Here is a 72,089-nt window from a genome sequence, read left to right as displayed (position 1 = left end):
TGAGCTGGTTTTATAAACATGGAAAATGGTTTTTGATGCTTAAGTTATTTCTGCCCTTTATTCCTCCTTTATTTCCAACATGAGAACATAGCTGGAAGCAGATGGGATTTGGAGTGAGGGAGACCATGTACTAGTCACGAACACCTGAGCAATCGCCTCCCTCCTCTAACTCTCACCTTCTCATCTGCAAAATGGAGAGAATCATACTTTCCCCATAGGATTGTTGAAAGGAGAAAATGAAACAATGGATCAGGTAAAGCACCTGATTTAGGGCAGGTGCTCAATACGTATTAGTTGTCTTTCTACTTTTCAAAACATACAGATGGAACTTCTGGTTTCTGGTCTGGTACGTAAGAAGCTTGAAAGTCACCACTCCATCCTAGCAACAAGTAAAAAGCTGAACACACTGAAAAATTAGCAACTCCTCTTAGATCCATAATAGAAGTGAGGTCACAGGGCAAATCACTGGCCCCCAAATTGGAGAGAGCATGACAGGCAAATCCAGAGAATCACCACTTACCAAGGCAAAAGCCTCCATGGGAACCAAGGAATCAGGGAAACCTGAACTGTAATTGATGAATTGCTGGAGGCTCAGTGTGGACAGATTAAAAATTCCAGGCCGGGGCTTCCCTGGTGGCGCAGTGGTTGAGAGTCCGCCTGCCGATGCAGGGGACGTGGGTTCGTGCCCCGGTCCGGGAGGATCCCACATGCTGCGGAGTGGCTAGGCCCGTGAGCCATGGCCGCTAAGCCTGCGCGTCCGGAGCCTGTGCTCCGCAACGGGAGAGGCCACGACAGGGAGAGGCCCGTGTACCGCAGGAAAAAAAAAAAAAAAAAAAACCCTCCAGGGTGGTCCAGTCATCAGGGCACCCCAACACTTTTGTGAGTTTTGCTTCCTGGAGCTCCACCAGATCCTCACAGTGAATACTGGAGAAAAATTCTCTCATGCTTCTGGCCGGGGAAGTGGAAAAGAAGCCATTTTGAAATCTTTAAGAGCATTCTGTTCTTAACAAGGTCTACTCTCAAGAGAAACTATTTAGCCAGATCCTCACCTGCTGGGGTTTTATCAGACCCTAACTGATTTCAGCTGTCTGTAGCCTTCCACATAGGTGAAGGGAAATACCAAACTCCAACCCCCTCCAGCCACCCTGTCCCACCTAAAATGAGGGGACTGCTGAGAAGCGCTTGTGAAGTTCACAATTCAGAGGCACAGGCTCACTAAAAGATCCAGCCCTAATCCTAGGACTATAGAATGCTTCCCCTAACCCCGCAACTCACCACTTCACCAAAGGCCTATTTACAGCAGTGCCTTTTAGCCAGTACATCATGTCTGGCTCTCAAAAAAATTAAAAGGCGTAGTAAAAGACAAAAACACAGTTTGAAGAATCAGAGCAAGCATCAGAACCAGATTCAGTTATGGCAGAGATGTTGGAATTATCAGACTGGGAATTTAAAACAACTATGATTAATTTGTTATGGGCTCTAATGGACAAAGTGGTCAGCATGCAAGAATAGATGGGCAATGTAAGCAGAGAGATGGAATTCTAAGGAAGAATAAGAAAGGAACGCTAGAAATCTAAAACACTGTAACAGGAAACAAAACAAAACAAAAGCACAAGAGAAATGAAGAATGCCTTTGATGGGCTTATTAATAGACATGGCTGAGGAAAGAATATTTCAGCTTGAGGATACCGCAATAGAAATCTCCAAAACTGAAAAGCAAACAGAAAAAAAGACACACACACACACACACACACACACACACACACACACACAAAACAGAACAGAATATCTGAGAACTATGAAACAACTACAAAAATATAACATATGTGTAATGGGAATACCAGAAAGGGAAGAAAGAGAGGAAGGGACAGAAGAAATATTTGAAACAATAGTGACTGAGAATTTCTCCCAAATTAATGTTAGACACCAACCACAGATCCAAGAAACTCAGAGAATACCAAGCAGAATAAATAGCAAAAAAAAAAAAAAGCTACACCCAAGCATATAATTTTCTAACTAGAGAAAATCAAAGATAAAAAAATCCTGAAAAAAGTGGGAGGAAAAAATTCTTAACCTATAGTAGAGCAAATATAAGAATTATATCTGACTTCTCCTCAGAGACCATGCAAACAAGAAGAGAATGGAGTGAAATATTTAAAGTGTTGAGAGAGAAAAAAAAAGACTCCACCAACCTACAATTCTGTACCCTGTGAAATTAACCCTCAATAATGAAGGAGAAACAGTTTCTCAGATAAACAAAAATTGACTGAGGGAATTGTTGCCAGTGGATCTGCCTTGCAAGAAATGTTAAGTTCTTTAGAGAGAAGGAAAATGATGTAGGTTAGAAACTTAGATCTACATAAAGGAAGAGCATAGGAGAAGGAATAAGTGAAGGTCAAACAAAAACTTTTTTTATTCTTAATTGATACAATAGATAATAGTTTGTTCATAATCATATTAGCCACAATGTATTTGAATGTGGGTGAATGGATCAATAAACTCTGGTACATTCAGACAGGGGAATATTATTCAGTGCTAAAAAGAAATGAGCTATCAAGACAAGAAAAGACATGGAGGACTCATAGATGTGTATTACTAAGTGAAAGAAACCAATGTGAAAAGTTACATACTGTATGATTCCAATTATATGACACTCTGGAAAAAGCAAAATTATGGCGACAGTAAAAGGTCAGTGGTTGCCAAGGGCTTGGGGTAGAGGGATGGATGAATGGAAAAAGCACAGAGGACTTTTAGGACAGTGAAACTACTCCGTATGGTATTATAATGGTGGATACATGTCATTATATATTCGTCCAAACCATAGATTGTACCACACCAAGAATGAACCCCAGTGGAAGCTATGGACTTTGGGTGATTATGATGTGTCAATGTAGGTTCATCAATTGTAACAAATGTACTGTTACCCAAAAAACTGGGTTTGCCTATTGGTGGGTGTTGACCCAAAAGATGCAGTCAAGCCAAAGATTGGGAGAAGGATTTATTACTTGCAGCAAGTAGGGAGAACACCGGGGATCTTTCCCAAAGCAGTGTCTCCATGAACAGCAAAATTGGGAAAGTTTTAAGCTGAGGGTACATGTATATTCATGAAAGGGCTTGAGCAAATGAGAATTCAGCATAGAATTGGGGCAAAGGTCAACAGAGTCCAAGCTTTAGTTGAAGTCAAAGGGCCAGAAAAAATCAACATCACCAGGCCTTAGGTTCCAGTCTATCTGGAGGCTGAGGCTTCAGGCTAATCTTTACCATTGAAAGAGAACTGGGGAGCTTCCCTGATGGCGCAGTGGTTGAGCGTCTGCCTGCCGATGCAGGGGACACGGGTTCATGCCCCGGTCCGCGAGGATCCCATGATAATGGTCATTTGTTCCTGCATTCTTTTGTTCCCTTAAGACCATTAATTACTGAGACCTGTTCAGGGACATGCACTGAGACCGGGCTTAGATCACAAAATGGCTTAGGCCAAAATGGCTTCTCTTAAGTCTAGAAAGCCATGCCTGGTTCTCTTTCTCTGGGAACCCCCTACCCTATCTGCTCACAGTACCACTCTGGTGGAGGATGCTGGTAATGGGGGAGGTTATGTGTCTACGGGACCAGGATGTGTATGGGAAATTTCTGTACCTTCTGCTCCGTTTTGCTGTACCCTAAAACTGCTATAAAAAATAAGGTATATTAAAAAAAATGGGAAAAGAATAAAAAATAAAACATTTTGATGAGATTAAGATGTGTTAGCCCATGGCTGCTCTTCAGTCCACTAAAGAGGACTCCGGCCAGGTCTGCCCAGATCCCCATCTTCCCTGAGGCCTTGCCAAAGGCAGTGGGGCTTTTATGATGGAGATTTCAGAGAGGAAGTGGAAAGAAGGGTGAAAAGAGGTTGAGAGCCCAGAAGGCTGTTAGAGCTGCTGGAGTGTTTTGGGAGGAGAACTACAGGCCACTCAGGAGCAGCGGTGCTGGTGGGGACAGTGGCCACCTGTCCCCTTTCATGGCATCTGAGAAATCTGGGTACAAATGAACTTATTTATAAAACAGAAACAGACTCACAGACATAGAAAACAAACTTATTGTTACCAAATGGGAAAGGGGGTGGGGGAGGGATAAATTAGGGGGTTGGTGTTAGTAGATATACACTACTATATACCAAATAGATAAACAAGGACCTACTGTATAGCACAGGGAACTATATTCAATACCTTGTAATACCCTATAATGGAAAAGAATCTGAAAAAGAATATATATAACTGAATCACCGCGCTGTACACCTGAAACTAACACAACATTGTAAATCTACTACACTTCAACTAAAAAAGAAGGAAAGAAAAGGATCTGAGGAATTTTGAAATTACCTTCTTTTGCATGGTCTATTTTTTCACTTTTGTTTCTGGCTATCATCTGATCCCAGAATCAGTTCAGAGCAGAGCATCCTGGGTCATGGCTGCATATACACTTATATCTACCTTCCCCTGGGTCTGGTGGGAAATACTAAGACAGGTTTCTACCTTTCCTTGGTACCATCCCTGTTACTAGATATGAGTAAAGAACATATTGAACAACCATTTGGAAATGCAGGCTTCAAGTTCTCTGGGTTCTCCTTACACAAGTAGCTTCCAGACCTGTTGATTAACCTGTGACCCATCCTTTACTTTTTTCTCTCCCTCTTCATCTCCTACTACCAGATCCTGACAGCGGCCTCCCAATGCATCTTCTAGCCTCCACTCTGTTGCCAGCCCATCCTACACACAGCTCCTGGACTAGTCTTCCTAGAGCACGGTTGGTAAACTTTCCCTAAAAAGCCAGATGATTATAAATATTTTAGGCTTTGAGGGTCACTGGGCCTCTGTTACGACGGCTCAGTTCTGCCGTAGCAGAGCAAATGCAGCCATATTCTGGGATAACTTGTGACGCAGCAATAGTGACCAGAAGATTTTTTATTCAGGTTCTCGAGAAAGAAGACTTCGGCTGGTTGATTTTGTTCTTCAGGTTACCAGCCAGCCTGTCACCTGCATTTGGGTTAGGTGCCCTCACCTGGGGCTGGGGACCCTGGTCATGAGAAACAGGCATGGGGGCTTAAAAGAGGCTCTGGATAAACACGTGTGGCCTGTGCCCCTTAACTGGCTCCAACTCACCTTCCAAGCTTTTCCCATTGATGCTCTTAGCCAAGCACAGCTTCTCCTGCTTCCTTCACTCTGTGGATTCTCCTCCTTTGCCTTCTGCCCTAAATTTCTTGCTCCGACCCCTACCTCCACCCACTTCCAGAAGCTGCCCAGCTCTCAAGGCCCAGCTGAAATGACTCTTTTCCCCAGCTGGAAGCCATTGTGTTCTCTCTTCTGAGCACCCATATCACACTTTATTTCTATCTCTTTTTTTTTTTTTTTTTTGCGGTACGCGGGCCTCTCACTGCTGCGGCCCCTCCAGCCGCGGAGCACAGGCCCCCGACGCGCAGGCCCAGCGGCCACTGCTCACGGGCCCAGCCGCTCCGCGGCACGTGGGATCTTCCCAGACCGGGGCACGAACCCGAGCCCCCCTCATCGGCAGGTGGACTCCCAACCACTGCGCCACTAGGGAAGCCCTATTTCTATCTCTTTTAAGACACTTTCTGTTTCTTACACTTTCGTCACTCCTAGTGTAAGCTGTCTGAAAGCAGGACCCAGGTCTGATTCATATGTGTATCCTACAGTTTGCGCCGAAAATCTGACTTAAAAAATCATAGATTCTCAGGAACGGGTGCTCAGAGAATGAGTGGATGAACCAATGTAACTGTGATGGAGGCCCATTTTGTCACCTGAGAAGCATGGGTAGGAGACCATTTAGCAGGGATCATGGAATATAATAATACAACAGTTGTTGAATACTTACTGTGTTCCAAGCATTGCACTAAGACGGTTTACATGGATTTTTCTCCTTTAGTTCTCACGACAACTTGGTAAGGTCTGGTTGAAGCCCTGTACGTGCCCAGCCTCAAGACGGAAGAAAGAGCCCGGAGTCAGCGACAGAGACATCAGTGGTTTAATGGATAGGGGATCTTACATGTCTGAAGCAAGGTCCTGGAGCGACATCTCACCGCCTGCAGCAGAAGGCAGGCAGACCACGGAAGTAGTCTTTGCTCCCCGGGGAGAGGCAGAGGCTACCAGTTATAGGGGGAATTGACGTCAGTTGGCTCCTAGGTTACCAGGGAAACCAGCACAGGGGCAAGCCCCTCACAGCCCGCTTGAGAAGCTACCATAGTAGAGAAGTTCTGGTGGTCCAGTGGTTAAGAATCGCCTTCCAATACCGGGGACGGAGGTTCAATCCCTGGTTGGGGAACTAAGACCCCACATGCCGCGGGGCAGCTAAGCCCGCACGCTCTGGAGCCTGCGCGCCACAACTAGAGAGGAGCCCGCGCACCGCAGTGAAGATCCCGCAGTGAAGATCCCGCCGTGCCGCAACTAACACCCGACGCTGCCAAATAAATAGATAAATATTTAAAAATAAATAAATAAAGATTAGAACAATCACTATAGCTGGGGCTGGAGGCTCTATGATTAAGAGGGCAGGTCAGTCCAGTCAGTTATGTGAGTAGCTGTAGGTGAAGCAGGCACTGGTTGAGCAGGGGATGTACAGAGAGCAAGAGAGCAGCCATCTTGGGTGACCTGATCAGACAGGTCGATACAATGATTAAACTCACTTACAGATGGGTTTAATAAGGCCCTGAATGGTTAAGACCTTGCTCAAGGACATCCAGCTAGTGGCAGAGCTGGGATGCAAACCCAGGCAGCCTGACTCTAAGACCCAAGCTCCAAACTACCTCACAATGCTGTCTGGGAAGTTCACTTGGGATTTACCAGGGATGTGGGGATACATCATCATGCTGTCATTCCTACATGACGTTGACTCTTCAGTGCAGTGTCCCCTGTTATTCCGGGCAGGCATGGAATGACTTGGGAAATCTAGCTTTGGGCCTTCAAGGGCATCGGAGTCCAGGATAATTCCCGGTCATGTAGCACCAACATTCATTTCCCAAGGCGTTAGAGGCTCTTGGCAGGCAAAGTAGGTGCAGTGAGGCCCAAATGAAAGGAGAGAGGCAGAAGGCCAGGCAGGAAATGAATCTACGCTCTGCGGAATCTCTCCCCATGGCCTTCCTTTTGCTGACTGGTCACGGACTTAACATCCTTTACCAGGCTACTTCACAGTATGTTTCTGAAAAGTTAAATGCTTTTTTTTATTCCATCATTGCATATCAGTTGAACCACTACTGTGTACCAGGCAGTTAAACCAATAAATTTAATCACCTAGGTCAACAAAAATAATGAGGAAATAAGAGGTTTGAGGGAGTGAGAGGGAGAAAGCGAGTTCTGATACGTTTCTTACGCTCATGCCAATAATTAAATCTTTTCCTAAGAAGTGCCTTCCTTAGTTCTGCATTGCAGGTGAAAGCAGAATAGAAACCTCACCATTTTACTTGGCTAAAGCTGAACATTTGGCTACCCCATACACCAATGTGTCCCATATATGTCTACCAAAGTGTCCTGTGATAACTGACGAAGGTCACACATCCCATTCCAGTGTTTATTCCTGAACCTGCCCCTCTGCCACGCCCCAGCCATCTCTTATTTGCTAGTAGGATATTCACATTACTGAAAGCCTGGCCCCGCCAACGCTTTTGCCCCTGCCCCTTCCCAAATTAGTGTGATTCCCTGACCCATCCTTTCAGAAGATGCCACAGTCCCCGTGCCCAATGCCTCCCATCTTAGTCTAGTAGAGCTAAAGGCTCAGGAACCTCCTTGTTTGCCCTTCTGCTGGCCACCACTATGTTTATAACAGAGACACGCGTCATCCTAGAACTCACTTAGTGGGGGTCACCTAGGCTAAATGTTTACACTTATTTATGTATTTTTATAGTTATATTCCGATTTGGCAAGAAGATGCCTGCACACCATTTCAGTATAAATTAGATTTTGGACAAGTCTCCTAGAGCAGCCAGAAACACCCTAACCTAACAACTGGGCAGTCACGTTGAGAAGCAGGGCTCCAGGATGAAAAACAACCTTTGTTGAAAGCCCATGAACAGCGGCCATTTGGTCCTTGGGAGGACCGAGTCTCAGCTTTCCTAAATGCATGTCCTACCAAAGAATCCTGCCAAGCTTTCCCTGGATCATTATATGGCCCATTCATTGTTGTAAACAGGTATATGACACTGTGATCCTATTCCAGACTCTATTTATAGCAACCTCATACTGAATAGCTAAGGGATAATTATACTGTCTTGCCCTTTCGAAGAACCTTTCAGCAAAAGATTTCAGAGAATTTTATCAAACAATACCATTTCCTCTTCCTCCCATTTGACAGATAGATTAGCTGAGGCATGGTGAAGTCAGAAGCACGTAGGCAAAATGTGAGTCGGAGATGGAGCAGGCTGCGCTCCATCTTGTTCACATATGCTTACTCCCTACCGTCACAGACTTCCTGGGAAGGGGTAGATTCTTTATGACTTATCTGGTGAGTAAGCATTGCTATGAGCTTTCAAAAGTTTCCCCAGGTCAGAGGAGGTTGTGCCTCTGAGAAGGAAGTAAGAAGAAAAGGGCCCCCTTGGTCAACACCGGTTTCCCTGTGCAGGTTTATTTGCAGTCCTCAGAATCCAGCCTCCTCCTATTGTGATCTGTTGCAATACCTTTCAGCAGTTTCTTGGCAAATTACTGCTTAGAAGTCCTGCAGTGTCACATCGCTTTCCCCATCCAAATCCTACCCCAGTTTGTAACAGCAAAACTATCTGGGATGGCGGGGTCGTCTGTTTCACCAGCTGTTATATTATCCCGTTTCCATGAAGATAAGCTTTGCTAAATTTTTTGCCCCTTCACTTTACACACTGCCACCAGCTCCTTGTCTGGTCTCTTTCCCAGGGATGCTGTTCACTCTGTCCTAGTCTGAAGGGAGAATCTGGAGCAATGACATTTCTCCCTCTATCACGAATGAGACTTATGCTTGTCAAGATCTCACAGAACTTAGGATTTATAGAGTTAGGGGAAAAGAAGAAATGCTCCCGAGGATAAGAAAATAGAGGGACCTCTGATTCCACAGAAACAACCATTACACTAAATTCCAAAACAACCTCATCTGTTGCCAACTGGCAATCATTCCTTTCCATTTTCATAGTAAGAAACTGCATGAATATATTTTTAAAAGGTAGGTGTGAGTGAAAGCAGGTTTGGTTTCCATTTTTTTCCTTTGGTTGGTAATAAGCTATGAATGCTTTCTTTAAGAATATTTGTAAACGTGCCCAGAGGTTAGTGAAAACTAAGAACATTTGATACAGCAAATAATACCAGCTTTGTGTTCTCCTGGAAGTTCCCCAGGAGTTTGGATCCTAAGCTAGAATCATTTGCTCCAATATCTTAAAAGACTACCTAAAATAAAAGGTAGAGAAACTTGGTATAACCTGGGAAAGTAATGTTTACAAACAAATCAAAGAACTTCTCAATGTTCTGTAGATAAGCGGAACTTGAGGGGGAAAAAAATCACATTCAGAAAAAAAAATCTCTGAGCTGCTAAAATAGTTGTGACAAACCCCAAGCGCTTAACATCCCTAACTAAGAGGGAGGCCCCCCCCCATCATTCTTCAGGATTTATTGGCTCTTAGTTTGCACACATTCCTACAAGACATGGTGTCTGATGTTCATGGACAATTTGAAAAAGGGTGATCGATGCAAGCAGGGCTCACATAACAGAAGTGACAGCTAGGAGCAACAGCTAGAGAAGAGAAAAAAAACTATGACGTGAAAGCATAATTTAAGAATTACTAGCCATATTACTCATCCATAAAAAGAAACGAAATTGAGTTATTTGTAGTGAGGTGGATGGACCTAGAGTCTGCCATACAGAGTGAAGTAAGTCAGAAAGAGAAAAACAAATACCGTATGCTAACACATATATATGGAATCTAAAAAAAAAAATGGTTCTGAAGAACCGAGGGGCAGGACAGGAATAGAGATGCAGACATAGAGAATGGACTTGAGGACACGGGGAGGGGGAAGGGTAAGCTGGGACGAAGTGAGAGAGTGGCATGGACATATATATACTACCAAATGTAAAGTAGATAGCTAGTGGGAAGCAGCCGCATAGGACAGGGAGATCAGCTCGTGCTTTGTGACCACCTAGAGGGGTGGGATAGGGAGGGTGGGAGGGAGAAGCAAGAGGGAGGGGAGGGGATATGGGGATGTACGTATATGTATAGCTGATTCACTGTGTTATACAGCAGCAACTAACATAACAATGTAAAGCAATTAGACTCCAATAAAGCTGTTAAAAAAAGAGTTACTAGCCATAAGCATCAGCATGATTCATTAAGAAAAAGTTAGATCGTGTTCAGCATCCTCCGTACGTAACCCCTTTCAGGTTTTCTGTCAAAAGATGGTTACAAGGGTGAGCTGCAAGCATGTGAAACATTCCCTTAGGTGGACCGTGACCTCATTCAACAAGGAAGGCTTCCCCGGGCTTACTTAACATCCTTCCGGACTCCTGCTGATGAAGGGCGAGACGATGGCTTCCTGCCTGACTCACTGGCTCTTTACAGGCAGCCGCTGGCTTCTCAGGCCGCTTCCCCTCCAGTAAAAAGGGGCAAGAAGCTCACGAGTACTTGGTAGGGAGCCCGGGAGACCTTTGATGGCAGGCTCTAAAGCAAGGCCCGCTTCACAAGAGGGCAATTACGCTTTAGGCTAATTGGTGCAGAGACGCTGTAAAAGCATCTTTTTGGAACACAAACAAAATAGCACGAGGGTGTTGGTGTTTGGCAGCAACGCTACAACACTTAGAGACACAGGGGAAGCCCACGTGAAGTCTGGAGGTGGGCCAGCCCTCCGCACCAGTCCCGGGCCAGGTAGGACCACGGAGGGGGCGGCCTCCGGTTGACCCCTTGCTAGCTTCTTTGTCCGTCGACAACCTTCCCACCCCCCGCTAGCCCCCCAGCACAGCCCAAGCAGCCTGCCAGACACCCTGAGGGGCAAGTGTCTTAGAGGCAGTGAAGCGATCCGAGAAAGAGCCGGGTGACGGCCAATTTCCTCTGCGCCCCGTCCCTGCCGCCCATCCCCCGCCCACCCTTCCTTCTCCTTCCGAGGCCGGGGCATCTTCTGGGGCCTCGTGTGCGACACTGGAGATGCCCGCGTGAGGGTGGGAGGGGCCATTTTAAAATACAAGGGAGGTTTTTCTCCCCAGTTTCCTGGCTCCAGTCTGTGAAGCCACCTGCCACATGTGGCCACTGTGCACTTGAAGTGTGGCTAGTGCAAACGGGTGTGCCGTGAGTGTAAAATATGCACGGAAATTCAAAGAGTGCAAAAAAAGGGAAATTATCTCATTAATAACTCTTTCTAATGCTGATGGCATATTGACATGATAATGATTTGTATATATTGCGTTAAGTAAAATATAGTAAAATTAATTTCACCTGTTCTTTTTATATTTTTTAATGAGGCTACTAGAAAATTGAAAATTATCCATGTATGTGGCTTGCCTCTGTGGCTCAGATGAACTTTGTACTGGCTGGGGCTGCTCAGCCTGGCCATCCTTGGGAAGGCAGGGGCTCAGAGGGAAAGAGGTCTTTTGTAGCCTTCCAGCTTCAATAATCTGGGCCGATTGGGGAAAGGCAGCACTCTCGCAAAGACAGATCCTGGAGAATCTTTGGCAATGACATAGGGCAAGGCTCCCCAACCCCCCTCCCAGCCTTCTCAGATCTGGTGAGGACTCCTCAGCTTGGAGGGAAGGTGAGAGGGTTGGCGGGGAAGTGAGGAGAGCTTAGGTTCTGGTGTGTCCCAGAGAAAGGGGAAAGAGACCAGCCCACGGCAAATATATGTTTGTTGAACATCTGGTCTGGGTGCCTAAGATACTGTTCTAAGGTGCTGGGTTCCTACCGTGAAAAGCAGCCGGAGTCCCTGTCTCCACAGTGTGTGAGACAGAGACTCAATGGGAACAAATAAATAAGAAAACAACAGGTATTGCTAAGTGCTACAAAGACTCTCTGATGGGTTTGCGGGCCTGGAGAGCACGGTACTAATTGGGTCCTAGTCTCCTGCCCTTTCTGCTAAGTGAACTTTATAAGAATGCCTGGTCTTAGTCATTTTAGCTCTTTACAATCCTTTTTAAAAATAGTGTTTTTGGTTTTCTTTGTTTTTTTTAAAGCAGTTTTAGGTTCACAGCAAAAATGAAAGGAAGGTACAGACATTTCCCATATACTCCCTCCCCCGCCCCCATGCACAGCCTCCCCCATTACCGACATCCCCCACTAGAGTGGCACATTTGTTACAACTGATGAACATATAGTGACACGTCATAATCACCCAAAGTCCGTAGTTTACCTTAGGGTTCATTCTTTTTCTTTTTTTTTTAATCTTTATTGGAGTATAGTTGATTTGCAATGCTGTGTTAGTTTCAGATGTACAGCAAAGTGAATTGGTTATACATATATCCACTTTTTTTTAGATTGCTTTCCCATATAGACCATTACAGAGTATTGAGTAGAGTTCCCTGTGCTATACAGTAGGTCCTTATTACTTATCTATTTTGTATATAGTAGTGTGTATACATCAATCCCAGTCTCTCAATTTATCCCTCCTCCCCTTACCCCCTGGTAACCATAAGTTTGTTTTCTACATCTGTGACTCCACTTCTGTTTAGTAAATAAGTTCATTTGTACCCTTTTTTTAGATTCCACATGTAAGCGATATCATATATTTGTCTTTCTCTGTCTGACTTACTTCACTCAGTATGACAATCTCTAGGTCCATCCATGTTGCTGCAAATGGAGGGTTCATTCTTGGTGCTGAGCATTCTATGAGCTTGGACAAATGTATCAAGACACGTATCCACCACTACATAGAATAATCTTACTGTCTGAAAAAATCCTCTGCTTTTAATTTTAATGAAATCCAGCTTATCAATTATTTATTTCATGAATTGTGCCTTTGGTGCTGTATCTGAAAAAGACATCACCATACCCCAAATCATCTAGGTTTTCTCTTATGTTACCTTCTAGGAGTTTTACAGTTTTACCCTTTACAATGAGGTCTATGATCCAATTTTTGTGAAGGGTGTAAGGTCTGTGTCTAGATTCACTTTTTTGCATGTGGATGTCCAATTGTTCTGCACCATTTGTTGAAAAAAACATTTATTTTTTTTAAAGTTCATTTGTTTCATTGATTTGTAAATTTATTTCGTTTATTTATATTTTTCAGCTTGTGCCTCTGAATGTAATTTCTCCTTGGAGGTTTTTGCCACTGTGCCCAACCCAGGGAGTCTACTCTCCGAGCTTTAACCAACATTTAGGTTTTCTTGCTATAATTAAAGTGAAAAATGTGTTGTTTAATCTGCCTTGCAGAGAAGCAGGAGGCCTGCTGGAATTCTTAAAATGTTTTGTAATAATCTATTTAGCTTGATATTAGAATTTTCCCTTGTGTTTATAATTTAAATTTTTCCCCCTGAACTTTATTTCAGTATGTCTGATTGTATCTGCTATACGATGCTACTTAATTTCTCAGTCTTTCTTTGTGTTTTGAACTAATACATGTTTAACTACTGTACAGTTATTATCCATCCCTCCAACTGATATTAAACTGCCCTGTGTCCCCAGACCTCCTACATCAGAGCTGGCAGGGGCGTCTGTGGGCTAAGCTTTGGTCTCTCTCATGTGCGAGTAACAGGCCTTTAGGGCTTCCTCAGTGGGAAGTGGGGCCTGTCCCCCACCAGGATGCACACAACTGGCATATCCCTAAAAATAGGAAGAGGTTAAAATGCTTGGCCCCAGTCCCTCAGCTGCCAAAGCTTGGCTGTCCCCTATAGTTAAGCAAATCCTAAAGAGATATATAACTTAGTACCTTTATGACAGGAGAGTGAGGGACAGATGTGTGATCTGTGGCCTTTTCCATCTCTAGCTTCTACCTCTGCAGAAGTAGAAAATGTACCATCTGGAGTGTGTAACTAATTGGGTTTTTGTTTGTTTGCTTGTTTTTATTTTTTAATTAATTTTTATTGGAGTAGAGTTGATTTACCACGTTGTGTTAGTTTCTGCTGTACAGCAAAGTGAATCAGTTATAAATATACATACATCCACTCTTTTTTAGATTGTTTTTCCATATAGGTCATTACAGAGTATTGAGTAGAGTTCCCTGTGTTATACAGCAGGTCCTTATTAGTTATCTATTTTATATATAGTAGTGTGTATATGTCAATCCCAATCTCCCAGTTTATCCCTCCCCTCCCCTTTCCCCCTTGGTCACCTTAAGTTTGTTTGTTCTGTATCTCTGAGTCTATTTCTGTTTTGTAAATAGGTTCATTTGTACCATTTCTTTAGATTCCACATATAACTGATATCATATGATATTTGTCTTTCTCTGTCTGACTTACTTCACTCAGTATGACAATCTCTAGGTCCATCCATGTCACTGCAAATGGCATTATTTCGTTCTTTTTTATGGCTGAGTAGTATTCCATTGTATACATGTACCACCTCTTCTTTATCCATTCCTCAGTCAATGGACATGTAGGTTGCTTCCACGTCCTGGATATTGTGCTGCGATGAACATTGGGGTACATGTATCTTTTCAAATTATGGGTTCTTTTTCCAGATATGTGTCCAGGAGTGGCATTGCTGGATCATATGGCAGCTCTATTTTTACTTTCTTAAGGCACCTCTATACTGTTGTCCATAGTGGCTGTACCAATTTACATTCCCACCAACAGTATAGGAGGGTTCCCTTTTCTCCACACCCTCTCCAGCATTTATTGTTTGTAGATTTTTAAAAATTAATTTATTTATTTATTTATTTATTTTTGGCTGCGTTACGTCTTCGTTGCTGTGCATGGGCTTTCTCTAGTTGCAGCAAGTGGGGCTACTCTTCGTTGTGGTGCACGGGCTTATTGTGGTGGCTTCTCTTGTTACGGAGCATGAGCTCTAGGCATGTGGGCTTCAGTAGTTGTGGCACACAGGTTCAGTAGTTGTGGCTCGCAGGCCCTAGAGCACAGGCTCAGTAGCTGTGCCACACAGGCTTAATAGCTCCGCAGCATGTGGGATGTTCCCAGACCAGGGATTGAACCCGTGTCCCCTGCATTGGCAGGCGGATTCTTAACCACTGCGCCACCAGGGAAGTCCTGTTTGTAGATTTTTTGATGATGGCCATTCTGACCTGTGTGAGATGATACCTCATCGTAGTTTTGATTTGCATTTCTCTAATAATTAGTGATGTTGAGCATCTTTTCATGTACCTCTTGGCCATCTGTATGTCTTCTTTGGAGAAATGTCTATTTAGATCTTGCATCCATTTTTTGTAACTAACTGTTTTATAGGAAAGATCTGTAAGTGGCACACATAACTTCTGCTCACAGGCTCCTGGGAGGAACTTAGCTGCAAGGCAGACTAAGAACTGTAGTCTTTGCCTGGGCAGCCATGTACTCAGCTAAACCCTGTTATTGTGGAAAGAAGGGGAGACTGGATAGAAGGACAACCAGCAGTCAGACACAGGTATCAAGGCCCATTCCCAAGTAGAACTAAAATCTCAAATTCCAGGAACCAGGAACCCAAGATGATAGCTGGGAGTCAGACGACAAATTCTCTGAACGTCTGCTGCTGTCTCCACCATCTTGTCTAGTGTCATCTTTTTTTTCTCTTTTTTTTTCTAGTGTCATCTTAAAGGCATTGTGTGGCCTCTGACACCATGACTACTGGAGGATTATTTTCAGGAGTCCACAGGGCCAACAAACATGTTACCCACCAAGGTTTTTTGAGGATTTAAATTCTTTGGCATTATCTTAGGCTTTCTGGCACACTTGATGAATTTTAGCTGGTCTTCCTATGCCTACAGTGACCTTAGTTTTAGAAAAACAAAGGACATGACACATAGTCTGACAATGGAACAGGATACCTAAAATTTGGACAGTCCTGGAGAAACTAGCACATATGGTCACCCTGCCCACGCTCATGTATTGCACTACTCCTGTAACAATCCACTGAAGGGGCCTTGGGGAATCATCTCCTTTCCCAATAGAGTTGTCACCCACATAGCTCCAAGCTCCTTGGCAAAAAACACTTTTGTGCAAAAACATGTGGCATGAAAGCATGGAAGAAACAATAGTTGCCTAAAATAGATTGCTTTCCAGTTAAAATGCTTACAAGTCAGTATAGAATCCATCCCTTGCAATACAAGAGAAAAGGAAAGATTTTGCAGCCATGTCTCCACTATAGTCACTAAACAATGCTGTTTGGAAAAAGACAAAGTCACAAGCATTCAGCAATAGAGAGCAGAGACCCAGACGATTAACCGAAGATAAATTCTTATCACTGGGCTGGTCACAGTAAGATGTTCAAAGGTGGTAAAAATATTAATCAAATCTTCATTGTTCCCAGCAAAGAAGACTCCTTAGTCTGGCATTCAAGGATCTTCAAAAATTAAGGTCCTATTCTCATTTAAGGAACATAGATGCAAAAATACTAAAAAAAAAGAAAAAAAAATTTTAAAGTAATTTTTTACTTAAGCACTATGACCAAAGCAGTTCAATTTTAGGGATGCAAAAGCGGTTCAACATCAGGAACTCTATTAATATAATGCAGTACATTAATAGATTAAAGGAGGAAAATCATTTGAGTATCTCAGAGATGTCAAAAAACTTTTCATTAAATTCGATACCTATTGCTATTAAAAACTCTCAGTAAGGAGTTCAGTGGTTAGGACTCTGCACTTCCACTGCAGGGGTTGCAGGTTCTATCCCTGGTTGGGGAATTAAGATCCCACATGCTGTGCGGTGTGGCCTAAATAAATAAATACTTAAAAACAAAAAACCTCTCAGTACACGGAGTAGATGGAAACTTAGCTACTGGGACCACACAACAAAGATACTTAGGGTTGCAAAAGTAGTATTCCCACAAAGCCAGAAAAATGATGGTATTATTTTCTACCTCTGCTACTATTCACTGGAATCTACTAAAAATCTTACTAAATCAATAAAATTAGTACACGAAAAGTAGTATAAAGACTGAAAGGAAATTATCACAATAAGTGAAGTACGCCAAAGACAAATACCATATTATATTGCTTATATGTGGAATCTTAAAAAAAATGCAAATGAGCTTGTTTCCAAAACAGAAGAGACTCACAGACATCAATAACAAACTTATGGGACTTCCCTAGTGGCACAGTGGTTAAGAAGCCGCCTGCCAATACAGGGGACAGGGTTTGATCCCTGGTCCAGGAAGATTCCACATGCCGCAGAGCAACTAAGCCCGCACGCCACAACTGCTGAAGCCCGCGTGCCTAGAGCCCGTGCTCCGCAGCAAGAGAAGCCACCGCAATGAGAAGCCCGCGCACCGCAACAAAGAGTAGCCCCCACTGGCCGCAACTAGAGAAAGCCCACGCGCAGCAACGAAGACCCAACCCATCCAAAAATAAAAATAAATAAATTTATTAAAAAGTAAATAAATAAATAACAAGCTTATGGTTACCAAAGGGAAAGGGGGGGCAGGGGAGGGATAAATTAGGAGTTGGTATTAACATATACACACTACTATATATAAAATAGATAACCAACAAGGACCTCCTGTATAGTACAGGGAAGTATACTCAATATTTTGTAATAACCTGTAAGGGAAATCTGAGAAAGAATATATGTATATATATATTTTTCACGTATGTGTGTATAAATGAATCGCTGTGCTGTACACGTGAAACTAACGTGATATTAGAAGTCAACTATACTTCAATTAAAAAAAAACCTGAAAAGGAGGATTCAACTGTCACTATTTGTAAAAAATATCACTGTCTATATAGAAAATGCAAGATAGTCAAATGAGATATTATGAGACTAATAAGAAGGATACAAAAGCAACACACCAGGATTCTATTTATTATTGCCACACACACAAAAATACTAAAATACTTAGGCAAAAATATTATCAGAAATATGTAAAATATGAATACAATCGTAAAAGTTTACTGAAGGACATACAAAAAGACCAAAAGAATGGAAAGGCATTCTAGCTGCTGAATGAGATTTGTTATTGTATAGATGTCAAGTTTCCCTCAGATTAATCGATAAACTCAATTCAATTCTAATGGAAATGTTAATTGAATTTTTTTGGCAGAACTTGATAAACTTATTTTAAAGTTCATGTGTATGGGCTATTTCTAGAAGGGCAATAAGAAACGGGTAATAGCAGTTCCTTCTTGACAGAGAATTGAATGATGGGATGTAGTGGAGAGACACTTACCCGCTGTTTACCCTCCTGTGTCTTTTGTAATATACACCCTCCTGTGTATATTCCCTAAACAACAAATGATATAAAACGAAAATATAGGCCTTGTGTGAGGAAAATCTTTTGTTTTTTTGGTATTTTTTGGCTGCACCATGAGGCTTGCAGATCTTATTTCCCCAATCAGGGATTAAACTCAGGCCACAGTAGTGAAAGCGCCAAGTCCTAACCACTGGAGTGCCAGGGAATTCCCAAAAATCTACTTTTTTAAAAGATTTTTTTTTTGAAAAAAAAAAGTGTAATGATATCAAATAGGAAAATATACAGTAAATGAAGTCATAATGAAAGGCTTTGGTATCGAGGCAGAAATAGTTGAACACATCAGTGGAGCAGAATAGAGAGTTAAAACAGAGTCATGTGTATACCGCAATTCACTTTATGTCAAAGGTGCCATTGTAAATCAGTGGATAAAAGAATGGACTAGTAAATAATTATTGAGCCTCTCAGTTCCTTCTCTGTAACTGGGGACAGTGACTTCCTGGGATTCTTGGGAGGATTCGTTGAAATGATGTGTGTAAGTGTTACGCAAAGTGCCTGTTTAATAAATGCGACTGGTAGTGGTAATAATAGTAATAGTGTGATTACAACAGTTAATAAATGATAGAATAGTTTAAAAACTTAACCATGGGATATATATTAATTATATTTATAATTCTAGGCTGTTAGAAGCCAGTAAGGAGCCCAGAATATTTAAAGTGGACTTGCAGTTCTACAGTGATTTTTGGTTTTTTTAAGGCACTTTTCAGTATGTCATCTCATTTAATCCTCTCAGCGCCTGAGCAACAGTTTTTGGGTTTTGCTGCTGTTGTTTTTGTTGTTATTGTTGTTATCCCTCAAAGTATTATAAACAGGGCATGGGCAACAGACACCCAGGTGTAGCAGTACATAGATTTAAAAGAGGGCTTTGTAAATCCCTTTACCAGTTTTGCTTAAAGACTTTCCCATGAAGTCTCTGAAGCTGCTTTTTTGAAGGTGGAGATGGGGTGGAGAAGGGGCTCAGGTTGTTGTCATTTTGAGCAGTGTTTGGGCTTCCTCCATAAGAAAGCAAGGTGACCAGGGTTGGGTGGAGACAGGGGTGGGTGTAGGTGTTGATGGCAGGAACAGTGGGGCAGCGGCGCCAAGCCAGTCCTCTCTCAGCAAGGTTCTGATGGACGTATTAGCACGTGGGACCAGGGAAGGACACTTTTGAATCATCACCTTCCCCTATTCTTTGCTTTTCCCTCTGGACACAGTTTCTTTGTCAGTGTCTCTAGGAATGGATGAAGAGGAGAAAACAGGTATCTTCACGCCTGTCTTGACCTTTCTCCTGGTGTAGGATGGAGTCCACTGCATACCTCTGCCTTGCTTCTAGATGCCAAGTGTCAGCTTCCCCAGAGCCTACCTCCCACTTCCTTAGCCTTCTCACCCATGGTCAACCCACATAAGGGCCTTATCAGACCCTGGCATCCCTCCTGCCTCTCCTCAGAATAGGGTGCAAGCTCGAAAAGGCTTTCTGGCCACATGGATCCTAGGGCCCAAGGAATTCTGTGCCCTGGAGGATTTCCACCGTGCTCTGTGGATCTGAAAGCCGTCGGCTACGCTCAGTTTACAGTGGAGTAGGGGGTAACAAAATGAGTTAAAAAATAATTACCCTGGCATCTTTTCTTCCACTAAATGACATTCTCAACTCTCAGCAGAGAGTTGAACTAAACCCAAAGTAGGAAACTGGTATTTTAATTTGAATTGAAACTGAACTCAAATAACAATATTATTCTCTCTTTGAAGTTTGAACTGGATCTGACCTGGACAAAATCCAAAAAATTTCTTACCCTATTTCTTCTCTCCAAAAACAACCCACAAGACTAACCTAGATCTTTCTCAGCTCTGAACCTGCTTCATGTTTTGCTATATTTTTCCAACTGAGTAGAGTAATATGTTAAATAATTTTTTAAAAAAACCCATTTTATTATCATGATAGAGGCATGACCTTTTAAATACAGATTCTATCTTTGCTTTTGAGAGAATATTAAAATGAGTTGGTAAGCTTCAAAAGTTTTTTTTTAATTAGAAAAATTTTGAAAATCAATATGAAATTTGATTTGAAGTTCCATACTGTATTTCCAGTTTTTGTGTTTCTTTTTGCAAATGATGGATTCAAGTAGCTAAACAGAAACAAACTTGGTGACCATTATATTGCCCTATTTTTGTCACTAGGTCTTTAAGGAAGAATTTCAGTAGGAGAGGGTAAGGTGGTAGTAAATGTAGATTCCCTGAGTCAGTGGTGATATCTCCTCAAGACATGGCTTAGCATCCTGAACACAGCTGGAGCTCAGTACCTATTTGTTGAGTGAATGAATTGAGAGAGAGGCTGCTCAGGCTTCTTCTATTCCAGGACATATTTGTCTCTGTTGCTCTGTAGACCTTTGGTCTTGATTTCAGGTGTCCTCTCAGTTCAGCCCTTCTAGTCTTCTAGGCTTGTCTCTCTCTGTCTCTCTGTCTCTCTCTGTCTCTCTCTCTCTCTCTGTCTCTCTCAGCACTGCAACCATCTGTCTCATTTCCTGTGAATATCTATGTAATTCATTTTCTTCCTGACTTATTTTATTTTTTTAATTATTTATTTATTTGGTTGCATCGGGTCTTAGTTGTGGCAGGCGGGCTCCTTAGTTGCGGCATGCAAACTCTTAGTTGCGACAAGCATGTGGGATCTAGTTCCCTGACCAGGGATCAAATCCAGGCCCCGTGTGTTGGGAGCGCAGAATCTTTTTTTTTTTTTTTTTAATTTATATATTTGGCTGTGCTGGGTCTTTGTTGCTGTGTACAGGCTTTTCTCTATTTGTGGCAAGCAGGGGCTACACTTCGTTGCGGTGCACAGGCTTCTCATTGGGTAGCTTCTCTTGTTGCAGAGCATGGGCTCTAGGCACGCGGGCTTCAGTAGTTGTGGCATGCAGGCTCAGTAGTTGTGGTTCGTAGACTCTAGAGCGCAGGCTCAGTAGTTGTGGCACACGGGCTTGGTTGCTCTGCAGTATGTGAGATCTTCCCGGACCAGGGCTCGAACGCATGTCCCCTGCATTGGCAGGCAGATTCTTAACCACTGCGCCACCAGGGAAGCCTGGGAGCGCGGAGACTTAACCATTGCTCCACCAGGGAAGTCCCCTTCCTGACTTTTAATTCATTATAGGTATGTGTGTGTGTTTATGGGATTTTTCTGAACATTTGATCTCTAATATGATCTATCTCTCTGAAGAACTATTTATTAGAAGCTTTAATTTTATTTTCTTCGTAGATGGAAATGTGTACTTTTAAAAATATGCACAAGAATAAAGAGGGACTATGTTGATTGAAGACATTTCTTTCTTTTTTCTTTAGACACACAAACATAGGCTAGCCCTTATGCTTTGGCTCAAAATTTGCAAATTTTTTCCTTTTCTTTCTTCCATATTTGTCTTTTACCTATGTAAAAGCACTAGTACCTTCCCTTGGGCACGGCTAATTGGGGTGTTTTTCCCAAATTGTACATGGTAGCTCTGAAGAGCAGTGAACAGGAAGAGAAGTGATTGTCCCTCCTCTCCTCACACACATCTCTGAAGGATGCTCTTTCTGACATTGCCTCCCGTTTCTCCTGTACTCCCTCCTTCAGTGCTTTCTCTATTGCTGTTTCTACTATTTCCAGTCTCAATTCTAATGACCAGTGCTGCATTAAAACTCACTCCAGTGAAAGCCTACGTGCACATCCCTAGGGAAAGCCCAGGTGAGTAAATACACATGGGGGCATCACTTGCGCAGCCTCCGTGTCTCCATCTATTTCCCATGCAGACACTGCCCCCATCCACAGCACGCAGGCTTGGTGGGGCTGTCCCTCAAGGTGCCCCACTCCCAACCAAACTAAACAAATGGGGTCTCTTGTCCTGTGGAAATTAGATCTTGGGCCTCATGACACAAGGACCCAAAATGGCAAAACTGTTTCATCCCCAAGGACAGGGTTGCTCATTACTTCCTGCTTCCTGGATTCTGGAGCTGCCCTAGTTCTGCCCCTGCTGAGGCCTTTTCCTCATTCTCTGGGCTACTCATAGTCTTTCAACACTCTTCTTTGTGTCTTCAGTTACCCAGAGTTCCTTTCTGTTGTTTGCAACCCAAGAGTCCTGAGTGATACAAGTGTTTGCAATTATTTGAGAACTTCCTCTATTTCTTCCTTGTGATTTATCTAAGACTCTTTTCTGGTGCCACACAGATCAGTGTGGATCCTTAAGCCTTGGCTACCAGGTTATTGGTCTCTTAGGCTACTTTCTCCAGCCCTCTCCAGGTACCTGAGTATCCACCTTTGCTTCCCTGGATCACCACTGCCTTTGGAAAATGTGGAACTATCCTGTTTATATTAAAATCAGCTATCACTTTGGGATGACAGGGTACATTTCACTGCCATTTGGAAACCAGATGGAGCTCTACCCCTACTCATTTACTTAAAGAGAAACCAGCTACCTAGAGAGTATCATACTAAGTGAAGTTAAGTTAGACAGAGAAAGACATATGATATCACTTATATGTGTAATCTAAAGAAATGGTACAAATGAACTTATGTATAAGACAGAAAAAGACTCATAGACATAGAAAACAAACTTATGGTTACCAAAGGAGAAAGAGGGGGGAAGGATAAATTAGGAATTTGGGATTAATATACACACACTACTATATATAAAATAAACAACAAGGACCTACTGTGTAGCACAGGGAACTCTACTCAATATCTTGTAATAACCTATAATGGAAAAGAATATGAAGGAGTATATATATATGTGCGTGTATATATGTGTGTACATATGTGTACACGTGTGTATAAATGTGTATGTGTGTGTACACATGTGTGCATATATGTGTGTGTATATGTATATATGCGTGTGTATGGGTATGTATGGGTATGTATGTGTGTGTATATGTATACATGTGTATATATATACATGTGAGTATATGTGTGTATATATGTATGTATATGCGTGTGTGTACACACACACACATATATATATATGTAATGGAGCAGGACCCTATGGGGCCTTCCTGGGACAGACCTTCCCCCATCCCCTCTGCTTTAGCTCCTCCCTGAAGTACCTAGATAATAGTATTTGAATGCAAACTTCCTGAGTTGTTTTGCAGATGTGAGTCACCACCCCCCCCCACTCCTACCGAATGGAAGAACTACTTGATGACCATGAGCAAACACCTCCAGGCCTCCTGGAGCCTAAGGACTGATAACGTTAACCCCTGTGACACCACCCTGCTGCCTCACCATCAGCCAATCAGAGAATTGTGCACAAGCTGATCGCGTACCCTGCCACCCCCACTCACCTGGCCTTTAAAAATGCTTTGCCGATACCCTTCCGAGAGCTTGAGGCTTTTCAGGGCATGAGCCACCTCGTCTCCTTGCATGGCCTTGCAATAAACCTTTAAAACCAATAAACCTTTCTCTGCTCCAAACTCTGCCGTTTCAGTTTGTTTGGCCTCACCGTCATCTGGCACACGAAATTGCATTAACATATGTATATGTATATGTATGTATGTATAACTGAATCACTTATGCTGTACACCTGAAACACTGTAAATCAACTATACTTCAATTAAAAAAATTAAAAATAAAAACAGAAACCAGAAAAGCCAGAATGAAATCAGCCTACTGGACTCCCTCTCACTTCACTTTCCACCTGGGCTCCATCTGACAATAGGTGACCTTTGGGTGAAGTTGGCACAGAATGGCAACAGACAGGACTCCCAGTTGGATGACATTTTCAGCACAGAGCAAGTCTTTGTGAAGCAGCATCTTGGAGAGCTTTCCTCAGGAACGTCAGGCATCTTGTCTGTGATGGGCACTCTGCTCCCTCTCCCCCCAGCTCTTGCTACCTTCCCTCTTCCAATCTCTGTTTCTGTCTCTCTGTACCTTTGGCCAACTGAGGTTCCCTCTGCAGAACAATGCCTCTGGAGAAGGCTCAGGGACTCCTCAAAGACCTCATGTCAGAGTCAACACAGCACTTTTCCTTTTTCTTAGTGGGCCTGAGAGGTGTGGTGGCCTTAAGCAACAATGGTGGTGGGTTTTTTTTCAACAGTAGGACAGCATCCACCCTGGCAGTCCTGAAATGAAACTGAAAAGGACCCTATGGAACCCTCCAGGGTATAAAAGCCTTTCTGTGTTTCTTGTTTATAGGGAAAAGGCTTCAGCCTCCTAGACCTTCCCTGAGTTCCGAAGGGCAGATTCAAACAGTTACTAATTAGGGAAGGGGGGGAATGCAGAAACAAGAAACAATCGTGCAGCCTTGGGGCAGGGTCCTGCTTCCTCCTCAAAGACTATAAATAAGAGTATCTTTGAGTTCTTCTGCTGGAACTAAGGCCCCCACCCAGGTGGAGCATGAAAACTTTAAGCTGAGCACAAGATTCCTGGGCCACCACCCTGTTACCTCACCACCAACCAGTCAGAAGAAAGTCACACACCCTGCAGCCCTCGCCCCAAATTTTGCCTATAAAAACCTTTCCTTAAAAGCCACTGGGGAGTTGAGGTCTTTTGAGTACAAGCTACTAGTTCTCCTTGCTTGGCCCTGCAATGAACCTTTCTCTGCGCCACATGTTTTGGTATGTTTGGCCTCACTGTGCATTTGTAACAGGGAAGACCTAATTCTGACTCCATGTTTCTTCTGCATCTTTTATTTTAACCTTTGCTTTTCGTTGCTTTTGTTATTATTATAATCACTGTCTATAGCTGTAAGCGTACATAATGGCCTGCCACAGGGAACCCTGCCCCTCTGCCTGACTGTTAAACTAAAAGGCCTTTGTTCAGCTCAGAGAGAGACATTCTGACCCTGCCCACATGTGAATGGCTGCAGAAAAGAAGAAATTAACACATCCCCCTCCCCATGCAGCTGAGCAAGGAGATTTTGCAAGACAAATGGCCTTTTTACTTTACTTCCTCACCTCCTCTCCCTCTTTGTTGTATAAAAGAAATTGGCATCCAGACCCCATTAAGACGGTTATTTGGGTATGCTAGTCTGCCATCTTCTCAGTCTGCTGGCTTTCTGAATAAAATCGCTATTCCTTGCCTCAACACCTCGTCTCCCAATTTATTGGCCTGTCGTGCGGCAAACAGCGAGCTTGGACTTGGTAACACATTGGACACATGGACTCGTCTTAGGCAAAAGAAGCATTTACAGCAAACCACTCGGCACAGCTTGGTGTGAGCTTCTGGAGGGCAGGGTCTCAGTCTGGTTCCCCTCTCTACCCTGGCTTATAGAATAAACAGTTGACTGCCGTATAACAGAGCACACACAACTACTTAATTTTAATCCTCATCTAGCACCAGGACTCAAGAGTCACTGAAGCAAAGTGGAGAGTAGGAAGGTTTCCGGAGCCTTCCAGAGGAGGAAGTGTTTTACCGTGAGTGGCTAAGAGCATGAACACCGTACTCAAACAGATCTGTGGGTAAGATCCAACAGCTCTGCTACTTAGCCATTAATTTAGGCAAATTATTTTTTTCCTCAGAGCCTATCTATAAAGGGGAGATAATATTAATACTTATAGGATTCTTGTGACAATTTTTTTAACATCTTTATTGGAGTATAGCGGCTTTACAATGGTGTGTTACTTTCTGCTTTAACAAAGTGAATCAGCTATACATATACATATATCCCCATATCTCCTCCCTCTTGAGCCTCCCTCCCACCCTCCCTAACCCACCCCTCTAGGTGGTCACAAAGCACGGAACTGATCTCCCTGTGCCATGCGGCTACTTCCCACTAGCTATCTATTTTACATTTGGTTGTGTATATATGTCCATGCCACTCTCTCACTTCGTCCCAGCTTACCCTTCCCCCTCCCCATGTCCTCAAGTCCATTCTCTACATCTGCGTCTTTACTGGTTCGTCAGAACCATTCTTTTTTTAGATTCCATATATATATGTTAGCATACGGTATTTGTTTTTCTCTTTCTGACTTACTTCACTCTGTATGACAGACTCTAGGTCCATCTACCTCACTACAAATAACTCAATTTCATTTCTTTTTATGGCTGAATAATATTCCATTGTATATATGCGCCACATCTTCTTTATCCATTTATCTGTCGATGGACACTTAGGTTGCTTCCATGTCCTGGCTATTGTAAATGGTGCTGCAATGAACATTGTAGTACATGACTCTTTTTGAATTATGGTTTTCTCAGGGTATATGCCCAGTACTGGGATTGCTGGGTCGTATGGTAGTTCTATTTTTAGTTTTTTAAGGAACCTCCACACTGTTCTCCATAGTGGCTGTATCAATTTACATTCCCACCAACAGTGCAAGAGGGTTCCCTTTTCTCCACATCCTCTCCAGTATTTACTGTTTATAGATTTTTTGATGATGGCCATTCTAACCGGTGTGAGGTGATACCTCATTGTAGTTTTGATTTGCATTTCTCTAATGATTAGTGATGTTGAGCATTCTTTCATGTGTTGTTGGCAATCTGTGTATCTTCTTTGGAGAAATGTCTATTTAGGTCTTCTGCCCATTTGTGGATTGGGTTGTTTGTTCTTTTGATAATGAGCTGCATGTGCTGATTGTAAATTTTGGATATTAATCCTTTGTCAGTTGCTTCATTTGCAAATATTTTCTCCCATTCTGAAGGTTGTCTTTTGGTCTTGTTTATGTTTTCCTTTGCTGTGCAAAACGTTTTAAGTTTCATTAGGTCCCATTTCTTTATTTTTGTTTTTATTTCCATTTCTCTAGGAGGTGGGTCAAAAGGACCTTGCTGTGATTTATGTCATAGAGTGTTCTGCCTGTTTTTCTCTAAGAGTTTGATAGTGTCTGGCCTTACATTTAGGTCTTTAGTCCATTTTGAGTTTATTTTTGTGTATGGTGTTAGGGAGTGTTCTAATTTCATTCTTTTACATGTAGCTGTTCAGTTTTCCCAGCACCATTTATTGGAGAGGCTTTGTTTGCTCTATTGTATATTCTTGCCTCCTTTATCAAAGTTAAGGTGACCAAAGGTGCATGGGTTTATCTCTGGGCTTTCTATCTTATTCCATTGGTCTATATTTCTTTTTTTGTTCCAGTACCATACTATCTTGATTACTGTAGCTTTGTAGTATAGTCTGAAGTCAGGGAGCCTGATTCCTCCAGCTCCATTTTTCGTTCTCAAGATTGCCTTGGCTATTAGGGGTCTTTGGTTTTCCCATAAAAATTGTGAAATTTTTTTGTTCTAGTTCTTTGCAAGATGCCATTGGTAGTTTGATAGGGATTGCATTGAATGTGTAGATTGCTTTGGGTAGTAGAGTCATTTTCACAGTGTTGATTCTTCCAATCCAAGAATATGGTATATCTCTCCATCTGTTTGTATCATCTTTAATTTCTTTCATCAGTGTCTTATAGTTTTCTGCACACAGGTCTTTTGTCTCCTTAGGTAGGTTTATTCCCAGGTATTTTATTCTTTTTGTTGCAGTGGTAAGTGAGAGTGTTTCCTTAATTTCTCTTACAGATTTTTCATCATTAGTGTATAGGAATGCAAGAGATTTCTGTGCATTAATTTTGTATCCTGCTACTTTACCAAATTCATTGATTAGCTCTAGAAGTTTTCTGGAAGCATCTTTAGGATTCTCTATGTATAGTATCATGTCATCTACAAACAGTGACAGCTTTACTTCTTCTTTTCTGGTTTGGATTTCTTTAATTTCTTTTTCATCTGTGATTGCTGTGGCTAAAACTCCAAAACTATGTTGAATAATAGTGGTGAGAGTGGACAACCTTATCTTGTTCCTGATCTTAGAGGAAATGGTTTCAGTTTTTCACCACTGAGAATGATGTTGGCTGTGGGTTTGTCATATATGGTCTGTATTATGTTGTGGTAAGATTCCTCGATGCCTACTTTCTGGAGTGTTTTTATCATAAATGGGTGTTGAATTTTGTCAAAAGCTTTTTCTGCATCTATTGAGATGATCATATGGTTTTTCTCTTTCAATTTGTTAACATGGTTTATCACATTGATTTGTGTATATTGAAGAATCTTTGCATTCCTGGGATAAACCCCACTTGATCATGGTGTATGATCCTTTTCATGTGCTGTTGCATTCTGTTTGCTAGTATTTTGTTGAGGATTTTTGCATGTATGTTCATCAGTGATATTGGCCTGTAGTTTTCTTTCTTTGTGACATCTTTGTCTGGTTTTGGTGTCAGGGTGACGGTGGCCTTGTAGAATGAGTTTGGGAGTGTTCCTGTGCTATATTTTGGAAAAGTTTGAGAAGGATAGGTGTTAACTCTTCTCTAAATGTTTGATAGAATTTGCCTGTGAAGCCATCTGGTCCTGGGCTTTTGTTTGTTGGAAGGTTTTTAATCACAGTCTCAATTTCAGTGCTTGTGATTGGTAGGTTTATATTTTCTATTTCTTCCTGGTTCAGTCTCGGAAGGTTGTGCTTTTCTAAGAATTTGTCCATTTCTTCCAGGGTGTCCATTTTATTGGCATAGAGTTGCTTGTAGTAATCTCTCATGATCCTTTGTACTTCTGCAGTGTCAGTTGTTACTTCTTTTTCATTTCTAATTCTATGGATTTGAGTCTTTTCCCTTTTTTTCTTGATGAGTCTGGCTAATGGTTTATCAAGTTTGTTTTTCCTGTCAAAGAACCAGCTTTTAGTTTTTTGGTTTGTTTTGTTTTGTTTTTTGCAATACGCTGGCCTCTCACCGTTGTGGCCTCTCCCATTGCGGAGCACAGGCTCCGGACGTGCAGGCTCAGCGGCCATGGCTCACAGGCCCAGCCACTCCGCGGCATGTGGGATCTTCCTGGACCGGGGCACGAACCCGTGTCCCCTGCATTGGCAGGCGGACTCCCAACCACTGCGCCACCAGGGAAGCCCCCAGCTTTTAGTTTTATTTATCTTTGCTATTGTTCCTTCATTTCTTTTTCATTTATTTCTGATCTGATCTTTATGATTTCTTTCCTTCTGCTAACTTTGGGGTTTTTTTGTTCTTCTTTCTCTAATTGCTTTAGGTGTAAGGTTAGGTTTCTTGTTTCTTGATATAGGATTGTACTCCTATCAACTTCCGTCTTAGAACTGCTTTTGCTGCATCCTATAGGTTTTGGGTCATCGTATTTTCATTGTCATTTGTTTCTAGGTATTTTTTTTATTTCCTCTTTGATTTCTTCAGTGATCTCTTGGTTATTAAGTAGTGTACTGTTTAGCCTCCATGTATTTGTATTTTTTACAGATTTTTTCCTGTAATTAACATCTAGTCTCATAGTATTGTGGTCAGAAAAGATACTTGATACAGTTTCAATTTTCTTAAATTTACCAAGCCTTGATTTGTGACCCAAGATATGATCTATCCTGGAGAATGTTCCATGAGCACTTGAGAAGAAAGTGTATTCTGTTGTTTTTGGATGGGATGTCCTATAAATATTAATTAAGTCCATCTTGTTTAATGTATCATTTAAAGCTTGTGTTTCCTTATTTGGATGATCTGTCCATTGGTGAAAGGGGAGTTTAAAGTCCCCTGCTATGATTGTCTTACTGTCGATTTCTCCTTTTATGGCTGTTAGCATTTGCCTTATGTATTGAGATGCTCCTATGTTGGGTGCATAAATATTTACAATGGTTATATCTTCTTCTTGGATTGATCCCTTTATCATTATGTTCTTTTACTCTTGTAATAGTCTTTATTTTAAAGTCAATTTTGTCTGATATGAGAATTGCTACTCCAGCTTTCTTTTGATTTCCATTTGCATGGAATATCTTTTTCCATCCCCTCACTTTCAGTCTGTACGTGTCCCTAGGTCTGAAGTGTGTCTCTTGTAGACAGCATATATATGGATCTTGCTTTTGTATCCATTCAGCCAGTCTATGTCTTTTGGTTGGAACATTTAATCCATTTACATTTAAGGTAGTTATCGATATGTATGTTCCTATTACCATGTTCTTAATTGTTTTGCATTTGTTATTGTAGGTCTTTTCCTTCTTTTGTGTTTCCTACCTAGAGAAGTTCCTTTAGCATTTGTTTTAAAGCTGGTTTGGTGGTGCTGACTTCTCTTAGCTTTTGCTTGTCTGTAAAGGTTTTAATTTCTCCATCAAATCTGAATGAGATTCTTGCTGGCTAGAGTAATCTAGGTTGTAGGTTTTTCTCTTTCATCACTTTAAATATGTCCTGCCACTCTCTTCTGGCTTATAGAGTTTCTGCTGAAGGATCAGCTGTTAACCTTATGGGGAGTCCCTTGTATGTTGTTGTTTTTCCTTTGCTGCTTTTAATATTTTTTCTTTATATTTAATTTTTGGTAGTTTGATTAATATGTGTCTTGGCATGTTTCTCCTTGGATTTATTCTTTATGGGACTCTCTGTGCTTCCTGGACTTGATTAACTATTTCCTTTCCCATATTAGGGAAGTTTTCAACTATAATCTGTTCAAATATTTTCTGAGTCCCTTTCTTTTTCTCTTCTCCTTCTGGGACCCCTATAATTTGAATGTTGGTGCATTTAATGTTGTCCCAGAGGTCTCTGAGACTGTCCTTAATTCTTTTCTTTCTTTTCTCTTTAGTCTGCTCTGCAGTATTTATTTCCACTATTTTATCTTCCAGGTCACTTACCCGTTCTTCTGCCTCAGTTATTCTGCTCTTGATTCCTTCTATAGAGTTTTTAATTTCATTTATTGTGTTGTTCATCATTGTTTGTTTGCTCTTTAGTTTTTCTAGGCCCTTGTTAAACGTTTCTTGTATTTTCTCCATTCTGTTTCCGAGATTTTGGATCATCTTTACTATCGTTACTCTGAATTCTTTTTCAGGTAGACTGCCTATTTCCTCTTCATTTGTTTGGTCTCGTGGGTTTTTACCTGGCTCCTTCATCTGCTGTGTGTTTCTCTGTCTTCTCATTTTGCTTTACTTACTGTGTTTGGGGTCTCCTTTTCGCAGGCTGCAGGTTTGTAGTTCCCATTGTTTTTGGTGTCTGCCCCCAGTGTCTATGGTTGGTTCAGTGTGTTGTGTAGGCTTCCCAGTGGAGGGCACTGGTGCCTGTGTTCTGGAGGATGAGGCTGGATCTTGTCTTTCTGGTGGGCAGGACCACATCCAGTTGTGTGTTTAGGGGTGTCTGTGACCTTATTATGATTTTAGGCAGCCTGTCTGCTAATGGGTGGGGTTGTGTTCCTGTCTTGCTAGTTGTTTGACATAGGGTGTCCAGCACTGGAGCCTGCTGGTCGTTGAGTGGAGTTGGGTCTTAACGTTGAGATGGAGATCTCTGGGAGAGCTTTCGCCGTTTGATATTATGTGGAGCCAGGAGGTCTCTGGTGGACCAATTTCCTGAACTCAGCTCTCCCACCTCAGAGTCACAGGCTTTACACGCAGCCAAAGCACCAGGACCCTGCCAGCCACACAGTTTGCCTCCAGGAGGGCTGAAGAATCTCCAAACTCCTCTCTTGTGGCAATTAAATGAGATAAAATCTAAAAGCCTCCAGTATGGAGACTGTCCCATAATAAGAGTGCAATAAACTTTCGTTATTATCAATTATCAGTAACTTGCTACTGGGAGAGGAGCAATCTATGTGCGTTTGGCTACCACTGGGACCTTTCTGGAAGCAAAGGCTGTGGAAGGGCCTCTCCAGTGAGTCAGGACTAGAAACTATAGTAGGGACTCCCCATGCCCCCTCCCCGAAGCCTATTGCCTCACATCACAACGGAGGTCAGCATAGGCTAGACCAAAACCAAGAAGAGTTAGCCCTTCCCCACCAATATCAGGCTATTGCATAAGCCCTGAGATTTAGAACTAATCCTAGGGAGGAGGAAGAGGGGAGGGTGAATCATGTGCTTATATAAGTTTGTGAGTGGAAAATAGTCATACTTGTTACACCTGTAAAGGTCTGTCCTAGAAGAACTACAGCAGGGATGCAGACGATTTGGCATATGGAGTGAATCAACCTACCTCCCACCTGTACCCTACATCCTCACCACCAATCCTACTCTCCTCAGGGAAGAATGAAAGTCTGGTTAAAGGAACAGTGGGACACTGCTAGAAACCTTCATTCGCATTCAAATATGGAGGACTAAAACCCTGCACTTGATCCTGAAGGTAATGGGCTCTATTGCTGGTGTTTGAGCAGGGAGGTGGCGTGGCCGTATGGGGTGATGACTGGCTTGCTAGCAGAGCACACAGTAGTTTGGTGACTGCAGAGACAGGATGATGGAGACGGGAGATGAGAGGTGGATAGAGTGGGGATGGAAAGGAAGACATGGATTCTGCAGAGGTTCTTGAGTTTTTTTCCCCTGAGTAAAAATTGTAGGGGATGCACAGAGGGGAAATGTTAGAAGTTGCTGAGGGAAAGACGATGCCAGAAATTGAGATGTCAGGAGAAGGAATGGCTTAAGGGTGAGCAGGGCTGGTGAATATACTGTTAGTCAAGTTGTGTTAAGGTGCTGATGGGATGTCCAAGTACAGATATCAGGAACACTATTGAAAAAGTGATTACAGGCCTAGCGTGCTGGTTCTCAAACTTTTGGTCTCAGGACTGTTTTATACTCTTAAAAGTTATTGCGGAGCCAAAGAACTTTTGATTAAGTGGGTTTTATCTACCAATGTTTATTGTATTAGAAATTAGAACAAAGACATATAAAATTTTTAGTAATTTGTTTAAAAGTAACAGCAAACCAGTTACAAATTAACATAAATAATATTACTGTATTTTCCAAAACAAAAACATCTCAGTGATTGTTTTACACTTTTGCTAATCTCTTTAATGTCCGGTTAAGAGAAGACAGCTGTATTCTCAGATCTGCTTTTACATTTGATTTGTTAGGACAAACTGTTTTAGTTGAAGTATACGAAGAAAATCTAGATTCACGCAGATATGCAGTTGCCAAAGGGATTATCTTTAGGATTTACCCCCCTCCCCCCACCAGGACCTTGGAACGATACTTTGAGGACTGCTGATCTACAGAAAGGCTTTTTTTTTCTTTTTGGGCCACCGTGCAGCTTGTGGGATCTTAGTTCCCCAACCAAGGATTGAACCTGGGACCATGGCAGTGAAAGTGCTGAGTCCTAACCACTGGACCACCAGGAAATTCCCCAGAAAGGCTTTATAATGAATGTTTTGAAGTACTCTGTCTGGAGATGATAGTTAACAATGTAAGAATAAAGGAGCTCTTATTGGAAGAGGAAAGAAAAAAGTGCAGAGAGCCGAGATCCTATCTTTGGGTGCATTTGTACAGTTAATCCTTGTTATTCGTAAATTCTGTCTTTGCAAATTTGCCTACTTGCTAAAATTACTTTGTAACCCCCTAATCAATATATGGTGCAGATCAGTAAAAAATCTGAGTTGCCTGATGCATCTGTTCCCAGCTGAGAAAAGTATCCAAATGGAGGTACTGATCACAGCAGTGGAAGCAGAAGAAACACCCCCTCCTACCTAGACAGGTTCTCCAAGCCTTCAGCCTGCCTCTACAACTCAATAAAGCCTCCAGGCTTGCCCCCAGGCAGAGCGTGTGGTCCTTCCTACGAATATAAGGAGAGGGGAGGAGCTCCTCTACTGTACAAAGAGGGGAAAGGAAAATAGAACGTGTTAGATGACAAAGGTGAGCTGATTGGAAAAGGAGGGTTCTGAACTCTTGACTTTCTCTGAGGTGAACAGAAGGGTGAAATTTTTCAGGAAGAGCACTCTGGGTTAAAACCTAGACCTTTATAGCCAGGAATTGCCAGAAAGGCAAACATCTTTTGATGAACTCCAGGTTGAATATGGCTGAAAGGAAAGGAAGTCCTAGCTCACTGTGGTTTTAAGATGATTTGAGGCAAGGTGAGCTCAGCTTCTCCAGCTACCAGTAAGATTCCACGGACATGGCCCACTTCCACCACCTGGTGACCACACACTTAAATTGCAAGGCCTGCTTTTAGAAGCCGGGGGACATCCTTTGGCTGAATAGAGAAAGCCAATGAAATTAACTTATAGCAAAAAACTGCTAATTTTTTTAACCTAGAAATAATAACATCATTCTACATCAACCTATACTGATCACTCTCTTCTGTGCATTAGTGTACCTTTTTTGATGTGTTTTTTGAACAATACCTGGTAGATACTGAACTGCTCTTGACTTGACAACAGATGTTAAATAAAAGTCAACTGACTGTTCAACAGCAGGGAAGACCTAATAGCATCTTCTCCTGGATCCCTGAAGACTTTTAAACCAGGCCCCAGAAGAAGCTGGAGCTCAGCTAGCCTGCTACAAAGACAGAGTTTGGTTTTGCTCCCCTGGTGTGATCTGAAAAGCCAAGGAAGACCCACCTCTGAAGTGCAAAGGACCCTAAAATCCCTGCATTAGTAACCAGATCCATTTCCTTTCGAGTGTTCTCTTTGAAAAGCTAGACACCCATTGTGAAGGGGGAGCTGTTAATTCATTAGCACTTTAGTGTGAAAAACTGTCTTAGCCATGCCCTTAGAGGGCCCAACATGGGGAGGAGAGGGCTTCACATAAGGTCTTTCTGATTATCCTGGGCCAACAGGGTCAGGGACGACCCCTGGTGAGAGCCTTGCACCGGATAACCTGCTTCACCCCAGGCTGCAGGAACATTGACAGAACTGTTGGCCAGCTCACCAGAGAAAGCAATGTGTGGAGTGACTGGAGGACACTGGGGGAAAGGCTAAGAAAGAGTGATTCCCTCAGGATCCCACAGACATTCTCTAGCTGGGGGACACTTTTGTTTCTTTAAAGCAGAGTGTGCAAGACTTGTGGGCCCGATCCTCTCCAAAGATATGAACTGCTTAATTCTCAATATGTAAAATCAGGAGATTTCACATAAAAGTCTGGATTTCCAGCTTTTCCTGAAAAAAGAATAAGAATGAGGAGAATGATGAGGAGTCCGGCATTTTTCTGTGACAGGGACTGGCTGGAACTGACTGGGGGCTGCTCCCCTGGGAGAAATGCGCTCGCTCCACGTACCACAGTCCCCACCTGGCCCACGTGCCTCCTTTATGTTCCTGGCCTGGGTCTGAAACCATTTGAGGTTGCAACTCAGCTTTTAAACAATAATTAAAACAATGAGAAAAATCCTGCAACTATCAGTAATAACCAGTTATTTAATGTTACTACAAGCCAGACATTGTGCTAGTGATATAATCCAAAGATTATCATTAATTCTCACAAAAACAACGGTGTTGGGACTTCCCTGGTGGCGCAGTGGTTAAGAATCCACCTGCCAATTCAGGGGACAAGGGTTCGATCCCTGGTCCAGGAAGATCCAGCCTGCCGTGGAGCAACTAAGCCCATGCTCCACAACTACTGAGCCTGTGTGCCACAACTACTGAGCCTGCGCTCTAAAGCCTGTGAGCCACAGCTACTGAAGCCTGCGCACCTAGAGCCCTTGCTCCGCAACAGGAGAAGCCACCGCAATGAGAAGCCCACGCACCACAACGAAGACCCAATGCAGCCATAAATAAAAATTTAAAAAAAAAACACAACAGTGTTTATATTCCCATATTAGAGAGAAGGAAACCATGGGACAAGGGAGAGTTTTATATTCACATGTTCCTTTTCATACTTGTTTAGAATACTGCCACTGTAGATGTTCTTGGGTATTTATTACATAATTTGTATTTATTTGTCTTTATTCTCATTTCATTATAGATGCAGGTAAAAATGACTAGTACTACATTCCCTTTCAATGTAAGCAACAATCTAACTCTGTCTGTAGCACCAAAATCACCACCAAACTGCACATCCTACTTGTTCTTACCTCTGCTACAATCAAGATTCAGAGCAACACCCCTCTTTTCCCATCTTGCCCAGGAGATAATGGATTTTCTAAGACTTCTTTCTAAACCACAGATATTCATGGCTCATTATTTTGCTAATTCATTAACAGCTATGCTGTATTTCAAATGACCAAGTACATGTGTGCCAACAGGGAAAAAAGAGGCATTTCCATTTGTGCCCATTTATTAACAATGAAAATCGATTTAAGCTGTTGTTTCTCTGGCTGTGAGGGGTAATCCTTAGGGAGCCAGTAGAGGAAGGCTCAGAGGGCAGCAAATGGAATGCTCCTTTTTTTAAATCCAGTTTTATTGAGATATAATTGGCATACAGCACTGTATAACTTTAAGTTGTACAGCGTAATGATTTGACTTCCATACATCATGAAATGGTTACCAAAATAACTTTAGTGAACATCCATCATCTCATATAGATACAAAATTAAAGAAATAGAAAACATTTATTTTCCTCGTGATGAGAACTTGTAGGATTTACTCTTTTAATGACTTTTTTTTTCTTTTTTTATTTATTTTAGCTGTGTAGGGTCTTCGTTGCTGCACGCGGGCTTTCTCTAGTTGCGGCAAGCGGGGGCTACTCTTCATTGTGGTGCACGAGCTTCTCATTGTGGTGGCTTCTCTTGTTGTGGAGCATGGGCTCTAGGCACGCAGGCTTCAGTAGTTGTGGCACACGGGCTTAGTTGCTCCATGACATGTGGAATCTTCCCGGACCAGGGCTTGAACCCGTGCCCTCTCCGTTGGCAGGCGGATTCTTAACCACTGTGCCACCAGGGAAGTCCCTTTAATGACTTTAATATACAACATACATCAGTGTTAACTATGTTTATCATGTTGTACATTACATCCCTAGTACTGACTGCTGTGGCTAGGACTTTCAAAACTATGTTGAATAGAAGTGACAAGAGTGGGCATCCTTGTCTTCTTCCTGATCTTAGAGGAAAGCTTTCAGCTTTTCACTATTGAGTATGATGTTAGCTGTGGGCTTGTTGTATGTGACCTTTATAAGGCTGAGGTATGGTCCCTCTATACCCACTTTGTTGAGAGTTTTTATCATGAATGGATGTTGAATTTTGTCCAAAGCTTTTTCTGCATTTATTGAGATGATCATATGATTTTTGTTCTTCAGTTTGTTAATGTGTTGTATCACATTGATTGATTTGTGAATATTGAACCATTCTTGCATCCCTGGGATAAATCCCACTTGATCATGGTGTATGATCCTTTTAATGTATTGTTGGATTTGGTTTGCCAATATTTTGTTGAGGACTTTTGAATCTATGTTCATCAGTGATATTGGCCTGTATATTTTTGTCATATTTTGCCTAGTTTTGGTAACAAGGTGATGCTGACCTTATAGAATGTGTTCAAAAGCATTTCTTCCTCTGCAATTTTTTGGAATAGTTTGAGAAGGATAGGTGTTAACTTTTCTTTAAATGTTTGGTAGAATTCACCTGTGAAGCCATCTGGTCCTGGACTTTTGTTTGTTGGGAGTTTGTTTCTGATTCAATTTAATTACTGGTAACTTGTCTGTTTATATTTTCTATTTCTTCGGAGATTGTACGTTTCTAAGAAATTGTCCATTTCTTCTAGGTTATCCATGTTATTGCCATATAATTGTTCATAGAGGTTTCTTATGAGCCTTTGTATTTCTCTAGTGTTAGTCGTAACTTCTTTTTCATTTCTGATTTTATTTATTTGCCCCCTCTCTCTGTTTTTCTTGATGAGTCTGGCTAAAGGTTTATCAATTTTTTAAATCTTTTCAAAGAACAAGCTCTTAGTTTCATTGATCTTTTCTATAGATTTTTAGCCTCTATTCATTTATTTTTGCTATGATCTTTATGATTTCTTTCCTTCTACTAACTGGGTTTTGATCTTTCTTCTCTATTTGCTTTAGGTGTAAGGTTAGGTTTTTTGTTTGAGATTTCTCTTGTTTCCTGAGGTAGGCTTGTATCACTGTAAATTTCCCTCTTCAAACTGCTTTTGCCACATCCCATAGATATTGGATCATTATGTTTTCATTATCATTTGTTTACAGGTGTTTTTTGATTTCCTCTTTGATTTCTTCAGGGACCCATTAGTTGTTTAGTAGCATATTGTTTAGCCCTCATGTGTTTTGTTTTCTGCAGTTCTTTTCTTATAGTTGATTTCTAGTCCCATAGGGTTGTGGTCAGAAAAGATGGTTGATACGATTTCAATCTTAAATTTACTGAGACTTGTTCTGTGGCCTAGCATGTGATCCATCCTGGAGAATGTTCCACGTGCACTTGAGAAGAATGTGTATTCTGCTGCTTTTGGATGGAGTGTTCTATATGTATCTATTAAGTCATTTGTTCTAATGTGTCATTTAAGGCCAGTGTTTCCTAACTGATTTTCTGTCTGGATGATCTGTCCATTGATGTAAGTGGGGTGTTAACATCCCCTACTAGTATTGTGTTACTGTCAATTTCTCCCTTTATGTCTATTAATACTTGCTTTATGTATTTAGGTGTTCCTATGTTGGGTGCAAATATATTTACAATTGTTATATCTTTTTCTTGAATTGATCCCTTGATCATTATGTAATAGCCTTCTTTGTCTCTTGTAGGTCTTTATTTTAAAGTCTATTTTGTCTGATATAAATATTGATACCCTGGCTTTCTTTTGATTTCCATTTGCAATGGAATACCTTTTCCCATCCCCTCACTCAGTCTGTGTGTGTCTTTAGATCTGAATTGAGTCTCGTGTAGGCAGTATATATCTTGTTTTTGTATCCATTCAACCACTATATATCTTTTTTCTTTAATTAAAACAAATTTTTTAGGCTGTGCCACGCAGCATGAGGGATCTTAGTTCCTCAACCGGGGATCAGACCCAGGCCCCCTGCAGTGGAAGCACGGAGTCCTAACCACTGGACTGCCAGAGAATTCTCCACTATATATCTTTTGATTGGAGCATTTAGCCCATTTACATTTAAAGTAATTATCGATAGATATGTACTTATTACCATTTTGTGAATTGTTCTTGGGTTGTTTTATAGTTCCTTTTTGTTTCTTTCTTTTTCTTTTGCTCTCTTCCTTTGTGAGTTGATAACTATCTCTAGTTTTATGTTTGGATCTCTTATAGATTTTTGTTTTGTGGTTACCATGAAGTTTATATATATGTAATTATTTTAAGTTGCTGCTCTCTTAAGTTTGAATGCCTTTTAACAGCCCTGCATTTTTACTCCCACACCCCACATTTAATGTTTTGGGCATCATATTTTACATCCTTTTGTTATGTGTCTCCTTTAACTAATTATTGTGGATATTGATGATTTTACTACTTTTATCTTTTAACCTTTCTCCAAGTTTATAAGTGATTGATCTACTACCTTTGCTGTTAGTTTGATCATGTATTATGCGATTAATGAAAAACAAACTATCCCAATGACACATCTTTTGATATTCCACAAACTTTGTTACTTTCTCTTCTTCCTTCTCTTTTTATTTGTTTCAACCTCAGTGATTTTCTTTTTATCATTTTATTTCTTATCAAAGTTATCTATGACCATAAAGAGTCAAATACAAGGTTTGTTACAAAAATGGCAGATACCTCACACTTCATTTCCTAATACAACCCCTTTCAAATCTCCAGATAACAATCTTATACTGTATTCTATATATTTTTCAATTTTATATTTTATTTATCAACTTCCTACTATGGAAGATAAGGATTTAGCTACCTTCTCTCTCTCTCTCTCTTTTCCTCTCTCTCTCTCTCTCTCTCTCTCTCTCTCATACATACACACACACACACACACACACACACACACACCCTTTCTAACTCCCCATCTTCCCAAAATAGGTAAATAATTTTTGTTAGTTAAGTATTTAGTGTTGAATTAATCAAGGTCAAATCAGGAGTCAGAAACTGCACAGTGATTTGTAGAGGGAAAGTTTAACATAAGAATTATTAACTGCAATATAGGATCATCTATGGAAGAAAGAGAACTCTGGAATATACCCTAGAGATGAACAAAGCTACTCAAGGAAGAAACATCCCTTCCTGAGGCTGAGATGGCAGAGAAGTATACTGAGTTGCTCCAGGCCAGAGCTAGTCAACAGTTACTGGACAAGCAGGAGACACTGCTCCAGGGTGCAGGTGGGTAGAAAAGCATGGCCAGGAGTAGCAAGCAGAAGAAGCCTCTCTGAAGGGCTGTCAGGCCAGGGCTGAGAAGCCAACCACTGGAGTGCTGGCATGATTCAGTGGGAATCTACTCATTGGAGGGCTGCAAAAATTTGTTAGGAAGCTCTCTATGAGGTACCACTGAGACTTAATATAGGTGAATGCCACTGAATGTCTTCCCCAACCCATCCATAGCTGGCAACCAAACAGTAGGAGCAAGGAGGAAAACAGAAAACACTGGTACTGGGAAGAGGAGCCTCTTCCTCCTGCAGTTTCCCTCCAGTGCCCTCTACTGACGAAGCTTTTAACACCATGTCAGCGCAAAGGAGGAGCTGAGGATCCAGATCAATTTTCACAGGTCAAGAAATGGAGTTTGAATCTGGGGCCAAAGGCAACAAATTGCTAACTGGTATAAGTGTTTACCTTTTATGATTGTAAAACTCTTACTGACAGCTGAGCCGTGTAGTGTACTATATAATCACTTCTCCTTCCCTACTTGGTTTTTTGTTTTCTCTTGAATTAATAACTGACTTTGTTGTTTTTGTTTCTTTAATTATCACCAAGCCCCCAATTCTCCCCCAGGTTATGTAAATCTCCCCTCCATTGAGGGAGCAATAGTCTCAGTCCTAATTGTGGCAACTTTCAGTACCAGAACCACTAGTTAGGTGAGGAAAGCTGGGTAGCAGAGACCATCGTTATTATTTGAGGAAGTTTATGCGTCTTCAGCAGGATTCCCCACAATGGCCTTGGGGCCAATTCACAGAGGCCACTGACTCTTTTCTCTACCATCTCCTTTCTTCCCCCGAGGGGTGATCTCACAAATGCTGTGCCCTCTCCTTCATTAACTCACTGCTCTCCTGGCTTCTCAGCATCCCATTTATTAATTAAAACAGAGCAGTAAATATGGCTGATAAGCACGAACAGTGTAACAACACATTGTATTAAAAACAAGGAGAAGAACAATTGTGACATAATTCAGACCCACGCCATCAACCTCTAACCCCTTGAAAAGGTCTCTGAAGCTTTCCGGAATTTCCACAAAAGTCATTCTCTTTGTACTAAACTTTCAACTTCCTTAAGGACTATCATTCTAGATAAACAGACCGTGTCTTATTAAGTTCTATTGCTTTCCTCTTTTAATCACTAGTATCATATCTGAAAAGTATCCCTTGTAACAAATGTATATAATTTCAACTACCTCTCATAGAAAATGTGTATAATTTCAATCAAACAAAAAATCTATAGTTAGGCTGGTTCTCACCACTACTTAGAATCTTATTTTTATAGTGACATAATTTCTGAGTTTTGAACCACTGATTTAGAAACAGACCTTTGAAATTCAACACATTTGTGGATTGGAATCTACTCATTTTCAAGGTCTGACTGTGAAATAGAAAAATTACTTTCACGGTATTAGTTACACTGTATCATGTAATATCACACCATATATACAACACATAAATTTATGTATTAACTCAACAAATCTGTATTCCATCTCAAAATTATTTGCATCACAAATGTTTGTTTTGTTGTCACGCACTTTTTACTGCCTGGAAACACAGGGCCAAGACACATAGCAGGAGCTTAAGAAAGGTATTGGATTAAATGGGAATTTTAATCCAATTGAATATTTAATCATTAAAATCACTTTATACCTGTTATTGTACTATGATATACTGTGTTATGTTATTTTAGAATTAGGATTATTAATGTATAATATACCAGCATTGTGTGTAGTTATACATTACTGAGTCTGTTTCATAAGATTTAGAACTCGCCTTTCTGCGGTTTGAAGCTTTACCCCTACCCTTCATTCCCAGGCACAAACATTTCATGCTGGCTTGTGCAGAACACTAAGTGGCCCCAACAGATAAAGCCCAAAGTTTTTATAGTTCAAATATCTAAATAGTTTTCTTCCATGGATAGTGTTTTTCCATTGGTTTTGAAAACCAAATAACTTTAGGATTCAAAGGAATGTGAAAGCTCTAAGTACACATTCATATGGGTTGATGGTAAGTTGCTATACACAGAATGCTGTTCAAGCCTGAAATATTAAGGACACTCATTGTTTCCTTTAAAAATAAAAGTTGGCTTTAGTTGTTGGTCTTTTACTGAATGAATGGATTTTCCAGAAAGACAAAAAATAATTTTCTATAACTAGCAGAGAAAGGGAAGGAGGAAAACTGGTTTCAACAGGCCAGTATTCAGATAATGGCAAATCCAGGACTCCTGTCTGGTTAAAAGCTTATGTCCTTAGAGACTATTTTGAAGCTGTTATTTGAAGAATAAAATGGTAAACAAAGTACTTTAACTGGCAAGAAAACAGAGTCAGAATTTACCCCAAATTATATTCCAGAATGATTAAAATTTGAATGTAAAATAAGGCAAATATATAAAAGTTTAAGAAGAAAGTGTATGTACATGTTTATGTATCTCTGGCGAAAGAGGCCTTGCTAAGCTAACATATCACTGAAGACAAAAGGCATCAGGAATATGATTGACAGATTAGACCACATGAAAATCCAAATTTTTCCTGTTACGGACTGAATGTTTGTGTCTCCATAAAAGCCATAAGTCCTAACCCTCAATGTGATGGTATTTGGAGATGGGACCTTTGGAAGGTAGTTAGGGTTAGATGAGGTCAAGAGGGTGAGGCCCTCATGACCTTATAAGAAGAGACACCAGAGAGCTTGTTCTCTCCGTGCTGTGTGAGGACACAGCAAGAATGTAGCCATCGGTGAGCTTGGAAGAAAGCTCTCTCCAGAAATTGACCATGCTGACACCTTGATCTTGGAGCTCTAACCTCCAGAACTGTGAGAAAATAAATTTCTGTTGTTTAAGGTACCCAGACTATTCTATTTTGTTATGGCAACTCAAGCGGACTAACACACGGCCTAAAGAAAGTTTAAAAACCAGAAATGTGAAGAAAAAGATTTGCAACATACGTAATAAGCAACACGTCTATAATTCCAAAATATATAATTTTTGTGTTACAAATCCACTAGAAAAATACAAATATCTTAATAGCAAAATGAGCAAAGGTCACAGAAGGATAATCTATCAAAGAACTACAGATTGTCAATAAATAAAACATGCTCTATATCATTACTGTGACAGGTAGAAAAATGACCCACCAGAGATGTCATGTCCTAATCCCCAGAACTTGTGACAGCAAAAGAGGTTTTGCAGAAGTGATTAGGGATTTTGAGATGTGATAGTATTCTGGGTTATCTGGGTGGTCCCAAAGTAATCAAAAGGGTCCTTATAAGTGAAAGAGGGAGGCAGGAGGGTCAAAATCAGAGAAGGAGATGTGAGGAGAGAAGCAGAAGTTAGACTAATGATGGAGGAAGGCGCCACAAGCCAAGGAATGCAGGAGGCTTCTAGAAGAAAGAAATAGATTCTTCTGTTTTAACATAATAAATTTATGTTCTTTTAAGCTACCAAGTTTGTGGTAATTTATTACAGCAGCAATAAGAAAGCAATATAATGACTAATCAAAGAAATAGAAATTTAAAAAATGATTTTGCCTTTAGAGCTCTATAAAGGCAAAGTGTTGGTGTGGGAAACACAGGCACACATATGCTTTTGGTAGGAATGAAAATTAGTATACCCTTTCAGGAGTCATTTGGCAGTATGTATCAGATCTTTAAACATGCATACTCTCTGACGTAACAATTTTAATTTTCCTTGACTCTGTCCTAAAGCACTGGATTTTCAGCTGCATTTAGCGATGGAACACTTTCTTCTCCCCAAATGGAGCAGAGAGACGTGAACCTATGATTGTTGAAGGAAGATTAAGGGCTGAAGCCCTGCAGCCTTCACCTCACCCCTGCAGGAGCACCTCACACATTTCCACAGGCTCCATGGAACACACTTTGAGAACCACTGTCCTGGGGGAAGAACTGGACAAGCAAACCAAAGACCCCCCAACACACACAAGGATGTTTATCACAACATTGTTCATAATTGCAAAAAATTAGAAACCACCTACATGGCCCTCAAAAAAGTGACTTATGATTTATTTATAAGCAGTATACAATACTATGTACCTATTAAAAATGATGACATGCAACTATATTGCCATGGAAAGAGTTATGCATTTATGGAGTAGGAATAGGCTATAAAATACCTTTGCATGGTAAGGTTCATTTCTTAAATATATACATACAGATATGCATAGAAAAGACGTCTAAGGGGATATAGATCAAAGCATTAACAGTGGTCATCTCTGTGTGGTGGAATTAAGATGAGTTTTACTTTCTTTTTTACACCTTTATGTATTTTAAAATATGAATACGTATTACTTTTATAATCAGAAAAAAAATCTGGCTGGGGACCTCCCTGTTGGTACAGTGGTTAAGAATCCACCTTCCAATGCAAGGGACGTGGGTTTGATTGCTGGTCAAGGAACTAAGATCCCCATGCCACAGGGCAACTAAGCCCACGTGATCTGAAGCCCACGCGCCACAACTAGAGAGAAGCCCGCACGCCGCAACTAGAGAGAAGCCCATGCACCACAACGAAGAGCCTGTGCGCCGCAACGAAAGATCCTGCATGCCGCAGTGAAGATCCCGCATGCCACAACTAAGACCTAACTCAGCCACATAAATAAATAATCAATAAATAAAGAAAAGAAAAAAATCTGGCTGTACCTTGAATAACAAGGAGCAGGCAAATGAAGGAATGGCTAGAATATGCGTGGGTTGGGGGGAGCTGAGAGAGGGAGAGAGAGGGAAGTGGTAGAGTGAGATAGAAGCAGATACTTAAGGTGAGGACATTTGAACAAAGCCGTCAGTGTTGTATATCTTCCACTTCCCCTGCTAACTCCTCTTTTTCCCTTTTCCTTTCTGCTCTGTGCGTGGGGAGCAGAAAGGAAAAGGGGAAAAGAGGCTCCATTCCACTGGGGTGGTAACACTTAAGGTCACTCAATATGGGACTTACTCCACCACCTACTTTTCCCCAGTTTCATGCCTAAGAAATGGGGAGCTTTCCTGGTGTCAAGGCACTGGCCGGTGGGATGTCATCGGCTGTCGCTCCTGGGACACCCCATTGCTCCTCTGTTCTCAGAGAGCAATTCAAGAGTTTCAGTGTTTCCTTTTCCTCCTTCTATGCTGTCCACAGGCACGCAGGTATTGTGCTGCTCTTCCTGTCATATTCTGGGGTGTAGGAAACTGGGAGGCTGCCTGAGCCCCATCATCACATCATATGTACAGCCACTGCTTCTCTAGGTTTGGCCACTCCCTTAGGGCTTTGCCAGGGAAACATGACACACATCCCACTGCTGCTCCCACACTGACCTTCCATGATGTATCTTACAGTCTTGCTGGGTCCCAGCTTGTGGTCCAGGCTATAGGGCCTCACTCTTTGGGACCCACCAATACCCACCCTTAAATTGTTCCCCCAGCAGCTCTACTGCCCCCGAGTCTAGGAAAGGTACTTTCTAGTCTGATTGTGGGGGAGCTTTCTCCTTATACATTCTCCTAAATATTTGGTTTAGTAGTTATTTAATCTATGCATGCTCACCTATAAGACCAACTTGATAGTGATAATTGTGAATTTGGTACAAAACCTAATTATATCAAAAAAGTTCAGCATCATGACAGGTGAATATGTAGAGGCTGTTAACAGAGTCATTTTTTTATTGTCTAATTTTCTCTTTCACACACTTTATACAGTTGGGTGCATCTAAAACTTTGGGGAGAACAGGCTTAAAGTAGACTTACGGTACTTTTTATTAAATACAATACCATACTAAAGATGCTCAACACTGCTAGTGATGAGAGAAATGCAAATCAAAACTACACGGAGGTATCATCTCACACCAGTCAGAATGGCCGTCATGAAAAAGTCTAAAAATAATAAATGCTGGAGAGGGTGTGGAGAAAAGGGAACCCTCCTACACTGTTGGTGGGAATGTAAATTGGTACAGCCAGTATGGAGAACAGTATGGAGGTTCCTTAAAAATCTAAAAATAGAGTTATCAAATGACCCAGCAATCCCACTCCCAGGCATATATACAGAAAAGATGAAAACTCTAATTCGAAAAGATACGTGAACCCCAATGTTCATGGCAGCACCATTTACAATAGCCAAGACATGGAAGCAACCTAAATGTCCATCAACAGATGAATGGATAAAGAAGATGTGGTACATATATATATATAATGGAATATTACTCAGCCATAAAAAGAATGAAATAATGCCATTTGCAGCAACATAGATGGACGTAGAGTTTATCATACTGAGTGAAGTAAGTCAGACAGAGAAAGACAAATACCATATGATACAACTTACATGTGGAATCTAAAAAATGATACAAATGGACTTATTTACAAAACAGAAACAGACTCACAGACATGGAAAACAAACTTACGGTTATCAAAGGGGAAAGGGGTGGGAGGGATAAATTAGGAATTTGGGATTAACAGATACACACTACTATATATAAAGTAGATAAACAATAAGGACCTACTGTATAGCACAAGGAACTCTACTCCATATCTTGTAATAACCCATAATGGAAAAGAATCTGAAATATATATATATATATATATATATATATATATTCACATATTTGAATCACTTTGATGTACACCTGAAATATTGTAAATCAACTATACTTCAAGTTTAAAAACATACTGTACTTCTACAAATGGAAAACCTGTACATTCCTTCTCTTTCAAAGTAATTTAACCTAAAGTCTCCCAATTTGAGTATGTACAAAAGTCTCACAAATTAGAACTTTTTCAAGTCACTTATTTGGAGAGGATCTGCTAGGGCTGCAGATACAATTTTCTGCCACTAGATGTCTCTGAGTCTTAAAGAAGCACAATAATGAGGTCTTCGTCTATTTATACACACAGATCACCTACCTCCCTGTTACAGAGTTTCATAATCCTCTTATGTAATGCAGGGTTGTCAGTTACAGTTAATCATCATTTGGGAAATGGACAGGCGGGCGCCTCAAGAGCTCCATGCCCCCAACACAAGTCCGGAAGTGTTGAGAGATGGGTCTGTTCCTGTGTGACCCTGCAGAAACCCACAACCCTGAAATGTGTCCCTGCGTTGGGCAGGGAAGGCATGGACAAGGAAATTGGGCAGAAGAAACAAGGAGCTGCCTGGGGCATGTGACCAGAAGGATGTGGAGACCAAATCCTCCTTTTTCTTACCGCTTGGAACCAGCAGAGGAGCTAGTGGGCTGAGTAGTATCTCAGCCCTGCATGTCTCCCCTGCCTGCAGGCACTTCTTAAAACCCTGATGCCTGAGACACCTGCCCACCCCTCCTGAACAGGGAACTCAACAGTCAGCAAAAGCCACAGAATGCTCCCCAGCCTCCTTAGCACCTGTCAGGCCCTCTCATCAGTCTGCTTTCTGTGACGTTTACAGGGATGGGTCTGTTAGTCTAGACGGGGACTCCCAGCGGGCGAGGACCCTTCTTCAACTTTGCAGCCCTTACGCCCTGCGCGCAGTGCTTTTACACAGTAGGTGTACAGTGAACATCTGTTGAAACCAAAGTGTGATCGTTGAAGTGTGAGAATGATGAAATTATTCTCTGCTGAGTTTTTGAATCTTAAGAAAATAGCTCAGATCCTCCTCTAAGAGAAATCGCCTTTAATGAATGCACCCCACCACCCCCATAGTTATTTGGAGGTTGATTTAAGCAGCTTTTTAAAGCCTAGCATTTCAGCACAAGGGTTAAGGGTATGAACTCTGGAGTGAGATTGGGGTAGATCTCAGCTCCAGTATTTATTAGTTCTGTGATCTTGTGGTCAGGGCTAGGTCATCTTTAGCTCAGTTTGGGCTTTTGTAAAATGGGAATAATAATACCACTCATTTCACAGATTTGTTGTACAGACTCAGTAGGTTAATACTCATAGCACCGTTAGCCCAGCTCCTGGTACGTAGCAGCTGCCCAACAGCGGTTAAGACCTAGGGGCCAAAGCGAGAATGCCTCAGTTCAAACCCTTCTCCTGTAACTAGGACAAGTTACCTAAACTCTCTTAGGCCTCGGTTTCTTCATCTGTAAAGTGGGGGTAACACTGCTTGCCTCATAGGGTTGGTGTGGGAAATCAGTGGGACAGGAAGCTACCAGCACACCTTAGCTGTGATTATCAGTACCCTTCAGCACTTACAACATTAAGCAAACAGCCCGTGGATAGGTCGGTCAGGAGGTGGGGAATCAGTCATTACACTAACACTTAAAATACTGGCAACCCCCTACCTTTTCAACTCCTTCCTTTTGTATGATTTTGTAAAGTATTTTTATATTTATTATTTCACTTGGTTCAAAAAACCCCTCCAGCTCACTTTAATCATCCACAGGTGGGTGGCGACTCGTGAAACACGTGGTTCCCTTCTAGTCTCTCATCAGATCCACATGGAAAGCCAGGAATGGAGACAGCTGGGCAGAGGGAAGGAGGGGAGGGAGGAGAGGTCGGGAGTGGCTTGAGAGCTTTATCTAAGCCATTGGTTCCTGTCCTTTTCCAGTTGGTGGTGCTTTTAGTAACGCAATGAAAGCTATGAATACTCACCCAGAAAACTGGACAGGCACACGTTTTCATAGAGCTGATGTTGCCAGAGCTGCTCTAGGTCTTTGTTCACAACCCTCCAACCGGCACCTTTAGCAGAGTTAACATAAATCTTTAAGTTAAAAGATTTAACTTTAACTTAAAGTTAGAAATTAGAAAGGAGACTACAGACAATCGTGGAGCTACAGGGCAGCTGCATAACCAAATAAATAAATAAATAAAAACAAAAAAACTCCTGCATCTCTTTGTGCTTGAGTTTAGAATTTACTCATATCCATGCAGTTTTCCGAACTTCTTGAATTCATTTGAAAGCTAGTGAAATAAATTACTAGCTTCTGGTAACCAGCACAACTCCATGATTTATTCCATTGACTGCGAATGTCAAATAGCTGTCTGCTGGCTGGGCACCGTGCAAAAACACTCAACAGAAAGAACCCCAGTGAGGAATGTTCTCTTTCTTTGGTAGAGGCTGAGAACAGGGGCAGTTGAGGTGTTTCCACTTGGGCAAGTGTTGCCTGTGGAAACTTTAATTAGGAGGCGCCATCTTTCTGAATCCTCCAGTGCCATTTGGGGGCACGTTACAGATACCTGTGACCTACCCACCCTGTAGTCCATATTTGGGCTCAGGGCCCAGGTTAAGACACGTGGACCAGACAGTCCGGGTTTAAACACCAAGGAGGTCGGCAGTAGCTCTGTGTATGCACAAATCCCTCTCTCTTCACCTGAAGTTCACAGTGATGGGTAAAGGGAGAGAGAACAGGAAACTTGTGACTCTACCTGAAAGCCAAGGAGGGAGAAACCATTGGGCGTCCATGGAAGCTCTGAGAAGGAGAGTCAAGTCAAGTGGGGCTGCCCTGTAACTCCACGATTGTCTGTAAAGCTGACATACCTGGGCTGGCCTGAGCCGCTCCCTATCGCCAGCCCCGGCCCGTGTCTCCGGTTCTGAGCGCTAGGTCGGGGCACAGGCTCTTTAAGGCCAAAGGGGAAGAGGCTGAGGCAGCTGTGGAGTATACTGTTCGTGATTTAGCTGCACGGGGTCTTGGTATCAGCTGACACAGGAAGCAGCTCTCAGACCTCCTGCCGGCCTGGCTCCATTTCTGGGCCTCCCGTTCTGCCTGCTTGCAGAGGATGGCCAGGGTGGGTTGGCTGGGAAAGCAGGGGGAGTTTTCGCCTCAGTCTTCAGAGCCAGGAATCCACGGGTCTAATGTTATGAAGATTTGGTTCATCCCCAAAACACAGGGTGGTGCTTGTCAGCGAGTCTGCACCACAGAGGACGCTTTGTGCAGACCATCAGCTAAGCTGAGGGCTGGGGCCTCCCTGACGGCTTTTGCTGATGCTGCCCAACTCCGTGCTGGGGGGGGGGGGGGCAGGACAGGACGGCCTCCGGGCTGCTCCCAGGCTGGGCGGGCAGCAACAGTTTAGCAGTCAGTCTTGGAACGGTGTCATGCCTCAGAGGAGAAGGCGGCGTTCTGCACAGCAGTGGTTCTCAAAGTGGGGTCCTCCTCGCAGAGGTAGCTGCAAGCTGCTGGGAACTTGTAAGAAATGCACATTCTCGGGCCTCGGGTGCTCTGGGTGCGGGGCCTGCTGGACTAAGCCCTCCAGGGGATTCCGACGTGCACTTGAGTTTGCGAAGCCTGCCTTCTCACACCGTGGGGACTCCCAGGGGCCAGCTGCTGAGCAGACAAGGGTCTAGCTGGCCAGTCCCAACATCCATTCCAGCACCTTCCCCTGAATTCAGGCTTGGGGATCAGTGCAGGGAAGCCAGGCCGGAGGCTGCTCTGTTAAATCCTGCACTGTCCGCAGCGGCCCCAGGTGGGACCCAGGAGCGCAGCTGGGAAGGCTGTTCCCCGAGGAGAGCGTTGGTCCCTGGCTCCTGGGCGGGGCTAGGGGGCTGGGCGACCCCACCCTCCCCTTCCTCCTTGGGTGCACCAGGCTTCTGCAGACACAGGTGACGGGGCTTCAGAGCAGGAGGCCGGGGTTATCAAATGCCAGAAGAGAAGGTCGCTACCCTCGCTCCTTCCGATGGCCTACTTACTCCAAGGCCAAACGGCTGGGCAGGCGGCTTGCCGTTTCTGTGCCGCCCTGGTGGCTGCGACAGGATGAACGTTCGCTATGGAAGACCCGGCTGTGCGTAAACATGGAGACACCAGTGCTTTGTCCTCTGCACCAGGAGAACAGCACCGGGGCCAAAGAAGACTCTTAGCTCACGTTTATAAGGTGAAGAGAGAGGCAGGGGGTGCAGAGGCCTGCCGGGGTTACACCCAGCTCAGGGGACTCAGTCCCCAGCCGTCCAGAACCTGCAGAGAGACAGGAGGAGCCTAGAGGTGGCGCCCGCCCCTCCTCCTGAGAAACCACCTCACCTCTCTGGTGGCAGGGCCTGCACTCATAAGATTAAAGCGGAGGGACCAAGAGAGGACAAAATGCAGATTCTCTGAGCAGTTTGCTTTCACCTTGACCCTCTATTTATTGAAACACACATTCCTTAGCCCCCAAAAACTCAACAAACCGCTTCCATTGGGAGAGTCCAAAATAAAAACACAACCAATCACATAAACAACTCCCCAGATAAAGCTCTACAACTCACCAGGTTCCACTTTTAAGTATCCATTTGGCCAGGGAGCAACACTGCCTTTGCACAGTGGAGTAGTGGAGCAAACAAACCCTGGAGTCAGACTTTCTGGGTTTAAAACCCAGCTCTGCCCCTTACCTGCTGTGTGACCTTAGGCAGCTTACTTAACATCTCTGTTCTCAGTTTCTCCCTCTGTAAAATGGGGATATTAATAATAATAGCTATTTCTTAGGAGCATTATAAAAAATGAGTTAATATACATACAATGCTTAGAATAGTAGTTGGCATATATTTATATGTGTGCTATATGAGTGTTAAGTATGATTTCCAAGTGCGCTGTGCTGGCTTTGTGATAGGCCCACGTGACTAGGCTGAACTACATTTCCCAGAATTCCCTTCCCTGTATATTTTGGTTGGGTTTGGCCACAAGAGAGACTCTTGAGCAATTTTGAGGGTGGAAGTGAATCAGCAACCAATTTGCAGCTCGAATTATCTGTGGGCTCATCTCCTGACGAGCAGCACCTGCTCTGTCTTCCCCTGTATCCTCCTTCAGCCGCTCTGACTCCTGGGTTGGGTGTATGTTTGGCCCCATGACCAAAGACGGACACCCACTCCACACCACCAAGGGCAGAGGCAGCAAGAACAGGCACTGGTGTCACCCCGTCCTCCCTGTGGGGCACAGCTCATACTTGGGGTTCCACTTCGTCCGTGCTCTTCCCGCTTCACCCCTATCTTCCCCTTCCAACGGCCTGCCCTCAGGACTTCAAGCTGATTAATGAGTTCCAGAAATAGTGACCATGGAAAATAAGGGTGAAAAATCATCAAATAAATAACAGAAAATAATTTTCTCAAGATGAAGGACATCAATCTTCAGAGTAAAATATTTATAATATTTATATTTATAATATACAAATATGCATCTATTATGTATATAATATACAATATTTAGATATGTATAATGTAATATATGCATATATACAAATTTATAATATACAAATATAGAATATTTATAATATACAAATATATTTATAATAAGAAATATTTATATTTATAATATACGAGCATATTTGTAATATATAAATAATATAATATATAATTGACAAGAAAGTACCAAAAAATAAGAAAAAAGAAAGAAAGGAAAGAAAAGAAAGGAAAAAAAAACCCAACTCAGAGAAAGGCAGAGCTCAATAGCAACAAACATCTGAAAAGGTGCCCAAACTCAACAGGGAAATGCAAATTAAAGTAACCTTATATCTACCGGACTGGAAAAAATGAAAATAGCTAGAACACCTTTGTTGGCAGTGATACAGAGAAAAGGGAACTCTCTTGCATTGTTCGTGGAGTGGCAAATGGTTCCAGGCATTTTGGAAAGCAATCTGACAACATCGATTACAACAAAAAAATTAAAGTTTTGACTCGGCAATTCCATTCCTGTGAATGGGGGTTAATGATGAAGCAAGATCGTAATGGCTGCACACGGACTAGGCAAAATCACCCTGAAAGAGAATGGCTTGGTTTCAGCTGGGAAGCTGGAGGAGAGCTGCCTGAAGGCATTCACACATCCAAGAAAAAAATGTGCAAATCCAAGGAGACCCAGTGATGTAAGTGTCTGCAGGGTGGGTGCCTTGGCCCACCCAGCGAGTTCCCCCATCTGTCTGCAGACGCTGCAGAGCTTGGGAACATCTGCAGGATCACCACCTCTCTACCCTCTCAGATCCCATGCCTAGCAGGCAAGCTTCCTGGTTGTAATCTAGTTTTCCATGTACTTGCATCTTCAAGCCTCAGGGAAGATCAGGTGTCAGCAAAATCTCACCTGCATTGGATCTGCTTGATAGCTCTTCTTTTCACCCACTTACGGGTTTTTGTGAGGCAGGTAACTGGAACCCATTCAGCCCTGGGGTAACTCACAACTGAATTTCTCAACCTGTACAGGAGGGGCCAGGAGTGGTATGTGGGACCAGGTCAAGGAGCTGCCACAAGCCAGGGACCCATATGAGGGACAATGGCCTTCCCAGGGTGAATTCTTCCCTCCCCCAACAACCTCCCCACAAGCTCTTCTTCGTGTGCAGTCAGAATTAAGATAAAGACAAGGCTGAGAATGAAACAATTTGTGTTCTAGTCCAGCCCAGAGCTGTGTGGTGCAGGTTCTAGCTTCACTACTTGCTGGTTTCATGAGCTTGAGTAAGTTTTTTAAATCTCCCAAGCCTCAGTTTCCTTATCTGAAAAGTGGGCATAACAATAGTACCTCTCTCTAAGGTTACTGAGAAGAGCAGAGGAGATCATGGGCACAAATAGTTTAGCACAGCACTTGACACATACTTAGCACTCAGTGTCAACATGCTTATTACTTAACCCTTTGAGCCTGAGTCTGTATTGTTTAGGATGTGTTTGATTAGTTGCAAATAACAGAACCCCTTAAGCCTTCCATAAAAGGTATTTAATTGTCTCAAGTAATAACACATCTAGAGGGAGGACAGCTCCAGGTTTGATGTGGTGTGGCTTACAGCACCATTAAGGACTCAGGCTCTGTTTGTCTTCTCATTGTCTTGTTGCCTCATGGTTATAAGATGGCTGCCATGGTGCCAACAACAGTGGTAAAGCAGGAAGAAAGGATATGAGCAAAAGGCATGAGCCTTTGCTTTTCTATTCAAGGAGAAATTTTCCTTAGAAACTTCCCTTGGGTAATCAGAACAGATCAAATGCTGGTTATAGCCCCAGAGCAAAGTCTTGGAAGCCCCTTCTATGCCAGAAGTAACCTTGTAGATGCTGGGGCAAGGGGAGACGAGACCAGGGGAGCAGTATTTACTGCCTGGTACAGAAGTATTTCACTATTTTAGTAACTAGTACCACCATTCTGATGTGCTCCTGCTAAATGTCAGTACTGCTCTGTCTTATTGATCAGACCAGGCCACACACCCACTCCTAGGCCAATCACTGCACAAGGAAACCAAATTGCCACAACTGATTTGGACTAATCATGATTCATCCCTGGGGATAAAAGAAATGTCCACCTGCTAACCGAGTACAATTGGGCCTGTGACCAGGTACTCATAAGGCTGATCACCTGACAAATACTTATTGAGCCCTGCATGCCGGGCACAGCATGAAGGATGGTGGAGGTGTGGCACAGGGCACATGAATGGTGGGTAAGTAGCTGCCACAGTTTTGTTTGTTTTTAGTTTTTTTAAATTGAAGAACAGCTGACATATAAGTTTCAGGTGGACAATATAGTGATTCACAATTTTTAAAGGTTATACTCCATTTATAGTTATTATAAAATATTTTCTATTTCTGTGTTGTACAATATGTGTTTGTTTGTTTTGTTTTTTATTGTAGTTGATTTACAATGTTCCAGGTGTACCTCGAAGTGATTCAGGTATATATATATATATATATATATATATATTCTTTTTCAGATTCTTTTCCATTATAGGTTATGACAAGTTATTAAATATAGTTCCTGTGTTGCACAGTAGGCCCTTGTTGTTTATTTTACGTATAGTAATATGTATCTGTTAACCCCAAACTCCCAATTTATTCCTCCCCTCCCTCGTTTTGTTTTTCTAATCAACCAAAATCCATAGTGCACATTGGAGTTTACTCTTTGTGTTGTGCATTCTATGGGTTTTGACAAATGCATAATGGCACGTATTCACCATTACAGTGTTACAAAGAGTATTTTCATTGTCCAAAAAATCCTCTGGGCTCTATGCATCCTCCCCTCCTCCACAGCCCCTGACTTGTTACCGTCTCCAGAGTCTGGCCTTTTCCAGAACGTCATATAGTTGGAGTCATACAGCATGTAGTCTTTTCAGACTGGCTTCTTTCACTTAGTGATATGCATCTAAGGTTCCTCCATGTCTTTTTGCGGCTTGATGGCTCATTTCTTTTTAGTGCTGAATAATATTCCATCACCTGGCTGTTCCACAGCTGATCCGTTCACCTTTTGAAGGACATTGCCACAGTTTTTTTAACCTGTAAAATGGGGACAATCATATTAAAATCTACCTCATGGAGTTATTACTAGGATAAAACAGGAGGATATTGGTGCTGAGTAAATGGTTTCTCAAACAAGATTCGCAGCTAAAGACACCATCGTTTGCCCCATAGGCTTGCCCTTTTATTGTTCAGTTACTTGCCTTTAGGCAGAACTACACTTCAATCATCTCAGGCCAATGAGAATTCCGGCTGTTTTTTTTTGGCTGTGCCATGCGACTTGCAGGATTTTAGTTCCCCAACCAGGGATTGAACCCGGGCCCTCGGCAGTGAGAGGGTGGATCCCAACCACTGGACCACCAGTGACGGCCTAACACTCATGGCTGCCAGGGCAGGAGACCCCACGGCCTTCCTGTCCAGCCCACTCTATGTCTCACAGTCTCCACTTGGAACTCTCAGGTTTTTATGTAGAAGGCGTCACTGGAAATGTGAGCTGCTTGCCTTTCTTTTCTTCCCTGGGGAAAGTTTATTTTTAAATAAATCATTGCTTTCAGAACAAGGCTTGGATCTTACCGTTTAGTCATTTTATTCCAAAGTGGATACAATAGTTTACCTTAACTCACCCCAGGACTTGTGGGTGCTCACAACAGTGCCTGCAGCCGGCCTCACCCATCAGCTGGTGTTATTTGTCCCTCCTTCTGCAGGGCTGTCAGTGGCATCAATGCCCAGTGAGTGCACTGACTCTCCACCTTGTAGGAAGAATAGGATTAAATAAGAACCCTTCTGTGAGCCATCCTTCAGTCATCCAATCTCACCCAGACTTGCCACTCTGTCACTGAGTCAAAATAGAGCATTTCTTTTTTTTTTTTTTTTTAGATGTTGGGGGTAGGAGTTTATTAATTAATTAATTTATTTTTGGCTGTGTTGGGTCTTCGTTTCTGTGCGAGGGCTTTCTCTAGTTGTGGTGAGCGGGGGCCACTCTTCATCGCGGTGTGCGGGCCTCTCACTATCGCGGCCTCTCCTGTTGCGGAGCACAGGCTCCAGACGCGCAGGCTCAGTATTTGTGGCTCACGGGCCTAGTTGCTCCGCGGCATGTGGGATCCTCCCAGACCAGGGCTTGAACCCATGTCCCCTGCATTAGCAGGCAGATTCTCAACCACTGTGCCACCAGGGAAGCCCGAAATAGAGCATTTCTGATTCAGCTCACTTCTCAGGGAGGGAGATCCTATTTGATCCCCCAACGAAACCCGTGATTCTGCTAAAAGCCGACCCTGCTTTGTGAAGTGTGAATGTTTCCAGAAGGCCTGGAGCTTGGTTGTACTCGACGTTGTCAGCCTGGTTGTCTCCCCTCCTCGGGAAGAGAGCCTGGGGTCCAGGCCCAAGTGTTAAAGACGTCCTTGTGGGTGGTTTTCGTGCAGAGTGACGAGATGCAGAGCCCCCTTCTCTTCCTAGGCTTCCCCGGCCCAGAGGAAGGGGAAGAGCTAGCCTGGAGCTGCTCTGGCTCCTCAGGCCAGGAAACACATTCTCTGTGCCCTGCCTGTCCCCCCCAGGCCAGACCACTGGCCCAAGCTGCCTAGCTGTTCCTCAGGGTCAAGGCTACTGTCCTGCAATTACCCTAGACCAAGAGGGGCCCATGGGGCAGGGCCTCATCATGGGACACAGACCAAACTGCAGGACAGCAGAGCCTGGGCCCAGGCACAGTTCTCTGTGGCTGAAGGGAGAATCCAGGGAGATTCCTCTTCTCTGGTTCTCCACTGGCCTCTGCAAGTTGCCCCTTTCTCCCATAAAGCACGTTCCTCAACCCATGCCACGTGAATGGTGGGATTCATCCTAACTCCTGGTGCAGCACAGGTGGGAACTACGAGGGGCCCACCTTGCTTGGCCCTGTCCAGGCATGGCTGAACAATTCCTGGTTTGTGCTCCAGGAGAGGGACCCACCCGCTCTGCGGTACGCGGGCCTCTCACTGCTGCGGCCCTCTCACTGCTGCGGCCCCTCCCGTTGCGGAGCACAGGCTCCCGACGCGCAGGCTCAGCGGCCATGGCTCACGGGCCCAGCCGCTCCGCGGCATGTGGCATCTTCCCGGACCGGGGCACGAACCCGTGTCCCCTGCATCGGCAGGCGGACTCTCAACCACTGCGCCACCAGGGAAGCCCTGCTTTCCTTTTATGTAGGGACTCCAGGTGGGGACAGAATAGCACCTGGTGAACATATAACAATGCAGGCTTCTGCGGTCCTTAGCATGGTCTTGCTGGCAGAGAAAGGCTTCTTGGAGGTGCACACTCAAGCTGATAGCAGCCAACAGCCCCGCAGGGGGGTGAGCACAGCCCCTCTCCTGGGGGAGGGGGAGCCCGTGTCTCAGGCAGCTCAGCGCCGGGCAACCTGGAGTTTGCACCTAGTCACTCAGCAGAAAATCCTACCTGTCTCACTTCACACGCCTGTTACCTACCGGGCTCGAAGGCAGGTCTTATTAACTCTAATTTAAAGAAGGGAGAACTGAGGTACAGAGAGGTTAAATGACTTGCCCCAGGTCACTTGGCGGACAAATGGGTAAGACTAGAATTTAAATCTAAAGTTACCTGACTATAGAGCGTCATACTTTTCTTTTTTCTGCTGTGCTACTTTGCTAAACTAATGTGATTGGGTAACTATGAAGGATGATCAACAGCTTTTAAGGACTTAAAAAAAAAAAAAAAAAGAACCAAAATGCATTTCTCCTCAGAAGTCAGGAGGAATAACTCCTCTGGAAATAGAAAATGAATGAATGAGTGAATGAATGAATGAGTGAATTATTCCCTTGATTACAAATAGAACCATCCTCCACAGCCTCCTTGCATGTTCTATCTTCTCTCACACCCAGTTACCCAGTTCAGGGGGAAGTTCCGGCCGTCATCATCCTGGGGTATGTGCCATTTCCTTGGGCAGAAGCGGGAGACCCCCGAAGAGGGAGTTAGATACCTGGGTGTTGATTCCAAGACAATCTCCCCTGGGATTTTCAGAGCTTTGGTGACTCCACTCTAAGAGGAACGGGAAGTGCCATCTCAGAGGTGATGTGAGCCTCCGATGAGATGAAGTGCCTGAAAGCAGCTTGCCAAGCATGAGGTCCCGGGGGGACAGCTTTGGAAGGACGATGGTTTTACAGCTCTTCCCAGCCAGCGACCTGCTCTGCACCAGGGCTGGACACCCGGTCCCCACCCTCCAAGTGTAGGGACGCTCTACAGTTTGACCCACACATACCTTTCTCTCACTTTCTTCCACTCTTCCTATTCTGATCCTGCTAAATTACCCCTGTGCAGATATGAATTTTATAGATCATTCAGAAATGCAAAAATGGAAGTTTTTTTCCTATAAATGAACATAACTTTGCTTGTATGCTCATGAGGGGCCTCAGAGAGAAATTCATTATAACCTGAATGATTTTCTACTTTCCCTCCAGCTGGTAAGACATTGGTCTTCTTTCTCAGAGATGGGAAAACTGCTCTCCCATCATCAAAGCCCTTCTTCCACGCCCTATTTTCCTTACTCTGTGGTTGATGGCAAGGGTTGGCAAACTTTTTCGGTTATTAAATATTGTTGGTTCTGTGGAACATTCTACCTCTGTGGCGACTACTTGACTCTGCCATTGCTGCAGGAAAGCACCTATTCAACATGTATATGAAAGGGTGTTGCTGTGCGCCAATAAAGCTTTATTCACAAAACTTATCTCATGACAGCAGTGGTTCTCAAAGTGCAGTCCCAGGCCAGCAGCACGAGCATCCCCTGGGAGCTTGTTAGAATTACAAATTCTTGCATCCCAGCACACATCTATGGGATCAGAAACTGGGTGGGGCTGGTAATCCATGCTTTTCCAATCCCTGCTGGTAATTCTGATGCATGCTAAGGTTTGGGAAGCCTGCACTACAGCTGTGCATCCTGTACCCTGTTTTTTCCTATTTTCGTTCATCCCATTTCCTCCTCCCACATGCTTCTGCCCCCCTCCTTCAAGCCATTCTACCTTTAAAACTCATCTAAATATTGTCTAGTACCTTGTGACAGGTCCCAAAGTATCTCATTGTTATTCACTTCTTTTCCTTATCACTTTTTGCATGTTAATGTGTTGCCTCTGTAATGGACCAAGAAGCATTTTACAAATAAGAATTGGGTCTTAAACATCTTTGCAGCTCTCATATCACCTAGAGAACATTCTGTCTCTGGTCAGTTTCCTTGAAAGGATTCTGAGAAAGGATCTCAGAGCCTGTGACTTTTAGAGGCAGTGGCCTGAGAAAAGACTTGTAAGGGGGTTAGGGGAAGCCCGAAACAGAGAAGGGAAAATGCTAAGCAAGGATGTGGCTCAGGTCAACACCAGCCATGATTTTGAGGGGCATAAACCACCCCTGATTTGAAGCAAGGGGTTGGCATCTTGTACACCCTATCAATCATGGGCTATGGGCCGGCCTGAGGGGCGCCACTTCCTGGGTGGGGAGGCACCTAATGGCCGAGGCCACTTCTTCAGAGAGGGAGGTAGCTGCAAGCCATCTGCGGCCACCATGCTTTGTTGCAGCTGAGGGCTGAGCACCCTGACCCAGGCAAGGGGATCTGGGCAGGGCTCAAACACCATCCCTATATATGGCGGTGAGTGTGGACACGGGGGTGTGAAAGGGAAAACGGACCATCTGGAAGCACTGAAAAGCAGGAGGAAAAGTTACAGCCCCAAGTACCACAACCTTCCTTGAATAAGTGCAATTTTTGCGTTTCATCTTGAGTATGAGTCATTTCCCACTTTCTTCCCCTCAGCCTCCCCAAAGTCCAAGTCAACCAGAAAGCATCTCCAGATGGCTCACCCACAATTAGGTCTTCTTTGATTGTTCCAGGAGGATTAATTAGTCACCACCGCGAGTATGAAGACCAAATCCAGAGACAATATGGCAGAGAATGAGGGAGGGAGGGAGATCCTTGCTTGCGGATGAGGCGAGCACAGAAGGGCCCGCAGATCAAACAGATGGCGTGTCATTCAAGAGCTCTTCTGAGAAACGCCAACGTAGGTTGGACCAGGCGTGTTAAACAGTCCAGCTCGATGATTCACAGTCCTGGCCGCACACTAGAACCACCTGGGGGCCCTAAAACATGCTTATGCCCAGGCCCTGCCCCTGAGGTTCTGCTGTACGTGGTGCTTCAGAGCCTGGAGATCAACATCTCTTTTTTTTAAAGCTCCCTGGATGATTTCAATGTGCACTTAGTGTTGAAGAACACTGTTGTAGGCTTTGCGAGTTATCTGAACTGCAGTCAAGGTTTAATTGCTTTCCCCCCAAGTATTTCTCATCTATCTGCCCAGTCCTGTGTTGGACACCACGGAGAAACCAAAGAAATGAGAAACCAGAGGGGGCAATAGACTTGGGGAGTCAGAAGGAGTGGGCTCCAATTCCAACTCTGCCACTTCCCAGCTGGGTGACTTTGGGAAAGGCACTTGGTTATTTGGTTCTCAGTTTCCTCACCTCTGAAAAACTGGGGTAAGGGCTCAGAGACAGGAAAAGGAGAAAACCAAGGGTTAACGCCTTCCTCGGCTCTTAAACCAAAGCAGCATTCACATTAACAACAAGTAACCATTTCTGGAATCACTGAAACGTCACAGAATTTTCCTTCCTGTTGGAGTGGTAAAAATCTACCCAGTGACATGGGTTTCCAAAGCTCCTCCCCAGCGATTTAGCCGCTGCTCGCAGAGGCCACTCCCAGGAACCCCTGATTCTTATTCCTCTGCCTCTTTGCTCATGTTATTATGCCCTTCTCATATACCTTCCACCTCCTCAACCCTTAAGTTTCAAGTCAAGTCCCTTCTCCTCTAAATCATCTTTGGGAAGTAATTCTCCTTCTCGCATCTCTGAATCCCTTACCATCCGGAGATAACTGAGCAGCCCATCGTTCCCTCATTGCCACTTGCATTGTTTTCCCCACAGCATGGGGACTCCTCAAGGGTTTTCAGGGCAAGTGTTCTAATCTTTCTATTATACTCAATAGCCAAAGCAATCCTGAGAAAGAAAAACAGAGCTGGAGGAATCAGGCTCCCTGATTAGCCTATACTACAAAGCTACAGTATGGTAGCTTGATTAAGACAGTATGGTACTGGCACAAAAACAGAAATATAGACAAACGGAACAGGATGGAAAGCCCAGAGATAAACCCACACATCTACGGTCACCTAATCTATGACAAAGGAGGCAAGAATATACAATGGAGACAAGACAGCATCTTCAGTAAGTGGTGCTGGGAAAACTGGACAGCTACATGTAAAAGAAGGAAATTAGAACACTCCCTAACACCGTACACAAAAATAAACTCAAAATGGATTAACAACCGGAATGTAAGGCCAGACACTATAGAACTCTTAGAGGAAAACATAGGCAGAACACTCTTTGACATAAATCTCAGCAGGATCTTTTTTGACCCACCTCCCAGAATAATGAAAATAAAAACAAAAATTGACAAATGGGACCTAATTAAACTTAAAAACTTTTGCACAGCAAAGGAAACCATAAGCATGATGGAAAGACAGCCCCCAGAATGAGAGAAAATATTTGCAAAAGAAGCAACTGACAAAGGATTAATCTCCAAAATATACAAACAACTCATGCAGCTCAATATCAGAAAAACAAACAACCCAATCCAACAACGGGCCGAAGACCTAAATACACACTTCTCCAAAGGAGACATACAGGTGGCCAACAAACACATGAAAGGATGCTCAACATCACTAATCATTAGAGAAATGCAAATCAAAACTACAGTGAGGTATCGCCTCACACCCATCATTAAAACATCTACAAACAAAAAGGCTAGAGAGGGTGTGGAGAAAAAGGAACCCTCTTGCACTGTTGGTGGGAATGTAAATGGGTACAGCCACTATGGAGAACAGCATGGAGGTTCCCTAAAAAACTAAAACTAGTACTACCATACGATCCAGCAATCCCACTACTGGGCATATACCCAGAGAAAACCATAATTCAAAACAAGACACATGTACCCCAATGTTCACTGCAGCGCTATTTACTATAGCCAGGACATGGAAGCAACCTAAGTGTCCATCAACAGAGGAATGGATAAAGATGATATGGTACATATATACAGTGGAATATTACTCAGCCACAGAAAGGAACGAAATTGGGTCATTTGTAGAGACGTGGGTGGACCTAGAGACTGTCATACAGAGTGACATAAGTCAGAAAGAAAAAAACAAATATAGTATATTAACACATATATGTGGAATCTAGAAAAATGGTATAGATGATCTTATTTGCAAAAGAGAAATAGAGATACAGATGTAGAGAGCAAACGTATGGACACCAAGGGGGGAAAGGGAGGGATGAACTGGGAGATTGGGATTGCTATATATATATATATATATATATATATATATATATATATATACACTATTGATGCTATGTATAAAATAGATAACAAATGAGAACCTACTGTATAGCTCAGGGAACTCTAATCACTGCTCTATGGTGACCTAAATGAGGAATGAAATCCAAAAAAGAGGGGATATATGTATACGTATAGCTGATTCACATTGCTGTATGGTAGAAGCTAATACAACATTGTAAAGCAATTATACTCCAATAAAAATTAATTACAAAAAAACTGATCTTTCTATTACACTCTCCACCAATTACAGAGTACTTACTATGTGCCAGGAGCAGCTAGATGCTTCACTTACATCATTTCTAATCCTCAAAGCAAGCTGTAAAAATGTAGGTGCTCCTTGGACTTCCCCGGTGGCGCAGTGGTTAAGAATCCGCCTGCCAATGCAGGGCACATAGGTTCGATCCCTGGTCCGGGAAGATTCCACATGCCATGAAGCAACTAAGCCTGTGCACCACAACTACTGAGCCTGCACTCTAGAGCCTGCGAGCCACAACTACTGAGCCCACATGCCACAACTACTGAAGCCGGCGCTCCCTAGAGTCCATGCTCCGCAACAAGAGAAGCCACCGCAATGAGAAGCCCGCGCACTGCAATGAAGAGTAGCCCCCGCTCGCCGCAACTAGAGAAAGCCGATGCACAGAAACAAAGACCCAACGCAGCCAAAAATAAATAAATACATAATTTTTTTTAATTAAAAAAAAATTAAGAGTAGGTGCTCCCCGTGCTTTACAGATGAAGATCTGAGGCTCCAAAAGATTGTGTAAACTTGTCTGAGGTCCTGATGTAGGAGTCAGGGCTCAACCTTAGACTCGTCCGGCTGTCAAACCTATCTGTTTCAATCACTTTGTTGCCTCTGTAGTAGAACATTTGTCAAATGATGGATTTAAATATCCATGAGTAAATCCAGGTAATATATGTATAATTGACAACTTGAGGGAAAAGCAGGGAAATCTCTTTGGACTCATCTTTTGAACAGAAAATTGACACATCTGCCCAACCCCAGCCTGAACGTCTGCTTGCTATGGTTAATGTGTCAATTCAGTTTGATGGATTATGTCCAAGCTGACATGGAAATTATAAATTCCTCAGGGGAGTGACATTATGAAGCAGAAAGAGAACAGGGACGACTAAGGTCGTTTTAACGACTAAGGAATGACTAAGGCCGACTAAGGGTTTCAAGTTCTAATCCTATCACCTTTGCTGTTAACTGGCTGTGTGGCCTTGAGCAATCACCCAGCCTCTCTGGGCTTCCATTATTCTGTAGGTAACAGGAAAGGGTGAGACCACCTTAGTGATTTCCAAACTTTGTTTTGAGAGGCAGAACCCTCGTGGTGGAGGTGTTTTGATTGCAGAGTGAGAAGACAAGACTCATATCCTTAGGGACCTCCACGTCCCCTTCCAAAAAATGTCAGAGGTAATGCCAGGAGGCTTGTTTGAAATGCACGGGGCCGGAAGATGTTCTCTCAGGACCCCTGCTCTAAAGTCCTGTGGTCCTGTCTCTCACTTACTCTGGACAAGCCCTCCAAGCAGTACTTCCCGCACTCGGGGCTTACTGAATACTTTCAGACGATGAGTGGGGATTGTTCCTGGATCTCGTCCACTGGCACATTTTCCTAAGTGCATTTCTAATTCCTACCCCTGACTTCCTTTGCATCCTATCATTGATTTCTTCTACTTGGCATGTTTGTCTTAATTGCTGACCCTCTTTTCCCAGCTCTTCTTTCCTTATAGGATGAGCTGGATTTAAGAACAATGAATCGTATGTCCACTGGGGATTCTAGAAAAGAGAGGACTTCCCAAAGTATGCATTTCTGTGATTTCCACAACTCTACTCTACCAGGGCCCCTGGGCTGCCTCACTCAGCCCTGAGCTAGGAAAGCGATATCTACTCCATTAGCTCAGCTTTCTCCAGACTCCATTAAAGGAGGAGGAGACAGGATGCTTCCTAATTGATGATGCTTATTAAAATTTTATACCTTGCCAGTTGTTACAGGGCCTAGGTCAAAACGAGGAGGTTATGTTTACAGGGAGAAATAAAGAGTTGTCTCCAAATCTTCTATGTCAGTTCAAGTCTTCTGAGAAACAGATACCGAAGTGGGATTAGCTGTGCCAGAGATATGTTGAGGGAAATACCTGTGAAGGATAAAGGGGAGGAATCAGGAGTAGGCAGGGAGAGGCTTCAGACCACATTGCAGGTCTGACACCTGTGCAAGGAGACTGGGAAGAAGGGGCCCCAGATAAGAATAACCTCTAACAGTGGTGCAGGTTGAGAAAGTCTTAGCTGGACAATACAGAGTCCCACATTGGGGACAGGAATGCCCAGCTCCAGAATCTTTATTGTGCTCAGCCATTAGCTGGGAGCAGCTCTGGGAAAGCACGGTCTTGGTATTGAATGCCATGGTGGGGACAAACGTATAGAGCTGGAAGTTGTCAGTTACCTATGCTTCCTGCTGGTCCTCTTGAAAGGAGTTGGGAGGAGAGCACCTCCTTGGCTGCCACACCTCCACCCTTGAACCAGCTGATGTAGATTTCACCCAAAGGATCCCAAGAAATTGCAGCACCCCTGTCATGGGCGATACAGACTCTGCTGGAAGGCAGTCCATTGGCTGGCTCTGGGTGTAGCTGGAGATGGTAGTTGCTTAGGTGGCAGAGTTTGAGGACCCTGGAAGTGCCCAGTCTCCTCGAAATATCCCCACTTTCACTAGACTTGCTCTTGGACATTCAACCCATCATGTTGGGTGAAGCCCCTTTTGAAATGCAGAACGTGTCCCCCACAGTGAAGAGCACATCTCAGCTTAAATCCATCAAAATATGATTGGGCCATGACAGCAGCTCTGAAAGATAGTCTAGGAAGGTATCATTTCTTCCCACTTACAGATAAGAAAACTGAGGTTCGGAGAGGCTGAAGTGACCGATCCAAAGTCACAACAGGTAGTAAATGACAGAGGGCTGCATTAAGAGCAAAGTCCTGACCCCCTTCATTCGCTCAACAAACATGTATTGAGCACCTATTACGTTTCAAGCACTAAGAATACAGCTGTGCAAGAGTTTTTACTTTTCGTCGTCATTGTAACAAGGAGAACCTAATGACTTTTTGTGATCACTGTAAAATTACTGTCATGTTTGGTAGCGAACAATCCATGTAGGCTTGGTAAGGTTACAGTTAGTAATCCACTGTATCTTTAGTTTGAATGTTTGTGTGTTTTAAGTGATAACCGTATTAGAGGGGAAACTATTAGCCAAAATCAGTTTGGGAAATAAGCAAAACTGGGGATGGGGAGGTGCTTTATTACTAGATTATGGTGTGTCTGTGAAAATTCAGGGAAAGATCTGAATCCTTTGTGATAAAGTAATACCAGTGGCTTTTTTATCATGTCCCTCTTCCCACTGAATTTCACTTTGAAAATTTTAAATCCCCAATATTTATACACTTGGGATCGTTCTAGGTTCTCTTTTTAATGTTTAAAACTATGTTGACATGGGGCTTCCCTGGTGGCGCAGTGGTTGAGAGTCCGCCTGCCGATGCAGGGGACGTGGGTTCGTGCCCCGGTCCGGAAAGATCCCACATGCCGCAGAGCGGCTGGGCCCGTGAGCCGTGGCCGCTGAGCCTGCGCGTCCGGAGCCTGTGCTCTGCAACGGGAGAGGCCACAACAGTGAGAGGCCCGCGTACCGCAAAAAAATAAACAAAACAAAGAAAAGTACTTTTATGCTGCTCTGTATGGGAAGAACCAGTCTTGTTACACCATGTATGTGACTGCTTATCATTTTTCTTCCCCTTTACAGCATGAATAAAGGTTTGAGTTCTAAACTCATTAGGAAAAATAAAAAAGAATCAGCTGTGTCTTGTTAACAGACAAAAACCTCTGCCTAAGGGAGCTTATACGGCTGCTGGGGGAGAGAGGCAATAAACATACAAACCGATTAATTTCAGATAGGTAAGTGTTATGAGGAAAATAAAATAAACCAATAGGACTGGAAGAGGAGAGAAGTGCCCTAGCAAGGGGGGCTGGACAGTCTTCTCTGAGATGTGAATTTCCTCTGAATCCTGAATGATAAGGTGCAAGCCATGGAAAGATCTGAAGGAAGAGCATGGTCGATGGAGAAGACCACGGGCCCTGCAACAGGACCAGACTGAACTGGGGATGTAAAGGGCGGGTGTGGAGACAGGGAAACAGGGACAGTCGATGGACCAGAGAATTGTCAGGGGCTTTGTACGTCCTGGTGAGTTTGGATTTTTATTCTAATTTCAATGAAAGCCAATCTATAGGAGATGCTAAAACAGAGGGAAAATCCTGCCAGCTGTCATATTTTTGGTAAGTTTCTGCACTGGGGTTAGGGACACATCCTCTAAAGGTACCTCAAGGTGTAAGATGATCACTAACCAGCTTGTTGGAGGGTGGGTCACCTCACCCAGGGGACTTGTTCCTGAGGGGAACAGGGCAGAGGAAACACACTTCCCTTGTACCTCTGTTCTCCACCCTTCCCCTGCAGAGTACTCAGGCTCTCTCTCAAAATCATGGTTCCTAACCCTGGCTCTCAAGGAAATCATTTGGAGAGTTTATAAGAAAAGATTTAAGCTCGAACCCCTGGATCCACCAATTCTGATTTAATTGATCTGGGTTGAGAGACTGAATATACAAACGGACAACGGCGAGACCACATATGACAACAGAACCCTGACCCACTGTCTGCAGCAACCAGCCCAGGAAGACAAACTACAACTTCTGTAGCAACTGGCCCCAAACACCCAGTGCTTAATATCTGCCTAATTTTGGCCTCTGCTTCCAACTCAGGAAGAGCCAGGGAAAGTCAAATATGTGCCCCTAACACAGGAGGAAGCTCTTCTTCCAGTGAGCCTGCTTCCAGCTTCCCCGCGTCAACAACCCCAGTCAGGGCACACCTGGAGCCTTGCCTTTTGCCACCATAAAGCTTTCCTACTCTTCTGCCTGCCTTTGAGCCGCTACCAAATGCAAGCGATTGTGGCTCTTTTTCTTGCTAGAGCAAAAGCTCTGAATAAATAGCCTTTGATTCTCCTTGGGTCATCTTCATTTGTTTCCACAGGGTACAACTCGGGAGTTGAGTGTTTAAAAAGTTCCAATGTACAGCCTAGTTTGAGCACCATGGCTCTAAATACAATTTGAACAGGTATTTAGTAATATTGCTTTGAAGGGTCACCAAATTGTCAGCGTCCTTGGGATGCTCATGTGTCTTCAAGTTGGAACAATGTTATCTTCACCCATGAATAATAACTTATTGAGCAACTACTGTGTGCCTGCTGCTGTTCTAAGTACTTCACATGCAGTAAATTGTATAACAGTCCTATGAAGTAAGAACCATTATTATTCCTACTATTATTGCAGTTCCTAGTCAGGATTCAAGCTCAGGAAGTCTGGCACCAGGGCCTGTCACATAGTCGTCCATTCTAGTTGGCTCATTGCCATTTAGCTCGTTGCCTGGCACAGCATGTAATAAATGCTCATTTTTAATTCTGAATGTGAAAGGTCAAAGATATGGGGCCTGAAAGAGAATTCTGATGGAATGGCATGTCCAGGGGGATAGGGAACTTCAGGGCTGGGGTGAAGGTAGCAGGCGAAGGAAAAGGGAGGAAGGGGCAGCCAGGAGGCTATGTGAGCCCATCAGGTATCTGCAAGAGGATACCGAAAGGGGGAAGAGAAACAGCAATGTCAAACACCACTCATTGCCGAGTTCTGGGGGATGCCTGAGATCAGCCATGGGACTGTAATGTTCTGAGGACACATTGAATTTCCAGCCAGAAAGGAAGCCAAGGTCAAGCCAGAGCCTCTGAGGTGCTTTGGGGAAGTCAAGAATGAGCAGGATACAGGATGGATTCCTCAAGCCCCTCTATCTTTCCTCTTCTGGGGCTATTTTTGAAGGCATCTCCAACCCTAGGTACCATGTGTACACAGGGAAGGCATACTTGAGATGACTAGACAGAATTTTCAGTCACAAACCTTCATTTTGCCAACACTTCAAGAAGCTCTGCAAATTGGGCTACGGACAATGGGATTAAAGAAATGAGGAAGACTGGGCCCTGCCCGCAAGGAGTTTGCAGGCTAGTGCGGTGTCAGACACATAAACACAGAGCCAAGAGGCTAAGTTCTACAATGGGACATAAAGAAAGCCCTGAGGCCACAAAGAAAGGACTACTGAAAAGCTTCAGAAGGGAAGTTATACATGAACAGTGCCTAAAAGGGTTACAGTCTCCCAGACCCACGAGGTAGGGAAGGGGATTCCAGGCAGAAGGAACAGCATGACCCAAGGCCTAGAGTGACGAGAGTGGAGGAAATGGTAAGGAAGCAATGAATGGTTTCGTGGCTGATGTGAAAGATGAGTGCACAGGAAGCACAGAGGAAAGGTGGAAGAGTTAGCAGGAAATGTGAGGAAAAAAAGTAGGGGTCAAATTAGCAGGGGCTTTGACTGTACGTAAAAACCGCTGAAGTTGACTTAAGCTGAACAGATGGATTTGCTATAAAGAAACAGGAAATCTCTCAGAACCCAAAGACAGGAACACACCAGGGTGCCAAGAAGGACTAACACTTGGAAGTGGAAGGTCATGGTGAGTCCAGGCAGTGTTCACACTTCATTTTTTACACTTCTCTCTGCAGACAGGAATGTTTCCTTCTCTCTCCTTCCAGACGGGATTTCTGGCCAATCCAGTCTATGGGACAGAACACCTGTCCTGCTCATAGCTCTAGCGTTTCCATAGAAACTCAGACTCAGACACACAGAGAAAATAATTCTGTGGTCCTAATTCCAATTCTTGGTGCAAGATCTCTGGCTGGTACAGCGCCAGTCATGGGACCACCCCTGGTTCAGTCAACTATTGCTAAGGGGTGAGGTCACACTTTGCAAATATGGTGCCTGATAACCCAACCCTGGATGAGAGAGGGGACAATTCCCAGAGAAAGGGGGATCTGTGACTCGTGGACTGGGTGGATACCCCAGAAATTCTCACCCGTGACCTTGTAAGGCACGATAAGGGGTTTGGACTTCATAGTGTGGGCAATTGGAGGGACTGAGAGGAAAGACAAAATCAAATTTGTCTTTAGAAATGTTGTAGACAACATGGAAATGGATCATAATGAGGAGAGACTAAAGACTGGGAAACCACTTGGGAAAGTGTTGAAATAACCAGACCACGAAATGACGAGACCCAAATTAAGAAAAGGTAGTGAGGATGGAGAAGTATTTTAAGAATTGAAACAATAGGACTTGGTGACTGATTGAAAGTGGAGGCTGAGGGTGAAGGAGCGAGAGGTTCCTTGGTTTCCTACCAGTGTGATAGGGAAGAGAATGAGCTGGGAAGTAGGACAGAAGCTACAGAAGGAGGAAGAATTGAGACGGAGGTACACAGAACATGGAGTGTGGGGAAGTAAGGCTAGCTTAGCATACACTGAGTTTGAGAGATGACCAGATGACGAAATCAATGGATCCCATTCCCTGTTCCTTTTCCCAGACAGGCCCCTTGAAACAAGCTGCACTGCTAATAAAAGGGCATTGGGAGGCATCATAAAATTGTTCTCATCTCATTGGTTGGTAATTGTGAAAACAGGAGGAAGCTAAGTCTAGAAGACAGAGTGTGGGGCTTTGGAGTCAGTCCATGTGTGTACGAGTCAGCTGTGTGACCTTGAGGAAAGTACTCAACCTCTCCGAGTCTCAATTTTCCCATCTGCGAAATGGTATGTCAGGCTAATCTTATCGAATTATTATGACAAATAAGTGTAATAATGTATGTAGGGTCCTTACAATATGGAAGGCCCTAAGTAAGTGGTCATTAGGATCATTATTGTTTTTCTACATCACATGGTCTGGATCTTTGCTTGCAGGCAGAAATGCTATATCGACAGTCTCGGGACTGAAGCTAGGTTTCCTTAAGAAACAAGCCCATCCACTCCCTGACATAAATGCCACCTGAAATGATTAATCAAACTTACTTAACATTTAATGAAAATCTATCATAGCAGTCGAAAGCTAAGTGGATGCAAAATTTGGGTCTACACCAGTGATCAACTGACTCCGAACTAACTGATAAATTTGACTATGTAGTGGATCAAATTGATGGTGAAGACAAGAGCAATAGCCATCTATTGGCTCTTTATTGCATGTTGAACACTGTTCTGGGGCTTTACAAAAGATAAACTCATTAAATCCTCACAAACAACCCTACAAAGTCAGTGCTATTATTATCATCCCCATTTTACAGATGAGGAACCTGAGGCCCAGAGATGTGAAGTAATCTACCAAGATTGTACTGCTGGGATGCAGTAGAGCCAAGACTGCCTCCCACGAAGTCTGCCCCAGAGCTCACAGGATCATCAGATCACAAATACTGCATAATTCACACTGGTTTTTCATTGTTCTTCCAGAAGACATCTCGCTGTTCAGTTGAGCATTGATTCTCAAGTCTGTCATAATCCAGCATGAGGAATGTTGGAAATAACTTCATTTGGGACTAATTTCCTCTTTGAAATAAATTGGGGCAGTTAGCTCCTCACACATCCTCGCTTGCATTCAAATATTCTCTTTTGAGGAGGAAAGGGACTCCTACTAAGGGAGCAGAGATAGTTCTAGCACTTGTGAGCCAGGTGGTGCTCTGCTTCCTGCCACAATTTGGGGGTGGAAGTGGGAGGGATGTCAAAATCTGAACACACTACGGGAGGGCATCCTTCAGCTGGAGGTCTCCTACAGGGCTCAGAAGACTGAGTCTCAGAGATGTGGAAATAGATCAAGATTCTTAACCTTTGAGGGGTCAAGCACCCCCTTGAAAATCTAAAAAAAGCTGCAGCCTCTCTCCTCATAAAAATGCACAAGCACAACTCTAAATAAAATCTGGGGGAGGATGGATCTCCTGAAATGCATCACTGAACCTCAAGTTAAGAAGCTCTGCCACAGAAAATAGACTAGCCAGGCACTTTAATAATCATCTCTCCAAACTCATCTCGGCTTATTAATTTGTAATGTAACGCCCTGGAAGTCTCTCTGTAATGCTGAAATTCATTAGGCTCACTTATCTTGCTCTGCCCTTGAGACACTTGTGAAATTAGCTGCAGAGAACAATTCGGATGGGCAGGCACCGTTTCTCACCTGACATGGCATTATATGAGGAGTTATGCCCTGCCTTGCCAGTCTGGAGTACAGAATAAGGTTGTATCTCTTTGCAAATTCAAATACAATGACTCAGCCCTCATCTTGATTATGACAGAAACTCTGTTCTTATTATAAGCTTCTCCTCCCCTAAATAATTTCTGACAACCCTGAGACATGGTTACATAGTCTGTGATCAATCCTTCTGGCTGCTTCTGAAGACCACCGCACCACCCTTTGGGGTCGTTGCTGTGATGCTCAGTACATGAAGCGCTCCAAGCACCCGAACAAGTCAGCAGATCAATGAGTTCTCTTCAAACCCCTTAATTTGAGAAGTCACCAATGTCCCACCCTGCAGTGATGGCAGCAAGGCCAGCAGCAGTCTTGCTAAGGTTTCCACTGACCAGTTCTTCCAGCTAACACATTTCTTCATG

Source organism: Monodon monoceros, unplaced genomic scaffold, assembly GCF_005190385.1.
Source record: "Monodon monoceros isolate NGI ecotype Baffin Bay Population unplaced genomic scaffold, NGI_Narwhal_1 Super_Scaffold_14, whole genome shotgun sequence".
Classification (NCBI taxonomy): domain Eukaryota; kingdom Metazoa; phylum Chordata; class Mammalia; order Artiodactyla; family Monodontidae; genus Monodon; species Monodon monoceros.
Note: the sequence above shows the minus strand (reverse complement) of the source record.